We start from the raw sequence: 65,085 nt of genomic DNA on the forward strand, positions 1-65,085 counted from the left end.
GTCTCGTGGCTTTCGACATCAACAGCGACAGCCGCGAGTCCTCCCTGAACACACTACCGCATATTCTATTACCTAGAGGGAAAGCTGACAGCCCGTCTATGGGAGTTTGGACCCCTCGTGGCGCTCAAAGCATCATGTGGCTAGAGTTACTGTATATGCTACCAAAGCATATACAGTAACTCTACATGGGGCGGTGAGCTACCGACTGCAGAACTACAACTTTTGGCCAAAAAATAATAGAAAAATAAAGCTGTTAGATAACTACGAATGTCCTAATATTCAATATCCTGCCTGTAGATTGCAACAAAAGAGCAGAAAAGCATGTAAATGCAAAGATTGCCCAAAATATGAGATGGCTAGCTTTCCTATTGGCCAAATAATGAACACTACAAAAGCTAATATTTCGTAATTAACAGACGCATTTTTGAAAGTAAATATGTTTAAAAAAAAAATGTTGTTGCTTAGATACTTTAAGAGGTTTTTTAATGGCATTTCGGAAAAGTGAAACCTTTTATTGGCGTCGTGTGTCTAAGAGTTTTCACTACTATGAATTTTGAACACTGCGTTCGCGCGAAAGTCGTCTGCGCACGCACGAACAACGTTTTCGGAATGAAACTTCTTAGTAGTGCCACTCCGTGTTCCCGAAAAACTACGACTATTCCGCAACAAGCAACGTCTTTAGGGATCTAAAAACGTTGGCAACAAGTAGCTCACCGCCCCATGATGCTTTGAGCGTCCATGGTGACTGAATAAGGGCAGCGCCTCCAGCTTTCCCTCCAGACTATGGTAAAGAGAGAGACGGCACAAAAGTATAACATGTAATGTCATATTCTGTTAGCTTTTTGAGTTTCTTCTTCACCATAGTTTCGCTTCTTCTTCTTCTTATTCTCCTTTTCTTTTTCTTTTACAGTAATCAGGCGCCTCGCGGCGAGCAGCAAAAGGTGAGCGACGTCATTGAATCTGGCTGTCCATTGAATAACACATTATGCCTTCATTTCTGTCATTTAGTAAACACCTTCACTTGCTGGGGTAGCGAAGCATCCCTTACCGTCCTCCTACGCAGCCACTGCGGAAGTCGCCGGTGGAGCTACAATGGAAGGACAGGTTCGCTCGTTTTCGGTGACGTGTTTATTTCTAACCCTTTTAACGTCGACGTAGAAGTGCTCTAAACGGCGGCCATTTTTGGCATCTTTTGCGGTGCAAATCACAACACAAGTCGCGAAGAGGCTCGTCTCCTTTGAATGGAATCTTGCCGGCCTAGCTAGCCCTTGGCAAAATCTGCCCTCGAGGTGGACGGTGGGAGCAGCAAGATCAGCAGTCAGCACCGGTAGAATGCTTGACTAGATTGGCAGAGTAGTACACAACAACGCAGCTTGCACAGTTGCGACGATGGATTGTGAAAAGATGAGCTCAGTGCGCATGTGCTGACGGTGTTGGAGATATGGTTGGAGGAGCGCATGGAGGAGGGGCCAAGGTGTCTTTCGCCTTTACGTTTGCTTCGCACTGTGAAAGTAAAAAAAGAAAAAAGAAAATGGTTCCCAGCTATTTATTGCAAAGGAAAAGTGTAAATACGTGCATGTGTTATTTAAAAAAAAAAGAAAAATGTTGTTTTTCTGTACTTGACCAGGTTAATGTTTCTTTTCTTGTACAAACATACGCACACATGCCCAGGTGATTGGCATCTAGCTTGTTAACAAGAGAACAACCACACAGTCAGGCCCAACCTTTCAGTGGTGGAACGTGCTCAGTGGCTCACGCGTTAAAGAGTTGTGGTCGTGTTTCAAAGCATGTTCGTAGTTTGCAGTGACGCCCATTTTAGTGGTCAGGTTCAGAACCGCTAGTGTACAAATGTGGCGTGCCCATTTCTCGATTTACTCAGAGCGCACGATCGCTTCAAGCTTTCATTACATCTGGCAGCAGCTGCCCTGCTGCAAACGGTAGTACCTTCGGTACCTTGTTGGCGGCTTCCCGATCTCTCTCAGCTCTTTAATTTTTGGCAAGCTCCCTGCACGACCTGTTGCTGACGCGGCTGGTACTTTGCTGTGCCCCTCACCTGACTGCTGCGTTCTGTACATAATCTGTAGTCGAGCAAGCACTTGACTTAGCTCATGTGACTGCGTGCGTAACCGAATACTGTGGAAGAAGCATGAGTGGTTCGGCTGCAGCCAAGACGAGCAACAGCGCTGCAAAAGTTGCAAGTGCCTCAAGGCCGAGCCCCCAATTGAGTACCTTCGGGCGCAAGGTTAGTAACGAATGAAAAATTTACCTGTTGCTCCCTTTGACACCCTTCAGTATCGTACGATGTCACGCTGTCATTTGGCAGCTGCATATGCCATGCCGAAGAATACCAATAGAATACTAATCAAAAAGGCTGTCGGATGAGGGGATATTACCTATTCGCTGTTATTTACTCCATGCTTGCTTACGAAAGACAGACTCAAATTAGGACGAGTTCACTATAATAATTAATGGACAACACTTTAGGAACTGATGATTTTCTGGTAAACAACTTAAGGGAGGAGTTGTAACACTCAAGTGAATACCTAAACGCGCAAAGTACAATGCTAGGCCTAAAAATTACTCTGAAGAAAATAATGTTCAGCAGTCTGGGAAGGGGTCAACACTTAGGTGTTAAGGTAGTGGAGATTCTGAGGAAGTAAGTCTGCCTTGGCCAAATAGGGATCACAGATCCAAACCACGAGAAAAAGACAGCCAAAAGAATAAGAATGGGGCATTGTGCATTTTACAGGCATTGCCAGGTTATCAACGAAAACATGATTATTCAAAGAAGAAATATGTGGCAGTTGTATACTGCCAGTACTCACCTGTAGGGCTGAAACATGGGGGGCTGACGAAACAGCATTGAATAAGTTGGTAGCGCAGCGAGCTGTGACAAGGAAAACGATAGAGGTAAAGCTAAGCAACAGAAAGAAGTCATAGAGGATTAGGGAACTAACTCATGCTAACGGTGTCATAGCTGAAATCAAGAAGAGGAAATGTACTTCGATAGGAGATGTAATAGACCTCTTCTGGGCTCTCACCGGTGCACATGTGGCTGTTCTGGTGGGTAAAACATCTGGTCGCTAGTAACATGGGACAAAAGTGCTGTGACAGCCGTGGTCACCTGAAGGTGAGCAATGGAGAAATGTGTGAGGACACCTCCAAGACATGCAAGGTTAAAGAAGGCATTTTTGGCCACTAGGCCACTCCTTACTGACACCGCCTCTCTTGCAGAGAGGGAGAGGTGTATACAGCAAGCATAACCCCTGGTCGGTGGAAAACATTCAGAACCTCAGATTGTTAGGAACATGCAATGGTTGCACACATAAAAAAAATTTAGCTTCCCACATGATTAGTTATGCAATTTTTGTCAGGACTTTAGTGTCCACATCATGACTCAACACTGCTTTGAGGATCTCAGTTGCATTGCTTTTGACTTTTACCTGTCATAAAAAGTCGTTATGTAGCACGTTTTAAAATATTTAAAGCACCCGTACTTGCAAAATGAGCAAATGGAACTGCACATTCACTGTACCCATACTAGAGCAACTACGTAATTGGGAGTCGTAGCAATTCTCTGCATTCATTTCACATGTCAGACATGAGATGATTCTACCGGGCTGGCCGCAAAGAGTTCTGAATATAAGCTCCTGTCATTTGCAGCATATTGCACTCCAGCAGAACTGGAACTGACACTAAACAAGTTATTTGCATGCATGGTGATACTGTGACTAAAGGAGGCCATGATGGCCCTTTAATATAACAGTGTAGATTCTAAGAAAATGACAGTGATGATGGCACTTTTTGTTAAAGATGTACAGCAGCTTTGTGCTTGTGCCAAGCCCCTGGCTACCAAGGAAAAGTAGGTACGCGCTTTCACGAGAGCAGTAAATCGCAATATTTTCAGTGGCCATATTCATGATCCTTTGACAGCAGTAGATGAGTGTGTTAGTAAGACGACAAACATCAAAATAGCGCTGGCATAGATGACAACATAGCAGAGCCATGATGGAGCCATGGAACATCCAGACACCTTGAATGTGTTGCTTTGAACTTGTAGTTAGTGACATTTTGTGTCGACCTCCTATGATTTCTGTTCCCCTTATGTAGTGTCCTTTGGGTCTTTAAGGGTCTAAGAAATAGTGATGATTGTTTTCTGCAGAGAGGAGTGCACCTGGCTTCCGTGGTTGATGGAGAGGGTTCCCTGGAAAACGGGATTCACATCACATTAGACGATTTCCTGCGTGAGTGGTCTGCTGACCCACATCCGAGGTATGTCGCTCCAAAATCTAAAGATGCTGAGCTGTCGGAGCCTGCTGCACAGAGTGTGCGCAAGGATCCACCTGAGGGGCGTGAAGGGACCAGCTTTGAATGTCCCATCTGTGCTGACTGCTACGCCTCCTCACGGAGCCTTCAGCGCCACCTGTCTCGTCGTTCATTCCTGGCACGGTTGCCGTGCCAAAAGTGTGGCTCCTGTCACTTGGCATTCAACCGTTGCACCCTCATCATGCGAGCACAGGTGCGTCACAATGTTTGCTTGAAGTTAGAGGCTGTGGATTTCACTGTTTTGAATGCTAGGGGGCAGAAAAAGGCTGGCCAAAGCTTTACCAGCTGCCCTTTTTGTAGCACTGTCATTTCAGTCATTCAGATACCATATTTCAGGCCTAGAGTTCCAGCATCAATGCATTTTCAAGAGTTGCAGTGTACAGATGAACGTAGGTGGCACAAGTTTGTTGCAATCTACTCAGGTCCATGGATTTTCATTTGAGATATCAGAAGCATATGTATTCTTAAAGTTGAAGACAAAGACAAAATTATGAAGTTCAGTATATGCAATAACCCATGTGGAGCAATTTGCAATACTTTTTTTCAGTGCACATGCCTCATTATTATCAGCGACCAGCTAAGATGGATGGAAAGCCTCTGAAACATATGTATTTTTTTAGCACTGTTTTCTTGGATTCGAGCTATGCAGCCTCCTGTGTCATGAAAAGAAAATGATCTGTTGGTGACTGTTTGAACAGTGTGGTGTAGGCAAGAACAAAAAGTGTTTTTTATTCCTTTGCCGCAAATACATTTCTGAAGAGGAGTTCATAAAGCATAAGGAAACTAGATTTATCTTAATACTGACAATATGATGATCTTGTAGGGCCGGTGACATAGCTTTGGCCAAGTTTGCCACACAACAGTTGGAAATGGGGATGGCATCAGTTGGGCTTAATTATTAAGGTGGTGCTATGGTCTTTTTCGTGCTCATAATCTTAGATCTGAAAAACAATTTTCTAAGAAAATTATCTAGATAGTGAGTTACAATTTCCGTGATGCTTTGAATGCTTACCGTAGCTGCCTTGAAGCAAGATCATTTGAAAAGCGCCACGTATGAAGCATCAGCCTGGTACATTTTTACTGCTTAGAAAACGCGCTTTTAGCCTTGAGGCTCTAGATTAATTGGTTATTTGTCTTTGCAAGTTATTTCATTTGTTAGGCATTATTGAAAAAAATGCTGCTTCTTCTCTTAATAATTTCAACAGCGCATGCTACACAAGGACACAAGACGAGGAAACACACACACGAGCGCTGACTTGTGTCCTTGTGTCTTATGTAGCATTCGCTGTTGAAATTATTATGAATGACCAACCAGCCCGTGAGCCCACCCTCTTCTCTTAAGTTGCACATTTTGTCCTTACTTTAATGGCTTGTTTGCAGAGGGCTGCAGCTTGAATATTGAGGCTGCACTGGTGATGTATATATCGCTAAAAGGCACAGTACTCATTAAGATTTATAGCAAGAAATTTTTGTTTCCGCCATCTGCACTGTATCAGGCTACCTCTTTATTTATCCTGTCTTTCAATTTTTTTCAGTGAGGAATCGATTTCAAGAAAAAATTTTTAAGCAAGAACTTTTTGATACAGTTATGTCTTATCTATCGTTCATTAGTAGAAGTGCTGTTAGCACTGATTGTTAAAAGTCTTGCCAGTTGTATGCTATAAAATGAGCAGATAATGGAAAATATGTGTGAACGGCAAGATCAACTTTTTTTTTTTAACTGAGCTGTGTGATTTTCACAGTTGTGACAAATGTGAGCTAGTAAAGTGGGCAGCTAATGGAAAGTGTGTGTAAACTGCAAGATCATTTCATACTGAGCAGCGTGATTTTCACATGGTTGAATGTGCTTTGATGTACAGTGCCCTGCTGCACCACTTTTAACAATATGACTATGCTTCATAACCCTCTGTCAGTAATGCATTATATGGAGACTTGCATGCAAATAAAACCATTGTTGCATCCTGCATCTGACCTCCACCATTCTGCCAGTCCACTTGTCACCATTGCTACATCTGAGCACAAACTTCCCTTTTATCAAAAAACTCAGTAATGCCCACAAACGTGTATAAATATGACAAATAATCGTTTATTTTAAAAAAAGCATGGCATTTGACAATAGCTAGGTCACGTGGACCAATGTATTGCTGCATTATGCAAGTGCATATTTAGGCACAGGATTCCACTTTAGACTTTTGTTCATAAAAATGCTTAAGTATCTGAGTATTGATTTAAAATGCTGCGATGGCTCAGTGGTTAGGTGCTCGGCTACTGACCCAAAAGGCGTCGGTCTGATCCCGGCCGCGGCAGTCACATTTCGATGGAGGCGAAATGCTAGAGGTCCATGTACTGTGTGATCTAAGTGCACATTAAAGAACCCCAGGTAGTCAAAAATATCTGGAGCCCTACACTGCAGTGTCCCTCATAGCCCGATAGCTTTGGGATGTTAAACCCCATGAAAAAAAATCATAGCACACCACGATCAAAAGCGAACCCCATAAAAAAAAAATCCAAGCAAACCGCGATCAAAAGCGTCGCGGACTGTTTTAGCTTTCAGCAGTGTGCAATAATTTCAGAAATCCTTACTTACGTGTAACAATGTAGCAATAAAATTGAGCGTGCTTACATTTTTCTTACTTCCCACTGTGTAGAAACTTTGTGTTAGTGCACTTGACCTTGCTTTGAACATCCTGGAAGCGGATGACGATCATGTGCGGTTCCGTTTGCAAAGCAGATGTTCGCATATACACGTTGGTGATCTCCAGTTTGAGATTGCTTCTCTGCTTTACACCAACTAATACAAAGTGTTTAACTAAAACTAGTTGCTCACTTTCAATGGAAAAGAATGACTGAATCATGCAATCAAGGAAACTTGGTTGATGCACTCAGACTGATCATAGACAGACTACTCTTTACGGTTGCTATCTTGGCTCGACTGCAACGCTGCCTATAGTTCGTGAAAATTGCCAATTAGATGCAATGTTTTCTTTTCCACTATAACATATTGTGCATTAAAGTCGACTGTTGTCTCATGTAATGACCCTTGGATCTCTTCTCGCAGGGTTGCAGAATTGCTGCCAGTAATGCCACTGTGTCTGCTCTGCCACCCAGCGAAACGTTGGTTCCTGTTGAACTCTCCGATGAAGTCGACGGTGAAGCATCGCAGACTGATGTACCCATGACCGTTCTTGAAAAGGCGAGTTGCATTTCACAGTTGTCCGTTCTTGGAAATGCTAGTTGGGTTTCTCGAGGCAGATTCATTGTTGCTTCTTTTTCTTCTCTCTCCTTCCTTTTCTTTTGAAAGCTGAAATTTCTTGGCAGATTCAAGCGTATCATAGTGTCTTGAAACCATGATATAAACTTACGTGTAACAATGTAGCAATAAAATTGAGCGTGCTTACATTTTTATTACTTTCCCACTGTGTAGGAACTTTGTGTTAGTGCACTTGACCTTGCTTTGAACATCCTGGAAGCGGATGACGATCATGTGCGGTTCTGTTTGCACAGCAGATGTTCGCATATACACGTTGGCAATCTCCAGTTTGAGATTGCTTCTCTGCTTTACACCAACTAATACAAAGTGTTTAACTAAAACTAGTTGCTCACTTTCAATGGAAAAGAATGACTGAATCATGCAATCAAGGAAACTTGGTTGATGCACTCAGACTGATCATAGACAGACTACTCTTTACGGTTGCTATCTTGGCTCGACTGCAACGCTGCCTATAGTTCGTGAAAATTGCCAATTAGATGCAATGTTTTCTTTTCCACTATAACATATTGTGCATTAAAGTCGACTGTTGTCTCATGTAATGACCCTTGGATCTCTTCTCGCAGGGTTGCAGAATTGCTGCCAGTAATGCCACTGTGTCTGCTCTGCCACCCGGCGAAACGTTGGTTCCTGTTGAACTCTCCGATGAAGTCGACGGTGAAGCATCGCAGACTGATGTACCCATGACCGTTCTTGAAAAGGCGAGTTGCATTTCACAGTTGTCCGTTCTTGGAAAGGCTAGTTGGGTTTCTCGAGGCAGATTCATTGTTGCTTATTTTTCTTCTCTCTCCTTCCTTTTCTTTTGAAAGCTGAAATTTCTTGGCAGATTCAAGCATATCATAGTGTCTTGAAACCATGATATAAAACAAATTATCTGCAGAGATTGATTCTGTGCAATGGCAAATCCAGAGGAGTCTAGCTCTGGGTTGTATATTATATTTTGCACGAGCCCCAAATTGCATCACATGTGGCTCACTGCTGCAGGTATGCCTGTGACTTTACAAGTTGTCAGAGCATTACATGACATGCTGCATCATTGCCATGTAGTATGATTCAGCTTAATGGGGCTCATTTTAAAATGGTTACTATGGCATCTTTTGTACACCCTTGGAACTGAAGTTTTGACATCTCAAACAATGATTCTAAGCAGATTTTACAGTTGGATGAGTATGGTTATCTCAAAAGCAGTCATGCTTTTGTAGTCAGAGCTGATTTGTTTCACCTACAGGCATCCACCGATTCATTTGTATTTGCTTGTGTTATATGAGGAAATTATTCCTACGTTTTTTTTTTCTTCCTGTGCCACTGCAGGTGCTGCAGAGTGTGGTTTGCTCGGAGTGCTACGTCAACCTCGATGACGAGGCCAGCCGAGAGGACCACTTCCACCCATCGCGAGGAAACCTCATTCGCTGCACCAACTGTCCAATGGTGTGCACTTCTGAATGTGCCTTGCGGGCACATCGGCGGCTCCACTCCCAGCGACGGCCCTTTGTCTGCCCCGAGTGTGGCCTGCGCTGTGAGGTAAAACCCATTGGGCCATTTCGTCAACACCTGAAGTGAACGACATCTGCGAATGCTGTGACTGTCTGTAAAAGAGAAGCCAGTCATTCTCGACACTCCTGTAGATGGGAGCATTGCATTTTCTGTGGCACTTCAAACGTGAGGACTAAACCCACTGTGATCTTTGGACACGGTCATACTGTCCATTACCCAAAGGGAAAATAAGAAAAGAAAAAGCTTGTGCAATTTGGTTGCTACATTTTAATGAGCAGAATCAGTAGAGGACTTCCTAGTGGTCATTAGAGGAAAGGTTTCAACCTGTTGAAGTGCTCTGTATAAAGCTGTAGTTTGCAGATTTTTCAAAATTGCGGTTCCCAGCACATCAAGCTTGTAATGCCACTTCATACATTTTCACGGGCTCCTGGCTAGTTAGCATCTTGTAGTTGACATCAGAGATAAAAGTCTTGTGAAAATTAGCATGAAAGTTTCCTTTAATAGTATTATATTTCTTAATATATTACTCTCTTATGAAATACCGTATATGCTCGTGTAAGGGCCACATGTGCAATCTTCAATACTTGCCAGCAATAAACTCTTGCCAAATTATTAAATTTTCAGCGACGATGGCCCTCTTTTGCGACATGTAGGCCAAGTGAGCCCGCAGGGCTCATGTGTGTAGTTTTGGCGATTGTGGCGAGCGAATTCGCAACTTTTAGAGAATGCAAATGGCCATAGACTATAGTTTTGGCAACAGTGGCATGCAATCAACTATTGCTAACATAGCAGGATGCGCGTAAAATTAGTGGGAAGCTCCAGTGTGGCCCAGGCTACTGAGCAATGCTTTAGGCGGCCAGCAGCAGTCATTGCTATCTCTTGTGAACAACAAACTAGGCCATTTCAGTTAGTCTGATTGGTCAATGAACATGCCTCTCTATAAAGTGATTTAAATTCAAACATTGGTCTTATTAGAGAAAGCAGGGACAATTAACGAGAAGTGCCAGTCCTACGTGAAGTTAGCGACTCTGTTATCAGGTGTTTCCTAGGCTCACATCGACGCTTCCTGCAGAGTTTTTGCGCTGCATAAACAAGCAGCAGTACAGCCAGCACAAAAGAGAAGGGATTATTTAATATAAGCGATTGCATTTTATGCCATGCAAACGAGCACTAGCTATTTGTACATAGCAATGTAAACAAGACTACTGGAGTGCAGTCATCCTCATCGGTGCATGACTTGGAAAATCACAGTCATGCGGCAAATGCTCAGTGCTGTACTACTATCTTCAAGTGCTTATTTAGCAAGTGCACAAACTATTTGCTAAATAGGCAGTAGAAAAAAGCGAGCAGGAGATATCAAAATCAACAGCCACAGGGGCGAAGCGATGGTGATGACTATTGGTTCATGCTGGGTGGGTTCGCATTTTGAAGGCATTTCAAAATCTCTAATGACTCCACGCACCTCCGTCGATTTGAATGTAATCTGAACCGAATGCTGTCAAAAAGATTCGTGTAGCAGTGCAATTTTGGCAGTTGAGTCGTATGGCAGTTGGTTTGAAGGCATTCGAAATGCTCACATAGTAGGAGTGTTACTGCACTGATCTTGGGAATGCTTGAAGACCCTTTGATGTGCAGCTGAGGTGCAGAAGTAGTGCTGCAGGGCCCCTCTGGTATACTGAGTTTCTTCTTTAGTGCCTTATCTAGTGTGGTGATGAAGGGCAGCAAATCTTTTAGTTTGTCGGTGAACTTTCTGTGACATATATTAAATTTGCTGTTTGAAACCTTTGGAACTTTGGGTCTAACATTATAAGCTTGCCGTTCATTCGGTGAGTGTCCTTACTAGGGTCAGTTGTGCTGCCATTGCTGGTGTCAGTGGCTCAGAAAATTTTCCCAAATTAAGAAGGATGTGTCCTTTTTTACCTTTTTTTTGCTCATCTGATTATACTAGCAGAGGAAAATATTTTCCGAATATAAATTTTTGGCTACAATAGGGGCTTGATTTGTTGGCACATTGACACAGCTCCATGCGTAGCTGTCTATCCCCATGTTATTTTGGATCAAAGGGTGGTGCACTGCCGCACAAAATTATGCGCATTTCAATCGTCCTCCCTTTTCCCATTGCCACCATGGAATAGCACGCCAGAGATGTGTTCCTCCAAGTGATGTCTCCACGTTTCCCTATATTTATGCTCTCTGTGCACTACAGGTGATTTGCAGATTTCAGATAAATTGCTTAGCAAACTTCTGGATATAAAGTCTTTCGAGAAGTCACTAGTATGAAAGCCACCGTGGTATTTTAGCCAATGCTGTGCTTTTTCTTGTGAGTGCAGCAGCTATTAGAAATTTCTGGTTATTCCAATGCTTTGCATGGGCTTTGTGCTTTTCACTGGAACTTGCACTGTGCTCTTTGCTCACATTAGAAAACTAAAGAATAACAAAAATTGCCCAGTCTTGGAGCTTGAGCAGCGTAACAAGACCCGTATAGCAAGGGCTGTTGATGGCTGTTGATGGTGCATTCTTTATACAAGGGCTGTATATGTTTCTTGTGTGTTGACTGTAATGACAGCATTTTCTCATAGCAGCCGTGAAACAAATGCACTCTTCATTTGGCTGTGCTGGGGCACTTGCCACATACATTGGTGATTGGTTTCATTATTTTGTGACAGGATGAATGGTCCGTGTTTCATCAGCACGTCACCAAGCATTGCCACCACTTCGAGCGAATTGTGGGCTACTACTGTCAGCTGTGCCCAGCCCTGTTGCTCGATAAAGGTGAACTCTTTGTTCTACACACCTTCATCTGGTGATTGATATGGGTTTGGGCTTTGATGTTCGAGCAGGTTTCAAAATGAAAATTTTCTTGCGCATTTGCTCAGTGCAGTTATGTGTTAACTTTTCCTGCCAAAGTGTGTGCACAGGTCAGAAGGGTGAGGCAGAATTGGGGAGAAGTTATTTGCTTCCAAAGATGTACCATATTTACATTTGTATAACATGACCACTAATATAATGCAAGGAGAGAGTTTGAGGCCTCATGGAAATGAAGAAAAGAATTTTATTACTGTTGTAACATGATCAGTGCACGGTTGCACATAATTAAATTGGTGAGGTTAAGGCTTAGCTTCATCTTGGCTTGCTAACGTCACTTCTCTAGGTTAATTATCACTATTACGGTTTTCACAGAAGTCAGACAAGGAAGCATAGCAGGAGGTGATGGTCTCAAAACGCCATGTGTGCATCGCAGTGAGCTTGTTGTGGAGCTTGTGAAGTGGGTACAGGACATAGTAAGGCTTGAAAGTGGATCTGAATTGGTTCTCCAGTGTATAGGTACCCTGTGATGTTGAAACGCAGGTGCCCATGATTTACGCACCACAGGCGCATCAGCTACCGTATTTACTCACATAATGATCGCACTCGCGTAATGATCGCACCCCCCAATTTTGTTGGCAAAATTCAGTTTTTTTATTCCCCGTATAATGATCGCACCCAGAACTTGCCGCGGCAATTTGTCGATGATGTTGAGTCTAGCCGACGATGATCGTACTTGCTTATCTGTCTGACAGACAGCACGTGCAGATTACCATCTTGCTCTGTCAGCATTGCGGCGGCAGCCGCCTGTTGGTTGACCTGCGGTCACACGGGCAGTCTAAATGCGGCTATGCTTAACCGCGGATGCCAAACTTAACTGCGGTTATCTCGAATCACGGTTCGCCTGTGGTGGCTGTAAGGGGAAGTGTGACGGGCGGGCGTAGGCGCGCCTTGCTTGGGAGAGCGCGATACGCGATGAAAACATCGCGGAGCCGCTAGAGGCGCTGCAGTGCGGCTGGTGTGCCACGGCACGACGCAGACGATGCGCTGCTAAGCCAGGCGCAGCTGTATTCACTTGTTTTCTTTCCCACGTGGGATGCGTGTTTTGCTCCGTGTGTGATCTTCTCGCGTTTCTCTGGTGCTGGAATTTCGTGCTCATGCACAGAGTGGTGTAGTGTACCGAAAAAGCTCATTATGGCATCAAAAGCACGAATGTGCTTTGTACCGGGGTGCAAAAGTGGATCTAGATCCTGCCCAGTGAAGGCTTCTCTTTTCTGAGCACCGATTGCTGCAGCGCGACGAGAACTGTGGGCTCGAAATATCAAGAGGGCCGACAAGGAGCTCACTTCAGACTGTGTAGTGTGTGAACGCCACTTTGAGGAGAAGTTTATTGAAAGGACTTTTCGACATGTGATCGGCAGAAAGGTGGTCGACATTCCACGCGATAGGCCCCATCTCAAAGACGACGCTGCTCCCACGGTATTTCCGGACACTCCCAAGTACTTCACAAAGAAAGCCCTGACCAAACGTAAGGAAAGAAATCTGTGCGAACAAAAAGCACCCTCTTCGAAACGAAGGAAACTGCACGCGGTAGCCGACGCGCAACTGCCAACGCAGCAAGACGCTGATGATTCTATCGTGGCCGTTCCAGATGCACAGGACGACTCTCAGGAAGCAGATCTGCACTATTTTTGCGGAAATCTTAACTTGCCTGACGGCTGCTGGAGCAAGCTTCGCTTGTCGGCGGAGTCAGACACTGTTTACATCAGTGTCTGTGAGCGGGGTGGAGATAATATCGCACACATGCTGCTGCCAAAGTTGATAAAGTTTCGCCGGCAAAGGAACCAGGTGGGACCTGTACTTTGCTCTTTTTTGTGCGAGGAAAGCTGCACTCGGAGTGCGTTGTCACGTCGTCAGCCGAGGCGCAAGCGGTCGTTGATCACACACATTCACTGGTAATGTGTACAGGTAGTGGGATGACGCCGGCAAATACAAGGCGATATGTGGCGTTTGGGGCATCCTATTTTGCTACCAGCTGCACTCTGACATGCAAAGGGCAAGGTCCTTGCGTTCCTTGCAAGTATTTGAGAAAGTTGGTACAAAACCAGGTCTCACGAAAAAAGTTGTGTCGAATCCATACTAACCGCCTAAAAAAGCATGCACATACTCGCCGTCATTTGCAAACCGTCCAGAAAAAGCTGAGGAACACCACCAGAGAGCTGGAAGCAATGCGGTTAGCGAATAAAAATACGGCTACCGAGATTCTCAATGACCGCATCAAAGCACTGCCCCCAAAGCAACAGCAAGCTGTTATGACCTGCTTCAAAGCAGCGGCAAGAAAATCCACTTGCGGAATGAGATATGAGGACTGGATCCTGGAATGTGTGCTGATGCGCATGGGGAGTCCAAAGCTTTATGAGCACCTGCGCAAGCAGAAAATTCTCATCTTGCCAAGCCGGACATGCCTCCAACTCTACATACAGAATTTCAAGAGTGGCTTCGGGTTCAACGAGAGTGTATTCAAGGCCCTTGCACTAAAAACTGGGGACATGGATATCAACGCTCGACATGGTGGCATTGTCTTTGATGAGATGAAGCTGTCCGAGCACTTCAGCGTCAATACGGCAGGTAAGCGCAGCACTTAACCAGTTGACCGCTAGGAGCTAGTATAAAGTATAACTGGCTTACCATTTGCTTGTGCTGTCATTAGGTCATTGTATACTACATGTCTACATGTTGTAGGTGCAGTTCAAGGATTCGTGGACCTGGGGAAGTTCACGCCGGAAGATGAAATGACAACTACCGCAGACCATGGGATGGTGATGCTCTTTCAACCGTTTCAAGGTGTGTGACTGTCTATTCCTATTATATTCGCGTTTATCAGTGTGTACCGCAGATGTGTATATGCCCATTTTTGCAGCACACAAAATATGCCTTGAAAACACCTCTCACACCAAAAATACTTAATCAGTCTTCTACAAATGGCAGCAATTTTTGTTTCAAAATATTCGATCTATTGCCTATGTGGCATTTTTCTTTTGCAGGTGACTGGACACAAATTTTGGGTGTCTTTTCCTCGAAAGGCAACATTAAGGCGGAGATGCTGTCAAAGCTTTTACTTGAAGCAATTATATTGACAGAACAGGCCGGCCTTTTCGTTGACTTCGTGACCTGTGACGGAGCAACATGGAATTGCAGTATGTGGAAGTCATTTGGAATCACTGGTGAGGAACTGCAGGAACTACAATTTTCTTAGTGCGATACAGACGCATGCATACGAGATAGATGATCAGCACACCTAGTGCTTTCTCGTTGGATTGATGTCGTAAGCAGTTGTGATGATATGTGCCAGAGCCATAGTAGGCGAGGTGGTGATCAGTACGAATTTGCCTTTCAGCATCCTCTGGCCACATCAAATGCAAGACAACGCATCCTGTGGACACCACAAGGGAGCTGCACTTCTGCTCTGACTTCCCTCATTTAGTGAAGTGTGTTAGAAATTCATTTGTATCTACAGGCTTCACAACCCCAGACGGCCGTGCATGCATTCAGCACATAGAATGTGCATGGGAAAAAGATAATAATTCTCTAACATTAAAAGCAATGCCACACCTAACTAAGGCGCACATTCGGCCCAACTGTTTCGAAAAAATGAAGGTTAACTTGGCATTCACTTTGTTCAGTGAGGAAGTACTGAATGGTATGTTCGTCTACAAAGCCCACTTGCAGCGGGAAACCAGTTCAGTGGCACCTACCGAGGAGCTTGTCAGGCGGATGAGCCGCCTTGTATCCACGATGACTTCGAGAACACCTCGTGAGGCACTGAGACCAACATCACAGCGTGTTGCTGACCTTGAGGCTTTCCTTGTTTTTTTGAATGACTGGGAAGCAGCAGCCAAGGGGTGTGGAGGAGGCTTTATCAGCAAAAGCACTGCAGAAGGCCTCCGAGTGACCATCTGCAGCTCATTATCCCTTCTCAATTATGTGACGTCGTTAGGCTTCAAGTACTTGCTAACATCAAGACTGAGCCAGGACAGGTTGGAAAATTTGTTTGGCATCATCCGACAATATTGTGGTACCAATGCCCATCCCAGCCCTCTGTTAACTGTAAATTGCCTGAGCTTCTATAACCTTGCGCGTCCACCTAAGTCCGGGAACTGCTCAGGAGAGCTTGTCAATGCGCTACTTGAGACACCAGGGCCTGAGCGTGATTACACTATTGGCATGTGCGAAATTATAGAAGACATGCTAGAAGTTGGCAATATTGATGGCGCTGGCAGCGTGATTAAGTCTTGTCTAAGCACTCCACAGCAGCTATGTCGTCGAAGTGAGTGACAGCCGCCTCATATATTACATGGCTGGATATGTGGCGAGGAAATTCAGAAGGAAATATGCTTGTGAACAATGTGCCTCAACCCTGACAATCAGCAAAGACGTGGCTGAGCAAGATGTCAATAGTTCTTACACTCAGCGCTTTGACAAAGGGGGCCTTTTGTACCCAGGTAGTGAGCTCGCCCGACTTGTTTCTGTGCTAGAGGAAGCCTTCACACTGTTCTTTTCCACGCAACAGCTGTACACTTTCAGTATTCATGATTTCGTGCAGTTTTTGAGCAGTACACCTTGAGCAAGTTGTGAGGTGCATTGCAAAGAGCTGACAGCAAAAATTATTCAGTGTTTTGTGATCACGATGCTGCATTTTTTCACAAAGTCATTAAATAAAGACAAAGCGCTGCAAAGGGAACGCCAGAAGCACCTGAAGCTCAGAAGAGTTAAATAGGCTGGTGCAGTTTTTTTATGTTTTTTCCAGTTTTTCCTTGAAATAAACTTCACACCTTGTCCTGTTAATTGTTCTGTTGTGTTGAGCTTTCCTTATTTGTTATGATCCACATTTCTTACTCGATTTGAAAACCACGCAACACGCTCTGCTACCCACTTAGTTGTGTGTCGAGAATGCGTAATACTGGTAATACTCCTTACATCTGTCTGCTGAGAAAGTACACTGTAAATAGCATGTAACGCCTGCAGATATTCCAAACTTCGTAAGTCAAGACAGGAAATATGAATGTACATGCAGAATTTACAAAACACATGGTTTAGCAGACCGAAAGCAAAGGGGGCAAATAAAAGCGTAACACGATCGTCATCCTCCGCCTTCATCGGCGCAAAATCCGCCGCCGCAAAGCACACCAGCGTCCTGTAGCGCCACCTGTCGTCTTCATCGCTAATCTGAGCAGCCTTTCCCACCCCGGCCGTCACACTACCCCCTACAGCCACCATAGTTCGCCGTTGTCGCAAGTCTCGCCACCGTTCTCGGTTGCGGTGCAACGAACGAAGTGACGCGGTGATCCGGCTAAACTTTATTATTCTCGTAAATAATAAGCCCTGGGATACGGGAACGTCATAAATGAATCCTCCTTGAGGATCGCGGGCCTGTACCTAGTTGCTGGTAGGAGTAATAACTGCGATACTAGCTAGTTTTACGTTCGCAGCCGCGCAGCAGCTGCCGCCGTTGCAGCGCGAGTGACCCGATCTGCTTGGCCAGTTCCGCTGCGAAGGCATCGCTGAAATCGATCGTATATATTTCTTTTAATATGAAACAATGAGGTTGTGAGTAAGGCAGCGCCATAAGTAGAGCATTCATTATAGCGTTGGTCATTTCAAAAGCGCCGTCCACTGTGGCTTCGATACGAAACAAGTTCGGCCTAGCGACGACTAGGGAGTAGAGAACGCCGTCGTCCGCCGCGCTCGCGGGCGGCATCATTGCGGTAAGCTCGCGGAATCTGGTGCTGCAAGCGTTCCGAAGGGACCGGACATTTTTCGGCGTGAGCGTAACGGCGGTAAAATGCGTAGCTTGAGCGCCGCGGGGTGTACGCTGTTGTCGCGCTATCGGACGAGATCGAAGGCCGCGCAAAAGCGCCGTCGCGCAGCACTATACACACTGCATATTTTGATGCGTTGCTCCTGGAACGTGATTTAGTGCGAAGAAAGTACGTTCTTGAAGTGGGCCAGCTCTTGGGCTTTTCGCACTCTACTTTCTCGGTTATAGACCTAAGCCGAGATCGCCGAGATCGATAACCGCGGGTAGCGCGCCCGTGTGATAAGGGTTGTCTGCCTGCGACTTGTTTGCGTTTTCGGTGCTCAAATTTTTTTTTAATTTACCCCGCGTAATGGTCGCACCCCTAAATTTGCGTCACTCTTTTGAAAAAAAAAAAAAACAAAACAAAACAAGTGCGCTTATTATGCGAGTAAATACGGTAATTAGGGCCATTGCAGCTGTGCCAAAAAACGATTCCTGGGGCACATGTTTTTCATGGAAGTCCAGATTTCATCTTTCAGGTTTGGTGCTGCTCCTGAGCACTTCATTCTGGAGCAGTTCTGCTCCGATGTTCCCGACAGTGTGCTTGCAAACGCGAAAACAGTCGTTATGCATGGAAATGCGAAAAAGTCATTGCCATGCTATTGCTCATATGAAAATCAGGCACCTGTTGCCCACTTTATAACCTAATAAATTTTCCAAGATGCAAATAGTTCTTGACAGTTTTTGCTTTAATTTGAATTTTCGAATCATTGTAATGTTTTTTCCGGTCCTATATAGTTTCAATTAATGAGCTTTTGCTATAACAATCTGGGATGACTGAAGAGTAACTAAGTTTGATGGGTTACATGTTGCTTCCTCTCGGGCATTGCAGCTGAGCTGGCTGGCCACATTGTGGACATGCACATCAATCTGCTGCACAAGTGCCAGATCTGCCCAATGGCCTTTGTGAGCCTGGAGAGCTTCCAGACGCATCGCCAGACGGCCCATCCCAAGCACCTGTGTACCCACTGGTGGGTCGTCTTCAAGTGTCCGCTGTGCCAGGCCGTCTTTGCCTCGGCCGAGCTGCTGGCCCAGCATGCCACTGTTCACCTGGACCAGTGTGGACGCTCCCTGTTCAAGTGCGCCTCGTGCGACTCTCTACAGCCAACGCGTGCCACCCTGGTCGCCCATGTGTGCAAGTTACACCACGACAGGCACCAGGCAACGACGTGGGGCAAGGAAGAGGAGCCGCTTCTGCCCAGCTTGGGTGCAAAGCAGGTGCTGATGACTCCACGTTCTAGTGTTTTGTTTTCGGGACCATGTCATTTTTTGTGGGTGCTGTCAATAGAAAGAGGTGTTAGTAGTAGACCACCTTATTTCTGTTCTACCTGCTTTTTGGCAGTGCACTCATGAATGTACCCACTCCATTATTGTTTTAGTGCCTCGGCTCACTGTGCTAAGCTTGCCTGATGACAACTGCTATATAAGCTCCATAGCATGACTCTCGTAGAGCTCTTGCTGTAAAGAAGGGAGATACTCTGTCAAGCGGAAATATACTGCATTTACTCGCTTAATGAACCCACTCTTTTTCCCAGAAAAGTAGGGATCAATTTGAGAGAAGGGTTTATTACGCGAGGAAAAAAAAACATTCGGCAGGTTTTTTTTGTTAGTCAATGTTTCATAACATGTGACTGCCCGCCCATGCATCTGCCCGTCCATGCATCTGCCCGTCCACCCGTTCATCATCAACAAAAGTGCACAGTCGACAAGTTGCGTTTTTGCATCGCTTGCGTTCGTGTCACTGGTGTTTAGCAATGTTTGCTTCAAAAGGTGTTAGCTGTATCTTGGCACATCTGACAATTTTGTGATAGTCAGTGCTGAATGTGAGTCTCAGCGATATAAAGCAAACGTGCTGAACACTGGTCCTGAAGGTAAGGTGCATGTTTTTTAAACTAAATTCTTTATGACATAAAGGGGAGTGGCAGCGGGATAAAGCGATAAAGGTCAAATATGCAAATGGGTTCATTACACGAGTAAATACGGTATGCAAAGCTGGAAAAGTGCTCATTGAGCTGCTAGCATACGCAGGTGAAATTATCTAACACATTTTTTCTGCCCAGTTCAGTCACGCAAACATGTCCAACACTTTGCAACCTCATGCTCAAAGCTTGCTCAATCTCATGTTTGTTGCTTCTATTATACTAGTCCACCACATCATCTGCCTTCCACGTCTCCTCTTGCCTTCCATCTTTGCCTGCCTCGGAGCCTTTTTCTGATGCATCCTGGCTTTTCATTATGTGGCCAAAATATTGGAACTTCTATACAAAGACCTTAAAGAAGAAAATATCTTGCGCGGACCCCTCCAAGCATCTTTGAGCTGCAAGTTGCTGACACATGCTTCACCCACGCACTATAGTGGAGCAAATGTGCATTATTTTTAATATATTTTACTCCACAAAATTATGAAGTTCAGTATATGCAATAACCCATGTGGAGCAATTTGCAATACTTTTTTTCAGTGCACATGCCTCATTATTATCAGCGACCAGCTAAGATGGATGGAAAGCCTCTGAAACATATGTATTTTTTTAGCACTGTTTTCTTGGATTCGAGCTATGCAGCCTCCTGTGTCATGAAAAGAAAATGATCTGTTGGTGACTGTTTGAACAGTGTGGTGTAGGCAAGAACAAAAAGTGTTTTTTATTCCTTTGCCGCAAATACATTTCTGAAGAGGAGTTCATAAAGCATAAGGAAACTAGATTTATCTTAATACTGACAATATGATGATCTTGTAGGGCCGGTGACATAGCTGTGGCCAAGTTTGCCACACAACAGTTGGAAATGGGGATGGCATCAGTTGGGCTTAATTATTAAGGTGGTGCTATGGTCTTTTTCGTGCTCATAATCTTAGATCTGAAAAACAATTTTCTAAGAAAATTATCTAGATAGTGAGTTACAATTTCCGTGATGCTTTGAATGCTTACCGTAGCTGCCTTGAAGCAAGATCATTTGAAAAGCGCCACGTATGAAGCATCAGCCTGGTACATTTTTACTGCTTAGAAAACGCGCTTTTAGCCTTGAGGCTCTAGATTAATTGGTTATTTGTCTTTGCAAGTTATTTAATTTGTTAGGCATTATTGAAAAAAATGCTGCCTCTTCTCTTAATAATTTCAACAGCGCATGCTACACAAGGACACAAGACGAGGAAACACACACACGAGCACTGACTTGTGTCCTTGTGTCTTATGTAGCATTCGCTGTTGAAATTATTATGAATGACCAACTAGCCCGTGAGCCCACCCTCTTCTCTTAAGGGGGGACACTGGTCTTGAAAAAAAAAATTTTATTAATGAAGTCACAGTTACGAAATCTTCAGGGCATATGTATTTTTTTGTGCTGATTCCGAATATACCATTTAATTTCATGTAAAGCAATTCCTTGAGCACTTATGCAATTTTTATGCTAGTATTTTGCGGAGAGTTTTGAAGAAAATTTGCTGCGGGAAACTCGCTGAAATGTATGTCATTGGGTTCTCTTGACACCAAGGAATGCAATAAGGGTGAAATTGTCTTCCTGCCTATCAAAGAACTTCGGTTATAGAGTTTTGAAGTTGTCGCTTCAGAAATGAGAAGAAAAGTGTGTATTCCTGTGTGTGAAGTGGCAGCTTCAGTACCTTTTTACTCAAGTTCTATGAGAGCCAGGATGATAATTTTACCCTTATTGTATTCCTTGTTGTCAAGAGAACCCAATGGCATACATTTCAGCAAGTTTCCTGCAGCAAATTTTCTTGAAAACTCTCCGCAAAATACTTGCATAAAAATTGCATAAGTGCTCATGGAATTGTTTTACATGAAATTAAATGACATATCTAGAATCAGCGCACAAAAATACATGTGCCCTGAAAATTTCATAACTATGACTAAATGAATAAAATTTTCTTTTCAAGACCAGTGTCCCCCCTTAAGTTGCACATTTTGTCCTTACTTTAATGGCTTGTTTGCAGAGGGCTGCAGCTTGAATATTGAGGCTGCACTGGTGATGTATATATCGCTAAAAGGCACAGTACTCATTAAGATTTATAGCAAGAAATTTTTGTTTCCGCCATCTGCACTGTATCAGGCTACCTCTTTATTTATCCTGTCTTTCAATTTTTTTCAGTGAGGAATCGATTTCAAGAAAAAATTTTTAAGCAAGAACTTTTTGATACAGTTATGTCTTATCTATCGTTCATTAGTAGAAGTGCTGTTAGCACTGATTGTTAAAAGTCTTGCCAGTTGTATGCTATAAAATGAGCAGATAATGGAAAATATGTGTGAACGGCAAGATCAACTTTTTTTTTTAACTGAGCTGTGTGATTTTCACAGTTGTGACAAATGTGAGCTAGTAAAGTGGGCAGCTAATGGAAAGTGTGTGTAAACTGCAAGATCATTTCAAACTGAGCAGCGTGATTTTCACATGGTTGAATGTGCTTTGATGTACAGTGCCCTGCTGCACCACTTTTAACAATATGACTATGCTTCATAACCCTCTGTCAGTAATGCATTATATGGAGACTTGCATGCAAATAAAACCATTGTTGCATCCTGCATCTGACCTCCACCATTCTGCCAGTCCACTTGTCACCATTGCTACATCTGAGCACAAACTTCCCTTTTATCAAAAAACTCAGTAATGCCCACAAACGTGTATAAATATGACAAATAATCGTTTATTTTAAAAAAAGCATGGCATTTGACAATAGCTAGGTCACGTGGACCAATGTATTGCTGCATTATGCAAGTGCATATTTAGGCACAGGATTCCACTTTAGACTTTTGTTCATAAAAATGCTTAAGTATCTGAGTATTGATTTAAAATGCTGCGATGGCTCAGTGGTTAGGTGCTCGGCTGCTGACCCAAAAGGCGTCGGTCTGATCCCGGCCGCGGCAGTCACATTTCGATGGAGGCGAAATGCTAGAGGTCCATGTACTGTGTGATCTAAGTGCACATTAAAGAACCCCAGGTAGTCAAAAATATCTGGAGCCCTACACTGCAGTGTCCCTCATAGCCCGATAGCTTTGGGATGTTAAACCCCATGAAAAAAAATCATAGCACACCACGATCAAAAGCGAACCCCATAAAAAAAAAATCCAAGCAAACCGCGATCAAAAGCGTCGCGGACTGTTCTAGCTTTCAGCAGTGTGCAATAATTTCAGAAATCCTTACTTACGTGTAACAATGTAGCAATAAAATTGAGCGTGCTTACATTTTTATTACTTTCCCACTGTGTAGGAACTTTGTGTTAGTGCACTTGACCTTGCTTTGAACATCCTGGAAGCGGATGACGATCATGTGCGGTTCTGTTTGCACAGCAGATGTTCGCATATACACGTTGGCAATCTCCAGTTTGAGATTGCTTCTCTGCTTTACACCAACTAATACAAAGTGTTTAACTAAAACTAGTTGCTCACTTTCAATGGAAAAGAATGACTGAATCATGCAATCAAGGAAACTTGGTTGATGCACTCAGACTGATCATAGACAGACTACTCTTTACGGTTGCTATCTTGGCTCGACTGCAACGCTGCCTATAGTTCGTGAAAATTGCCAATTAGATGCAATGTTTTCTTTTCCACTATAACGTATTGTGCATTAAACTCGACTGTTGTCTCATGTAATGACCCTTGGATCTCTTCTCGCAGGGTTGCAGAATTGCTGCCAGTAATGCCACTGTGTCTGCTCTGCCACCCGGCGAAACGTTGGTTCCTGTTGAACTCTCCGATGAAGTCGACGGTGAAGCATCGCAGACTGATGTACCCATGACCGTTCTTGAAAAGGCGAGTTGCATTTCACAATTGTCCGTTCTTGGAAAGGCTAGTTGGGTTTCTCGAGGCAGATTCATTGTTGCTTATTTTTCTTCTCTCTCCTTCCTTTTCTTTTGAAAGCTGAAATTTCTTGGCAGATTCAAGCATATCATAGTGTCTTGAAACCATGATATAAAACAAATTATCTGCAGAGATTGATTCTGTGCAATGGCAAATCCAGAGGAGTCTAGCTCTGGGTTGTATATTATATTTTGCACGAGCCCCAAATTGCATCACATGTGGCTCACTGCTGCAGGTATGCCTGTGACTTTACAAGTTGTCAGAGCATTACATGACATGCTGCATCATTGCCATGTAGTATGATTCAGCTTAATGGGGCTCATTTTAAAATGGTTACTATGGCATCTTTTGTACACCCTTGGAACTGAAGTTTTGACATCTCAAACAATGATTCTAAGCAGATTTTACAGTTGGATGAGTATGGTTATCTCAAAAGCAGTCATGCTTTTGTAGTCAGAGCTGATTTCTTTCACCTACAGGCATCCACCGATTCATGTGTATTTGCTTGTGTTATATGAGGAAATTATTCCTACGTTTTTTTTTTCTTCCTGTGCCACTGCAGGTGCTGCAGAGTGTGGTTTGCTCGGAGTGCTACGTCAACCTCGATGACGAGGCCAGCCGAGAGGACCACTTCCACCCATCGCGAGGAAACCTCATTCGCTGCACCAACTGTCCAATGGTGTGCACTTCTGAATGTGCCTTGCGGGCACATCGGCGGCTCCACTCCCAGCGACGGCCCTTTGTCTGCCCCGAGTGTGGCCTGCGCTGTGAGGTAAAACCCATTGGGCCATTTCGTCAACACCTGAACTGAACGACATCTGCGAATGCTGTGACTGTCTGTAAAAGAGAAGCCAGTCATTCTCGACACTCCTGTAGATGGGAGCATTGCATTTTCTGTGGCACTTCAAACGTGAGGACTAAACCCACTGTGATCTTTGGACACGGTCATACTGTCCATTACCCAAAGGGAAAATAAGAAAAGAAAAAGCTTGTGCAATTTGGTTGCTACATTTTAATGAGCAGAATCAGTAGAGGACTTCCTAGTGGTCATTAGAGGAAAGGTTTCAACCTGTTGAAGTGCTCTGTATAAAGCTGTAGTTTGCAGATTTTTCAAAATTGCGGTTCCCAGCACATCAAGCTTGTAATGCCACTTCATACATTTTCACGGGCTCCTGGCTAGTTAGCATCTTGTAGTTGACATCAGAGATAAAAGTCTAGTGAAAATTAGCATGAAAGTTTCCTTTAATAGTATTATATTTCTTAATATATTACTCTCTTATGAAATACCGTATATGCTCGTGTAAGGGCCACATGTGCAATCTTCAATACTTGCCAGCAATAAACTCTTGCCAAATTATTAAATTTTCAGCGACGATGGCCCTCTTTTGCGACAAGTAGGCCAAGTGAGCCCGCAGGGCTCATGTGTGTAGTTTTGGCGATTGTGGCGAGCGAATTCGCAACTTTTAGAGAATGCAAATGGCCATAGACTATAGTTTTGGCAACAGTGGCATGCAATCAACTATTGCTAACATAGCAGGATGCGCGTAAAATTAGTGGGAAGCTCCAGTGTGGCCCAGGCTACTGAGCAATGCTTTAGGCGGCCAGCAGCAGTCATTGCTATCTCTTGTGAACAACAAACTAGGCCATTTCAGTTAGTCTGATTGGTCAATGAACATGCCTCTCTATAAAGTGATTTAAATTCAAACATTGGTCTTATTAGAGAAAGCAGGGACAATTAACGAGAAGTGCCAGTCCTACGTGAAGTTAGCGACTCTGTTATCAGGTGTTTCCTAGGCTCACATCGACGCTTCCTGCAGAGTTTTTGCGCTGCATAAACAAGCAGCAGTACAGCCAGCACAAAAGAGAAGGGATTATTTAATATAAGCGATTGCATTTTATGCCATGCAAACGAGCACTAGCTATTTGTACATAGCAATGTAAACAAGACTACTGGAGTGCAGTCATCCTCATCGGTGCATGACTTGGAAAATCACAGTCATGCGGCAAATGCTCAGTGCTGTACTACTATCTTCAAGTGCTTATTTAGCAAGTGCACAAACTATTTGCTAAATAGGCAGTAGAAAAAAGCGAGCAGGAGATATCAAAATCAACAGCCACAGGGGCGAAGCGATGGTGATGACTATTGGTTCATGCTGGGTGGGTTCGCATTTTGAAGGCATTTCAAAATCTCTAATGACTCCACGCACCTCCGTCGATTTGAATGTAATCTGAACCGAATGCTGTCAAAAAGATTCGTGTAGCAGTGCAATTTTGGCAGTTGAGTCGTATGGCAGTTGGTTTGAAGGCATTCGAAATGCTCACATAGTAGGAGTGTTACTGCACTGATCTTGGGAATGCTTGAAGACCCTTTGATGTGCAGCTGAGGTGCAGAAGTAGTGCTGCAGGGCCCCTCTGGTATACTGAGTTTCTTCTTTAGTGCCTTATCTAGTGTGGTGATGAAGGGCAGCAAATCTTTTAGTTTGTCGGTGAACTTTCTGTGACATATATTAAATTTGCTGTTTGAAACCTTTGGAACTTTGGGTCTAACATTATAAGCTTGCCGTTCATTCGGTGAGTGTCCTTACTAGGGTCAGTTGTGCTGCCATTGCTGGTGTCAGTGGCTCAGAAAATTTTCCCAAATTAAGAAGGATGTGTCCTTTTTTACCTTTTTTTTGCTCATCTGATTATACTAGCAGAGGAAAATATTTTCCGAATATAAATTTTTGGCTACAATAGGGGCTTGATTTGTTGGCACATTGACACAGCTCCATGCGTAGCTGTCTATCCCCATGTTATTTTGGATCAAAGGGTGGTGCACTGCCGCACAAAATTATGCGCATTTCAATCGTCCTCCCTTTTCCCATTGCCACCATGGAATAGCACGCCAGAGATGTGTTCCTCCAAGTGATGTCTCCACGTTTCCCTATATTTATGCTCTCTGTGCACTACAGGTGATTTGCAGATTTCAGATAAATTGCTTAGCAAACTTCTGGATATAAAGTCTTTCGAGAAGTCACTAGTATGAAAGCCACCGTGGTATTTTAGCCAATGCTGTGCTTTTTCTTGTGAGTGCAGCAGCTATTAGAAATTTCTGGTTATTCCAATGCTTTGCATGGGCTTTGTGCTTTTCACTGGAACTTGCACTGTGCTCTTTGCTCACATTAGAAAACTAAAGAATAACAAAAATTGCCCAGTCTTGGAGCTTGAGCAGCGTAACAAGACCCGTATAGCAAGGGCTGTTGATGGCTGTTGATGGTGCATTCTTTATACAAGGGCTGTATATGTTTCTTGTGTGTTGACTGTAATGACAGCATTTTCTCATAGCAGCCGTGAAACAAATGCACTCTTCATTTGGCTGTGCTGGGGCACTTGCCACATACATTGGTGATTGGTTTCATTATTTTGTGACAGGATGAATGGTCCGTGTTTCATCAGCACGTCACCAAGCATTGCCACCACTTCGAGCGAATTGTGGGCTACTACTGTCAGCTGTGCCCAGCCCTGTTGCTCGATAAAGGTGAACTCTTTGTTCTACACACCTTCATCTGGTGATTGATATGGGTTTGGGCTTTGATGTTCGAGCAGGTTTCAAAATGAAAATTTTCTTGCGCATTTGCTCAGTGCAGTTATGTGTTAACTTTTCCTGCCAAAGTGTGTGCACAGGTCAGAAGGGTGAGGCAGAATTGGGGAGAAGTTATTTGCTTCCAAAGATGTACCATATTTACATTTGTATAACATGACCACTAATATAATGCAAGGAGAGAGTTTGAGGCCTCATGGAAATGAAGAAAAGAATTTTATTACTGTTGTAACATGATCAGTGCACGGTTGCACATAATTAAATTGGTGAGGTTAAGGCTTAGCTTCATCTTGGCTTGCTAACGTCACTTCTCTAGGTTAATTATCACTATTACGGTTTTCACAGAAGTCAGACAAGGAAGCATAGCAGGAGGTGATGGTCTCAAAACGCCATGTGTGCATCGCAGTGAGCTTGTTGTGGAGCTTGTGAAGTGGGTACAGGACATAGTAAGGCTTGAAAGTGGATCTGAATTGGTTCTCCAGTGTATAGGTACCCTGTGATGTTGAAACGCAGGTGCCCATGATTTACGCACCACAGGCGCATCAGCTACCGTATTTACTCACATAATGATCGCACTCGCGTAATGATCGCACCCCCCAATTTTGTTGGCAAAATTCAGTTTTTTTATTCCCCGTATAATGATCGCACCCAGAACTTGCCGCGGCAATTTGTCGATGATGTTGAGTCTAGCCGACGATGATCGTACTTGCTTATCTGTCTGACAGACAGCACGTGCAGATTACCATCTTGCTCTGTCAGCATTGCGGCGGCAGCCGCCTGTTGGTTGACCTGCGGTCACACGGGCAGTCTAAATGCGGCTATGCTTAACCGCGGATGCCAAACTTAACTGCGGTTATCTCGAATCACGGTTCGCCTGTGGTGGCTGTAAGGGGAAGTGTGACGGGCGGGCGTAGGCGCGCCTTGCTTGGGAGAGCGCGATACGCGATGAAAACATCGCGGAGCCGCTAGAGGCGCTGCAGTGCGGCTGGTGTGCCACGGCACGACGCAGACGATGCGCTGCTAAGCCAGGCGCAGCTGTATTCACTTGTTTTCTTTCCCACGTGGGATGCGTGTTTTGCTCCGTGTGTGATCTTCTCGCGTTTCTCTGGTGCTGGAATTTCGTGCTCATGCACAGAGTGGTGTAGTGTACCGAAAAAGCTCATTATGGCATCAAAAGCACGAATGTGCTTTGTACCGGGGTGCAAAAGTGGATCTAGATCCTGCCCAGTGAAGGCTTCTCTTTTCTGAGCACCGATTGCTGCAGCGCGACGAGAACTGTGGGCTCGAAATATCAAGAGGGCCGACAAGGAGCTCACTTCAGACTGTGTAGTGTGTGAACGCCACTTTGAGGAGAAGTTTATTGAAAGGACTTTTCGACATGTGATCGGCAGAAAGGTGGTCGACATTCCACGCGATAGGCCCCATCTCAAAGACGACGCTGCTCCCACGGTATTTCCGGACACTCCCAAGTACTTCACAAAGAAAGCCCTGACCAAACGTAAGGAAAGAAATCTGTGCGAACAAAAAGCACCCTCTTCGAAACGAAGGAAACTGCACGCGGTAGCCGACGCGCAACTGCCAACGCAGCAAGACGCTGATGATTCTATCGTGGCCGTTCCAGATGCACAGGACGACTCTCAGGAAGCAGATCTGCACTATTTTTGCGGAAATCTTAACTTGCCTGACGGCTGCTGGAGCAAGCTTCGCTTGTCGGCGGAGTCAGACACTGTTTACATCAGTGTCTGTGAGCGGGGTGGAGATAATATCGCACACATGCTGCTGCCAAAGTTGATAAAGTTTCGCCGGCAAAGGAACCAGGTGGGACCTGTACTTTGCTCTTTTTTGTGCGAGGAAAGCTGCACTCGGAGTGCGTTGTCACGTCGTCAGCCGAGGCGCAAGCGGTCGTTGATCACACACATTCACTGGTAATGTGTACAGGTAGTGGGATGACGCCGGCAAATACAAGGCGATATGTGGCGTTTGGGGCATCCTATTTTGCTACCAGCTGCACTCTGACATGCAAAGGGCAAGGTCCTTGCGTTCCTTGCAAGTATTTGAGAAAGTTGGTACAAAACCAGGTCTCACGAAAAAAGTTGTGTCGAATCCATACTAACCGCCTAAAAAAGCATGCACATACTCGCCGTCATTTGCAAACCGTCCAGAAAAAGCTGAGGAACACCACCAGAGAGCTGGAAGCAATGCGGTTAGCGAATAAAAATACGGCTACCGAGATTCTCAATGACCGCATCAAAGCACTGCCCCCAAAGCAACAGCAAGCTGTTATGACCTGCTTCAAAGCAGCGGCAAGAAAATCCACTTGCGGAATGAGATATGAGAAGGACTGGATCCTGGAATGTGTGCTGATGCGCATGGGGAGTCCAAAGCTTTATGAGCACCTGCGCAAGCAGAAAATTCTCATCTTGCCAAGCCGGACATGCCTCCAACTCTACATACAGAATTTCAAGAGTGGCTTCGGGTTCAACGAGAGTGTATTCAAGGCCCTTGCACTAAAAACTGGGGACATGGATATCAACGCTCGACATGGTGGCATTGTCTTTGATGAGATGAAGCTGTCCGAGCACTTCAGCGTCAATACGGCAGGTAAGCGCAGCACTTAACCAGTTGACCGCTAGGAGCTAGTATAAAGTATAACTGGCTTACCATTTGCTTGTGCTGTCATTAGGTCATTGTATACTACATGTCTACATGTTGTAGGTGCAGTTCAAGGATTCGTGGACCTGGGGAAGTTCACGCCGGAAGATGAAATGACAACTACCGCAGACCATGGGATGGTGATGCTCTTTCAACCGTTTCAAGGTGTGTGACTGTCTATTCCTATTATATTCGCGTTTATCAGTGTGTACCGCAGATGTGTATATGCCCATTTTTGCAGCACACAAAATATGCCTTGAAAACACCTCTCACACCAAAAATACTTAATCAGTCTTCTACAAATGGCAGCAATTTTTGTTTCAAAATATTCGATCTATTGCCTATGTGGCATTTTTCTTTTGCAGGTGACTGGACACAAATTTTGGGTGTCTTTTCCTCGAAAGGCAACATTAAGGCGGAGATGCTGTCAAAGCTTTTACTTGAAGCAATTATATTGACAGAACAGGCCGGCCTTTTCGTTGACTTCGTGACCTGTGACGGAGCAACATGGAATTGCAGTATGTGGAAGTCATTTGGAATCACTGGTGAGGAACTGCAGGAACTACAATTTTCTTAGTGCGATACAGACGCATGCATACGAGATAGATGATCAGCACACCTAGTGCTTTCTCGTTGGATTGATGTCGTAAGCAGTTGTGATGATATGTGCCAGAGCCATAGTAGGCGAGGTGGTGATCAGTACGAATTTGCCTTTCAGCATCCTCTGGCCACATCAAATGCAAGACAACGCATCCTGTGGACACCACAAGGGAGCTGCACTTCTGCTCTGACTTCCCTCATTTAGTGAAGTGTGTTAGAAATTCATTTGTATCTACAGGCTTCACAACCCCAGACGGCCGTGCATGCATTCAGCACATAGAATGTGCATGGGAAAAAGATAATAATTCTCTAACATTAAAAGCAATGCCACACCTAACTAAGGCGCACATTCGGCCCAACTGTTTCGAAAAAATGAAGGTTAACTTGGCATTCACTTTGTTCAGTGAGGAAGTACTGAATGGTATGTTCGTCTACAAAGCCCACTTGCAGCGGGAAACCAGTTCAGTGGCACCTACCGAGGAGCTTGTCAGGCGGATGAGCCGCCTTGTATCCACGATGACTTCGAGAACACCTCGTGAGGCACTGAGACCAACATCACAGCGTGTTGCTGACCTTGAGGCTTTCCTTGTTTTTCTGAATGACTGGGAAGCAGCAGCCAAGGGGTGTGGAGGAGGCTTTATCAGAAAAAGCACTGCAGAAGGCCTCCGAGTGACCATCTGCAGCTCATTATCCCTTCTCAATTATGTGACGTCGTTAGGCTTCAAGTACTTGCTAACATCAAGACTGAGCCAGGACAGGTTGGAAAATTTGTTTGGCATCATCCGACAATATTGTGGTACCAATGCCCATCCCAGCCCTCTGTTAACTGTAAATTGCCTGAGCTTCTATAACCTTGCGCGTCCACCTAAGTCCGGGAACTGCTCAGGAGAGCTTGTCAATGCGCTACTTGAGACACCAGGGCCTGAGCGTGATTACACTATTGGCATGTGCGAAATTATAGAAGACATGCTAGAAGTTGGCAATATTGATGGCGCTGGCAGCGTGATTAAGTCTTGTCTAAGCACTGACCACAGCAGCTATGTCGTCGAAGTGAGTGACAGCCGCCTCATATATTACATGGCTGGATATGTGGCGAGGAAATTCAGAAGGAAATATGCTTGTGAACAATGTGCCTCAACCCTGACAATCAGCAAAGACGTGGCTGAGCAAGATGTCAATAGTTCTTACACTCAGCGCTTTGACAAAGGGGGCCTTTTGTACCCAGGTAGTGAGCTCGCCCGACTTGTTTCTGTGCTAGAGGAAGCCTTCACACTGTTCTTTTCCACGCAACAGCTGTACACTTTCAGTATTCATGATTTCGTGCAGTTTTTGAGCAGTACACCTTGAGCAAGTTGGGAGGTGCATTGCAAAGAGCTGACAGCAAAAATTATTCAGTGTTTTGTGATCACGATGCTGCATTTTTTCACAAAGTCATTAAATAAAGACAAAGCGCTGCAAAGGGAACGCCAGAAGCACCTGAAGCTCAGAAGAGTTAAATAGGCTGGTGCAGTTTTTCTATGTTTTTTCCAGTTTTTCCTTGAAATAAACTTCACACCTTGTCCTGTTAATTGTTCTGTTGTGTTGAGCTTTCCTTATTTGTTATGATCCACATTTCTTACTCGATTTGAAAACCACGCAACACGCTCTGCTACCCACTTAGTTGTGTGTCGAGAATGCGTAATACTGGTAATACTCCTTACATCTGTCTGCTGAGAAAGTACACTGTAAATAGCATGTAACGCCTGCAGATATTCCAAACTTCGTAAGTCAAGACAGGAAATATGAATGTACATGCAGAATTTACAAAACACATGGTTTAGCAGACCGAAAGCAAAGGGGGCAAATAAAAGCGTAGCACGATCGTCATCCTCCGCCTTCATCGGCGCAAAATCCGCCGCCGCAAAGCACACCAGCGTCCTGTAGCGCCACCTGTCGTCTTCATCGCTAATCTGAGCAGCCTTTCCCACCCCGGCCGTCACACTACCCCCTACAGCCACCATAGTTCGCCGTTGTCGCAAGTCTCGCCACCGTTCTCGGTTGCGGTGCAACGAACGAAGTGACGCGGTGATCCGGCTAAACTTTATTATTCTCGTAAATAATAAGCCCTGGGATACGGGAACGTCATAAATGAATCCTCCTTGAGGATCGCGGGCCTGTACCGAGTTGCTGGTAGGAGTAATAACTGCGATACTAGCTAGTTTTACGTTCGCAGCCGCGCAGCAGCTGCCGCCGTTGCAGCGCGAGTGACCCGATCTGCTTGGCCAGTTCCGCTGCGAAGGCATCGCTGAAATCGATCGTATATATTTCTTTTAATATGAAACAATGAGGTTGTGAGTAAGGCAGCGCCATAAGTAGAGCATTCATTATAGCGTTGGTCAATTCAAAAGCGCCGTCCACTGTGGCTTCGATACGAAACAAGTTCGGCCTAGCGACGACTAGGGAGTAGAGAACGCCGTCGTCCGCCGCGCTCGCGGGCGGCATCATTGCGGTAAGCTCGCGGAATCTGGTGCTGCAAGCGTTCCGAAGGGACCGGACATTTTTCGGCGTGAGCGTAACGGCGGTAAAATGCGTAGCTTGAGCGCCGCGGGGTGTACGCTGTTGTCGCGCTATCGGACGAGATCGAAGGCCGCGCAAAAGCGCCGTCGCGCAGCACTATACACACTGCATATTTTGATGCGTTGCTCCTGGAACGTGATTTAGTGCGAAGAAAGTACGTTCTTGAAGTGGGCCAGCTCTTGGGCTTTTCGCACTCTACTTTCTCGGTTATAGACCTAAGCCGAGATCGCCGAGATCGATAACCGCGGGTAGCGCGCCCGTGTGATAAGGGTTGTCTGCCTGCGACTTGTTTGCGTTTTCGGTGCTCAAATTTTTTTTTTAATTTACCCCGCGTAATGGTCGCACCCCTAAATTTGCGTCACTCTTTTGAAAAAAAAAACAAAACAAAACAAGTGCGCTTATTATGCGAGTAAATACGGTAATTAGGGCCATTGCAGCTGTGCCAAAAAACGATTCCTGGGGCACATGTTTTTCATGGAAGTCCAGATTTCATCTTTCAGGTTTGGTGCTGCTCCTGAGCACTTCATTCTGGAGCAGTTCTGCTCCGATGTTCCCGACAGTGTGCTTGCAAACGCGAAAACAGTCGTTATGCATGGAAATGCGAAAAAGTCATTGCCATGCTATTGCTCATATGAAAATCAGGCACCTGTTGCCCACTTTATAACCTAATAAATTTTCCAAGATGCAAATAGTTCTTGACAGTTTTTGCTTTAATTTGAATTTTCGAATCATTGTAATGTTTTTTCCGGTCCTATATAGTTTCAATTAATGAGCTTTTGCTATAACAATCTGGGATGACTGAAGAGTAACTAAGTTTGATGGGTTACATGTTGCTTCCTCTCGGGCATTGCAGCTGAGCTGGCTGGCCACATTGTGGACATGCACATCAATCTGCTGCACAAGTGCCAGATCTGCCCAATGGCCTTTGTGAGCCTGGAGAGCTTCCAGACGCATCGCCAGACGGCCCATCCCAAGCACCTGTGTACCCACTGGTGGGTCGTCTTCAAGTGTCCGCTGTGCCAGGCCGTCTTTGCCTCGGCCGAGCTGCTGGCCCAGCATGCCACTGTTCACCTGGACCAGTGTGGACGCTCCCTGTTCAAGTGCGCCTCGTGCGACTCTCTACAGCCAACGCGTGCCACCCTGGTCGCCCATGTGTGCAAGTTACACCACGACAGGCACCAGGCAACGACGTGGGGCAAGGAAGAGGAGCCGCTTCTGCCCAGCTTGGGTGCAAAGCAGGTGCTGATGACTCCACGTTCTAGTGTTTTGTTTTCGGGACCATGTCATTTTTTGTGGGTGCTGTCAATAGAAAGAGGTGTTAGTAGTAGACCACCTTAATTCTGTTCTACCTGCTTTTTGGCAGTGCACTCATGAATGTACCCACTCCATTATTGTTTTAGTGCCTCGGCTCACTGTGCTAAGCTTGCCTGATGACAACTGCTATATAAGCTCCATAGCATGACTCTCGTAGAGCTCTTGCTGTAAAGAAGGGAGATACTCTGTCAAGCGGAAATATACTGCATTTACTCGCTTAATGAACCCACTCTTTTTCCCAGAAAAGTAGGGATCAATTTGAGAGAAGGGTTTATTACGCGAGGAAAAAAAAACATTCGGCAGGTTTTTTTTGTTAGTCAATGTTTCATAACATGCGACTGCCCGCCCATGCATCTGCCCGTCCATGCATCTGCCCGTCCACCCGTTCATCATCAACAAAAGTGCACAGTCGACAAGTTGCGTTTTTGCATCGCTTGCGTTCGTGTCACTGGTGTTTAGCAATGTTTGCTTCAAAAGGTGTTAGCTGTATCTTGGCACATCTGACAATTTTGTGATAGTCAGTGCTGAATGTGAGTCTCAGCGATATAAAGCAAACGTGCTGAACACTGGTCCTGAAGGTAAGGTGCATGTTTTTTAAACTAAATTCTTTATGACATAAAGGGGAGTGGCAGCGGGATAAAGCGATAAAGGTCAAATATGCAAATGGGTTCATTACACGAGTAAATACGGTATGCAAAGCTGGAAAAGTGCTCATTGAGCTGCTAGCATACGCAGGTGAAATTATCTAACACATTTTTTCTGCCCAGTTCAGTCACGCAAACATGTCCAACACTTTGCAACCTCATGCTCAAAGCTTGCTCAATCTCATGTTTGTTGCTTCTATTATACTAGTCCACCACATCATCTGCCTTCCACGTCTCCTCTTGCCTTCCATCTTTGCCTGCCTCGGAGCCTTTTTCTGATGCATCCTGGCTTTTCATTATGTGGCCAAAATATTGGAACTTCTATACAAAGACCTTAAAGAAGAAAATATCTTGCGCGGACCCCTCCAAGCATCTTTGAGCTGCAAGTTGCTGACACATGCTTCACCCACGCACTATAGTGGAGCAAATGTGCATTATTTTTAATATATTTTACTCCACAAAATTATGAAGTTCAGTATATGCAATAACCCATGTGGAGCAATTTGCAATACTTTTTTTCAGTGCACATGCCTCATTATTATCAGCGACCAGCTAAGATGGATGGAAAGCCTCTGAAACATATGTATTTTTTTAGCACTGTTTTCTTGGATTCGAGCTATGCAGCCTCCTGTGTCATGAAAAGAAAATGATCTGTTGGTGACTGTTTGAACAGTGTGGTGTAGGCAAGAACAAAAAGTGTTTTTTATTCCTTTGCCGCAAATACATTTCTGAAGAGGAGTTCATAAAGCATAAGGAAACTAGATTTATCTTAATACTGACAATATGATGATCTTGTAGGGCCGGTGACATAGCTTTGGCCAAGTTTGCCACACAACAGTTGGAAATGGGGATGGCATCAGTTGGGCTTAATTATTAAGGTGGTGCTATGGTCTTTTTCGTGCTCATAATCTTAGATCTGAAAAACAATTTTCTAAGAAAATTATCTAGATAGTGAGTTACAATTTCCGTGATGCTTTGAATGCTTACCGTAGCTGCCTTGAAGCAAGATCATTTGAAAAGCGCCACGTATGAAGCATCAGCCTGGTACATTTTTACTGCTTAGAAAACGCGCTTTTAGCCTTGAGGCTCTAGATTAATTGGTTATTTGTCTTTGCAAGTTATTTAATTTGTTAGGCATTATTGAAAAAAATGCTGCCTCTTCTCTTAATAATTTCAACAGCGCATGCTACACAAGGACACAAGACGAGGAAACACACACACGAGCACTGACTTGTGTCCTTGTGTCTTATGTAGCATTCGCTGTTGAAATTATTATGAATGACCAACTAGCCCGTGAGCCCACCCTCTTCTCTTAAGGGGGCACACTGGTCTTGAAAAAAAAAATTTTATTAATGAAGTCACAGTTACGAAATCTTCAGGGCATATGTATTTTTTTGTGCTGATTCCGAATATACCATTTAATTTCATGTAAAGCAATTCCTTGAGCACTTATGCAATTTTTATGCTAGTATTTTGCGGAGAGTTTTGAAGAAAATTTGCTGCGGGAAACTCGCTGAAATGTATGCCATTGGGTTCTCTTGACACCAAGGAATGCAATAAGGGTGAAATTGTCTTCCTGCCTATCAAAGAACTTCGGTTATAGAGTTTTGAAGTTGTCGCTTCAGAAATGAGAAGAAAAGTGTGTATTCCTGTGTGTGAAGTGGCAGCTTCAGTACCTTTTTACTCAAGTTCTATGAGAGCCAGGATGATAATTTTACCCTTATTGTATTCCTTGTTGTCAAGAGAACCCAATGGCATACATTTCAGCAAGTTTCCTGCAGCAAATTTTCTTGAAAACTCTCCGCAAAATACTTGCATAAAAATTGCATAAGTGCTCATGGAATTGTTTTACATGAAATTAAATGACATATCTAGAATCAGCGCACAAAAATACATGTGCCCTGAAAATTTCATAACTATGACTAAATGAATAAAATTTTCTTTTCAAGACCAGTGTCCCCCCTTAAGTTGCACATTTTGTCCTTACTTTAATGGCTTGTTTGCAGAGGGCTGCAGCTTGAATATTGAGGCTGCACTGGTGATGTATATATCGCTAAAAGGCACAGTACTCATTAAGATTTATAGCAAGAAATTTTTGTTTCCGCCATCTGCACTGTATCAGGCTACCTCTTTATTTATCCTGTCTTTCAATTTTTTTCAGTGAGGAATCGATTTCAAGAAAAAATTTTTAAGCAAGAACTTTTTGATACAGTTATGTCTTATCTATCGTTCATTAGTAGAAGTGCTGTTAGCACTGATTGTTAAAAGTCTTGCCAGTTGTATGCTATAAAATGAGCAGATAATGGAAAATATGTGTGAACGGCAAGATCAACTTTTTTTTTTAACTGAGCTGTGTGATTTTCACAGTTGTGACAAATGTGAGCTAGTAAAGTGGGCAGCTAATGGAAAGTGTGTGTAAACTGCAAGATCATTTCAAACTGAGCAGCGTGATTTTCACATGGTTGAATGTGCTTTGATGTACAGTGCCCTGCTGCACCACTTTTAACAATATGACTATGCTTCATAACCCTCTGTCAGTAATGCATTATATGGAGACTTGCATGCAAATAAAACCATTGTTGCATCCTGCATCTGACCTCCACCATTCTGCCAGTCCACTTGTCACCATTGCTACATCTGAGCACAAACTTCCCTTTTATCAAAAAACTCAGTAATGCCCACAAACGTGTATAAATATGACAAATAATCGTTTATTTTAAAAAAAGCATGGCATTTGACAATAGCTAGGTCACGTGGACCAATGTATTGCTGCATTATGCAAGTGCATATTTAGGCACAGGATTCCACTTTAGACTTTTGTTCATAAAAATGCTTAAGTATCTGAGTATTGATTTAAAATGCTGCGATGGCTCAGTGGTTAGGTGCTCGGCTGCTGACCCAAAAGGCGTCGGTCTGATCCCGGCCGCGGCAGTCACATTTCGATGGAGGCGAAATGCTAGAGGTCCATGTACTGTGTGATCTAAGTGCACATTAAAGAACCCCAGGTAGTCAAAAATATCTGGAGCCCTACACTGCAGTGTCCCTCATAGCCCGATAGCTTTGGGATGTTAAACCCCATGAAAAAAAATCATAGCACACCACGATCAAAAGCGAACCCCATAAAAAAAAAATCCAAGCAAACCGCGATCAAAAGCGTCGCGGACTGTTTTAGCTTTCAGCAGTGTGCAATAATTTCAGAAATCCTTACTTACGTGTAACAATGTAGCAATAAAATTGAGCGTGCTTACATTTTTCTTACTTCCCACTGTGTAGGAACTTTGTGTTAGTGCACTTGACCTTGCTTTGAACATCCTGGAAGCGGATGACGATCATGTGCGGTTCTGTTTGCAAAGCAGATGTTCGCATATACACGTTGGCAATCTCCAGTTTGAGATTGCTTCTCTGCTTTACACCAACTAATACAAAGTGTTTAACTAAAACTAGTTGCTCACTTTCAATGGAAAAGAATGACTGAATCATGCAATCAAGGAAACTTGGTTGATGCACTCAGACTGATCATAGACAGACTACTCTTTACGGTTGCTATCTTGGCTCGACTGCAACGCTGCCTATAGTTCGTGAAAATTGCCAATTAGATGCAATGTTTTCTTTTCCACTATAACGTATTGTGCATTAAACTCGACTGTTGTCTCATGTAATGACCCTTGGATCTCTTCTTGCAGGGTTGCAGAATTGCTGCCAGTAATGCCACTGTGTCTGCTCTGCCACCCGGTGAAACGTTGGTTCCTGTTGAACTCTCCGATGAAGTCGACGGTGAAGCATCGCAGACTGATGTACCCATGACCGTTCTTGAAAAGGCGAGTTGCATTTCACAGTTGTCCGTTCTTGGAAAGGCTAGTTGGGTTTCTCGAGGCAGATTCATTGTTGCTTCTTTTTCTTCTCTCTCCTTCCTTTTCTTTTGAAAGCTGAAATTTCTTGGCAGATTCAAGCGTATCATAGTGTCTTGAAACCATGATATAAACTTACGTGTAACAATGTAGCAATAAAATTGAGCGTGCTTACATTTTTATTACTTTCCCACTGTGTAGGAACTTTGTGTTAGTGCACTTGACCTTGCTTTGAACATCCTGGAAGCGGATGACGATCATGTGCGGTTCTGTTTGCACAGCAGATGTTCGCATATACACGTTGGCAATCTCCAGTTTGAGATTGCTTCTCTGCTTTACACCAACTAATACAAAGTGTTTAACTAAAACTAGTTGCTCACTTTCAATGGAAAAGAATGACTGAATCATGCAATCAAGGAAACTTGGTTGATGCACTCAGACTGATCATAGACAGACTACTCTTTACGGTTGCTATCTTGGCTCGACTGCAACGCTGCCTATAGTTCGTGAAAATTGCCAATTAGATGCAATGTTTTCTTTTCCACTATAACATATTGTGCATTAAAGTCGACTGTTGTCTCATGTAATGACCCTTGGATCTCTTCTCGCAGGGTTGCAGAATTGCTGCCAGTAATGCCACTGTGTCTGCTCTGCCACCCGGCGAAACGTTGGTTCCTGTTGAACTCTCCGATGAAATCGACGGTGAAGCATCGCAGACTGATGTACCCATGACCGTTCTTGAAAAGGCGAGTTGCATTTCACAATTGTCCGTTCTTGGAAAGGCTAGTTGGGTTTCTCGAGGCAGATTCATTGTTGCTTATTTTTCTTCTCTCTCCTTCCTTTTCTTTTGAAAGCTGAAATTTCTTGGCAGATTCAAGCATATCATAGTGTCTTGAAACCATGATATAAAACAAATTATCTGCAGAGATTGATTCTGTGCAATGGCAAATCCAGAGGAGTCTAGCTCTGGGTTGTATATTATATTTTGCACGAGCCCCAAATTGCATCACATGTGGCTCACTGCTGCAGGTATGTCTGTGACTTTACAAGTTGTCAGAGCATTACATGACATGCTGCATCATTGCCATGTAGTATGATTCAGCTTAATGGGGCTCATTTTAAAATGGTTACTATGGCATCTTTTGGACACCCTTGGAACTGAAGTTTTGACATCTCAAACAATGATTCTAAGCAGATTTTACAGTTGGATGAGTATGGTTATCTCAAAAGCAGTCATGCTTTTGTAGTCAGAGCTGATTTCTTTCACCTACAGGCATCCACCGATTCATTTGTATTTGCTTGTGTTATATGAGGAAATTATTCCTACGTTTTTTTTTTTCTTCCTGTGCCACTGCAGGTGCTGCAGAGTGTGGTTTGCTCGGAGTGCTACGTCAACCTCGATGACGAGGCCAGCCGAGAGGACCACTTCCACCCATCGCGAGGAAACCTCATTCGCTGCACCAACTGTCCAATGGTGTGCACTTCTGAATGTGCCTTGCGGGCACATCGGCGGCTCCACTCCCAGCGACGGCCCTTTGTCTGCCCCGAGTGTGGCCTGCGCTGTGAGGTAAAACCCATTGGGCCATTTCGTCAACACCTGAAGTGAACGACATCTGCGAATGCTGTGACTGTCTGTAAAAGAGAAGCCAGTCATTCTCGACACTCCTGTAGATGGGAGCATTGCATTTTCTGTGGCACTTCAAACGTGAGGACTAAACCCACTGTGATCTTTGGACACGGTCATACTGTCCATTACCCAAAGGGAAAATAAGAAAAGAAAAAGCTTGTGCAATTTGGTTGCTACATTTTAATGAGCAGAATCAGTAGAGGACTTCCTAGTGGTCATTAGAGGAAAGGTTTCAACCTGTTGAAGTGCTCTGTATAAAGCTGTAGTTTGCAGATTTTTCAAAATTGCGGTTCCCAGCACATCAAGCTTGTAATGCCACTTCATACATTTTCACGGGCTCCTGGCTAGTTAGCATCTTGTAGTTGACATCAGAGATAAAAGTCTTGTGAAAATTAGCATGAAAGTTTCCTTTAATAGTATTATATTTTTTAATATATTACTCTCTTATGAAATACCGTATATGCTCGTGTAAGGGCCACATGTGCAATCTTCAATACTTGCCAGCAATAAACTCTTGCCAAATTATTAAATTTTCAGCGACGATGGCCCTCTTTTGCGACAAGTAGGCCAAGTGAGCCCGCAGGGCTCATGTGTGTAGTTTTGGCGATTGTGGCGAGCGAATTCGCAACTTTTAGAGAATGCAAATGGCCATAGACTATAGTTTTGGCAACAGTGGCATGCAATCAACTATTGCTAACATAGCAGGATGCGCGTAAAATTAGTGGGAAGCTCCAGTGTGGCCCAGGCTACTGAGCAATGCTTTAGGCGGCCAGCAGCAGTCATTGCTATCTCTTGTGAACAACAAACTAGGCCATTTCAGTTAGTCTGATTGGTCAATGAACATGCCTCTCTATAAAGTGATTTAAATTCAAACATTGGTCTTATTAGAGAAAGCAGGGACAATTAACGAGAAGTGCCAGTCCTACGTGAAGTTAGCGACTCTGTTATCAGGTGTTTCCTAGGCTCACATCGACGCTTCCTGCAGAGTTTTTGCGCTGCATAAACAAGCAGCAGTACAGCCAGCACAAAAGAGAAGGGATTATTTAATATAAGCGATTGCATTTTATGCCATGCAAACGAGCACTAGCTATTTGTACATAGCAATGTAAACAAGACTACTGGAGTGCAGTCATCCTCATCGGTGCATGACTTGGAAAATCACAGTCATGCGGCAAATGCTCAGTGCTGTACTACTATCTTCAAGTGCTTATTTAGCAAGTGCACAAACTATTTGCTAAATAGGCAGTAGAAAAAAGCGAGCAGGAGATATCAAAATCAACAGCCACAGGGGCGAAGCGATGGTGATGACTATTGGTTCATGCTGGGTGGGTTCGCATTTTGAAGGCATTTCAAAATCTCTAATGACTCCACGCACCTCCGTCGATTTGAATGTAATCTGAACCGAATGCTGTCAAAAAGATTCGTGTAGCAGTGCAATTTTGGCAGTTGAGTCGTATGGCAGTTGGTTTGAAGGCATTCGAAATGCTCACATAGTAGGAGTGTTACTGCACTGATCTTGGGAATGCTTGAAGACCCTTTGATGTGCAGCTGAGGTGCAGAAGTAGTGCTGCAGGGCCCCTCTGGTATACTGAGTTTCTTCTTTAGTGCCTTATCTAGTGTGGTGATGAAGGGCAGCAAATCTTTTAGTTTGTCGGTGAACTTTCTGTGACATATATTAAATTTGCTGTTTGAAACCTTTGGAACTTTGGGTCTAACATTATAAGCTTGCCGTTCATTCGGTGAGTGTCCTTACTAGGGTCAGTTGTGCTGCCATTGCTGGTGTCAGTGGCTCAGAAAATTTTCCCAAATTAAGAAGGATGTGTCCTTTTTTACCTTTTTTTTGCTCATCTGATTATACTAGCAGAGGAAAATATTTTCCGAATATAAATTTTTGGCTACAATAGGGGCTTGATTTGTTGGCACATTGACACAGCTCCATGCGTAGCTGTCTATCCCCATGTTATTTTGGATCAAAGGGTGGTGCACTGCCGCACAAAATTATGCGCATTTCAATCGTCCTCCCTTTTCCCATTGCCACCATGGAATAGCACGCCAGAGATGTGTTCCTCCAAGTGATGTCTCCACGTTTCCCTATATTTATGCTCTCTGTGCACTACAGGTGATTTGCAGATTTCAGATAAATTGCTTAGCAAACTTCTGGATATAAAGTCTTTCGAGAAGTCACTAGTATGAAAGCCACCGTGGTATTTTAGCCAATGCTGTGCTTTTTCTTGTGAGTGCAGCAGCTATTAGAAATTTCTGGTTATTCCAATGCTTTGCATGGGCTTTGTGCTTTTCACTGGAACTTGCACTGTGCTCTTTGCTCACATTAGAAAACTAAAGAATAACAAAAATTGCCCAGTCTTGGAGCTTGAGCAGCGTAACAAGACCCGTATAGCAAGGGCTGTTGATGGCTGTTGATGGTGCATTCTTTATACAAGGGCTGTATATGTTTCTTGTGTGTTGACTGTAATGACAGCATTTTCTCATAGCAGCCGTGAAACAAATGCACTCTTCATTTGGCTGTGCTGGGGCACTTGCCACATACATTGGTGATTGGTTTCATTATTTTGTGACAGGATGAATGGTCCGTGTTTCATCAGCACGTCACCAAGCATTGCCACCACTTCGAGCGAATTGTGGGCTACTACTGTCAGCTGTGCCCAGCCCTGTTGCTCGATAAAGGTGAACTCTTTGTTCTACACACCTTCATCTGGTGATTGATATGGGTTTGGGCTTTGATGTTCGAGCAGGTTTCAAAATGAAAATTTTCTTGCGCATTTGCTCAGTGCAGTTATGTGTTAACTTTTCCTGCCAAAGTGTGTGCACAGGTCAGAAGGGTGAGGCAGAATTGGGGAGAAGTTATTTGCTTCCAAAGATGTACCATATTTACATTTGTATAACATGACCACTAATATAATGCAAGGAGAGAGTTTGAGGCCTCATGGAAATGAAGAAAAGAATTTTATTACTGTTGTAACATGATCAGTGCACGGTTGCACATAATTAAATTGGTGAGGTTAAGGCTTAGCTTCATCTTGGCTTGCTAACGTCACTTCTCTAGGTTAATTATCACTATTACGGTTTTCACAGAAGTCAGACAAGGAAGCATAGCAGGAGGTGATGGTCTCAAAACGCCATGTGTGCATCGCAGTGAGCTTGTTGTGGAGCTTGTGAAGTGGGTACAGGACATAGTAAGGCTTGAAAGTGGATCTGAATTGGTTCTCCAGTGTATAGGTATCCTGTGATGTTGAAACGCAGGTGCCCATGATTTACGCACCACAGGCGCATCAGCTACCGTATTTACTCACATAATGATCGCACTCGCGAAATGATCGCACCCCCCAATTTTGTTGGCAAAATTCAGTTTTTTTATTCCCCGTATAATGATCGCACCCAGAACTTGCCGCGGCAATTTGTCGATGATGTTGAGTCTAGCCGACGATGATCGTACTTGCTTATCTGTCTGACAGACAGCACGTGCAGATTACCATCTTGCTCTGTCAGCATTGCAGCGGCAGCCGCCTGTTGGTTGACCTGCGGTCACACGGGCAGTCTAAATGCGGCTATGCTTAACCGCGGATGCCAAACTTAACTGCGGTTATCTCGAATCACGGTTCGCCTATGGTGGCTGTAAGGGGAAGTGTGACGGGCGGGCGTAGGCGCGCCTTGCTTGGGAGAGCGCGAAACGCGATGAAAACATCGCGGAGCCGCTAGAGGCGCTGCAGTGCGGCTGGTGTGCCACGGCACGACGCAGACGATGCGCTGCTAAGCCAGGCGCAGCTGTATTCACTTGTTTTCTTTCCCACGTGGGATGCGTGTTTTGCTCCGTGTGTGATCTTCTCGCGTTTCTCTGGTGCTGGAATTTCGTGCTCATGCACAGAGTGGTGTAGTGTACCGAAAAAGCTCATTATGGCATCAAAAGCACGAATGTGCTTTGTACCGGGGTGCAAAAGTGGATCTAGATCCTGCCCAGTGAAGGCTTCTCTTTTCTGAGCACCGATTGCTGCAGCGCGACGAGAACTGTGGGCTCGAAATACCAAGAGGGACGACAAGGAGCTCACTTCAGACTGTGTAGTGTGTGAACGCCACTTTGAGGAGAAGTTTATTGAAAGGACTTTTCGACATGTGATCGGCAGAAAGGTGGTCGACATTCCACGCGATAGGCCCCATCTCAAAGACGACGCTGCTCCCACGGTATTTCCGGACACTCCCAAGTACTTCACAAAGAAAGCCCTGACCAAACGTAAGGAAAGAAATCTGTGCGAACAAAAAGCACCCTCTTCGAAACGAAGGAAACTGCACGCGGTAGCCGACGCGCAACTGCCAACGCAGCAAGACGCTGATGATTCTATCGTGGCCGTTCCAGATGCACAGGACGACTCTCAGGAAGCAGATCTGCACTATTTTTGCGGAAATCTTAACTTGCCTGACGGCTGCTGGAGCAAGCTTCGCTTGTCGGCGGAGTCAGACACTGTTTACATCAGTGTCTGTGAGCGGGGTGGAGATAATATCGCACACATGCTGCTGCCAAAGTTGATAAAGTTTCGCCGGCAAAGGAACCAGGTGGGACCTGTACTTTGCTCTTTTTTGTGCGAGGAAAGCTGCACTCGGAGTGCGTTGTCACGTCATCAGCCGAGGCGCAAGCGGTCGTTGATCACACACATTCACTGGTAATGTGTACAGGTAGTGGGATGACGCCGGCAAATACAAGGCGATATGTGGCGTTTGGGGCATCCTATTTTGCTACCAGCTGCACTCTGACATGCAAAGGGCAAGGTCCTTGCGTTCCTTGCAAGTATTTGAGAAAGTTGGTACAAAACCAGGTCTCACGAAAAAAGTTGTGTCGAATCCATACTAACCGCCTAAAAAAGCATGCACATACTCGCCGTCATTTGCAAACCGTCCAGAAAAAGCTGAGGAACACCACCAGAGAGCTGGAAGCAATGCGGTTAGCGAATAAAAATACGGCTACCGAGATTCTCAATGACCGCATCAAAGCACTGCCCCCAAAGCAACAGCAAGCTGTTATGACCTGCTTCAAAGCAGCGGCAAGAAAATCCACTTGCGGAATGAGATATGAGAAGGACTGAATCCTGGAATGTGTGCTGATGCGCATGGGGAGTCCAAAGCTTTATGAGCACCTGCGCAAGCAGAAAATTCTCATCTTGCCAAGCCGGACATGCCTCCAACGCTACATACAGAATTTCAAGAGTGGCTTCGGGTTCAACGAGAGTGTATTCAAGGCCCTTGCACTAAAAACTGGGGACATGGATATCAACGCTCGACATGGTGGCATTGTCTTTGATGAGATGAAGCTGTCCGAGCACTTCAGCGTCAATACGGCAGGTAAGCGCAGCACTTAACCAGTTGACCGCTAGGAGCTAGTATAAAGTATAACTGGCTTACCATTTGCTTCTGCTGTCATTAGGTCATTGTATACTACATGTCTACATGTTGTAGGTGCAGTTCAAGGATTCGTGGACCTGGGGAAGTTCACGCCGGAAGATGAAATGACAACTACCGCAGACCATGGGATGGTGATGCTCTTTCAACCATTTCAAGGTGTGTGACTGTCTATTCCTATTATATTCGCGTTTATCAGTGTGTACCGCAGATGTGTATATGCCCATTTTTGCAGCACACAAAATATGCCTTGAAAACACCTCTCACACCAAAAATACTTAATCAGTCTTCTACAAATGGCAGCAATTTTTGTTTCAAAATATTCGATCTATTGCCTATGTGGCATTTTTCTTTTGGAGGTGACTGGACACAAATTTTGGGTGTCTTTTCCTCGAAAGGCAACATTAAGGTGGAGATGCTGTCAAAGCTTTTACTTGAAGCAATTATATTGACAGAACAGGCCGGCCTTTTCGTTGACTTCGTGACCTGTGACGGAGCAACATGGAATTGCAGTATGTGGAAGTCATTTGGAATCACTGGTGAGGAACTGCAGGAACTACAATTTTCTTAGTGCGATACAGACGCATGCATACGAGATAGATGATCAGCACACCTAGTGCTTTCTCGTTGGATTGATGTCGTAAGCAGTTGTGATGATATGTGCCAGAGCCATAGTAGGCGAGGTGGTGATCAGTACGAATTTGCCTTTCAGCATCCTCTGGCCACATCAAATGCAAGACAACGCATCCTGTGGACACCACAAGGGAGCTGCACTTCTGCTCTGACTTCCCTCATTTAGTGAAGTGTGTTAGAAATTCATTTGTATCTACAGGCTTCACAACCCCAGACGGCCCTGCATGCATTCAGCACACAGAATGTGCATGGGAAAAAGATAATAATTCTCTAACATTAAAAGCAATGCCACACCTAACTAAGGCGCACATTCGGCCCAACTGTTTTGAAAAAATGAAGGTTAACTTGGCATTCACTTTTTTCAGTGAGGAAGTACTGAAGGGTATGTTCGTCTACAAAGCCCACTTGCAGCGGGAAACCAGTTCAGTGGCACCTACCGAGGAGCTTGTCAGGCGGATGAGCCGCCTTGTATCCACGATGACTTCGAGAACACCTCGTGAGGCACTGAGACCAACATCACAGCGTGTTGCTGACCTTGAGGCTTTCCTTGTTTTTTTGAATGACTGGGAAGCAGCAGCCAAGGGGTGTGGAGGAGGCTTTATCAGCAAAAGCACTGCAGAAGGCCTCCGAGTGACCATCTGCAGCTCATTATCCCTTCTCAATTATGTGACGTCGTTAGGCTTCAAGTACTTGCTAACATCAAGACTGAGCCAGGACAGGTTGGAAAATTTGTTTGGCATCATCCGACAATATTGTGGTACCAATGCCCATTCCAGCCCTCTGTTAACTGTAAATTGCCTGAGCTTCTATAACCTTGCGCGTCCACCTAAGTCTGGGAACTGCTCAGGAGAGCTTGTCAATGCGCTACTTGAGACACCAGGGCCTGAGCGTGATTACACTATTGGCATGTGCGAAATTATAGAAGACATGCTAGAAGTTGGCAATATTGATGGCGCTGGCAGCGTGATTAAGTCTTGTCTAAGCACTGACCACAGCAGCTATGTCGTCGAAGTGAGTGACAGCCGCCTCATATATTACATGGCTGGATATGTGGCGAGGAAATTCAGAAGGAAATATGCTTGTGAACAATGTGCCTCAACCCTGACAATCAGCAAAGACGTGGCTGAGCAAGATGTCAATAGTTCTTACACTCAGCGCTTTGACAAAGGGGGCCTTTTGTACCCAGGTAGTGAGCTCGCCCGACTTGTTTCTGTGCTAGAGGAAGCCTTCACACTGTTCTTTTCCACGCAACAGCTGTACACTTTCAGTATTCATGATTTCGTGCAGTTTTTGAGCAGTACACCTTGAGCAAGTTGGGAGGTGCATTGCAAAGAGCTGACAGCAAAAATTATTCAGTGTTTTGTGATCACGATGCTGCATTTTTTCACAAAGTCATTAAATAAAGACAAAGCGCTGCAAAGGGAACGCCAGAAGCACCTGAAGCTCAGAAGAGTTAAATAGGCTGGTGCAGTTTTTCTATGTTTTTTCCAGTTTTTCCTTGAAATAAACTTCACACCTTGTCCTGTTAATTGTTCTGTTGTGTTGAGCTTTCCTTATTTGTTATGATCCACATTTCTTACTCGATTTGAAAACCACGCAACACGCTCTGCTACCCACTTAGTTGTGTGTCGAGAATGCGTAATACTGGTAATACTCCTTACATCTGTCTGCTGAGAAAGTACACTGTAAATAGCATGTAACGCCTGCAGATATTCCAAACTTCGTAAGTCAAGACAGGAAATATGAATGTACATGCAGAATTTACAAAACACATGGTTTAGCAGACCGAAAGCAAAGGGGGCAAATAAAAGCGTAGCACGATCGTCATCCTCCGCCTTCATCGGCGCAAAATCCGCCGCCGCAAAGCACACCAGCGTCCTGTAGCGCCACCTGTCGTCTTCATCGCTAATCTGAGCAGCCTTTCCCACCCCGGCCGTCACACTACCCCCTACAGCCACCATAGTTCGCCGTTGTCGCAAGTCTCGCCACCGTTCTCGGTTGCGGTGCAACGAACGAAGTGACGCGGTGATCCGGCTAAACTTTATTATTCTCGTAAATAATAAGCCCTGGGATACGGGAACGTCATAAATGAATCCTCCTTGAGGATCGCGGGCCTGTACCGAGTTGCTGGTAGGAGTAATAACTGCGATACTAGCTAGTTTTACGTTCGCAGCCGCGCAGCAGCTGCCGCCGTTGCAGCGCGAGTGACCCGATCTGCTTGGCCAGTTCCGCTGCGAAGGCATCGCTGAAATCGATCGTATATATTTCTTTTAATATGAAACAATGAGGTTGTGAGTAAGGCAGCGCCATAAGTAGAGCATTCATTATAGCGTTGGTCAATTCAAAAGCGCCGTCCACTGTGGCTTCGATACGAAACAAGTTCGGCCTAGCGACGACTAGGGAGTAGAGAACGCCGTCGTCCGCCGCGCTCGCGGGCGGCATCATTGCGGTAAGCTCGCGGAATCTGGTGCTGCAAGCGTTCCGAAGGGACCGGACATTTTTCGGCGTGAGCGTAACGGCGGTAAAATGCGTAGCTTGAGCGCCGCGGGGTGTACGCTGTTGTCGCGCTATCGGACGAGATCGAAGGCCGCGCAAAAGCGCCGTCGCGCAGCACTATACACACTGCATATTTTGATGCGTTGCTCCTGGAACGTGATTTAGTGCGAAGAAAGTACGTTCTTGAAATGGGCCAGCTCTTGGGCTTTTCGCACTCTACTTTCTCGGTTATAGACCTAAGCCGAGATCGCCGAGATCGATAACCGCGGGTAGCGCGCCCGTGTGATAAGGGTTGTCTGCCTGCGACTTGTTTGCGTTTTCGGTGCTCAAATTTTTTTTTAATTTACCCCGCGTAATGGTCGCACCCCTAAATTTGCGTCACTCTTTTGAAAAAAAAAACAAAACAAAACAAGTGCGCTTATTATGCGAGTAAATACGGTAATTAGGGCCATTGCAGCTGTGCCAAAAAACGATTCCTGGGGCACATGTTTTTCATGGAAGTCCAGATTTCATCTTTCAGGTTTGGTGCTGCTCCTGAGCACTTCATTCTGGAGCAGTTCTGCTCCGATGTTCCCGACAGTGTGCTTGCAAACGCGAAAACAGTCGTTATGCATGGAAATGCGAAAAAGTCATTGCCATGCTATTGCTCATATGAAAATCAGGCACCTGTTGCCCACTTTATAACCTAATAAATTTTCCAAGATGCAAATAGTTCTTGACAGTTTTTGCTTTAATTTGAATTTTCGAATCATTGTAATGTTTTTTCCGGTCCTATATAGTTTCAATTAATGAGCTTTTGCTATAACAATCTGGGATGACTGAAGAGTAACTAAGTTTGATGGGTTACATGTTGCTTCCTCTCGGGCATTGCAGCTGAGCTGGCTGGCCACATTGTGGACATGCACATCAATCTGCTGCACAAGTGCCAGATCTGCCCAATGGCCTTTGTGAGCCTGGAGAGCTTCCAGACGCATCGCCAGACGGCCCATCCCAAGCACCTGTGTACCCACTGGTGGGTCGTCTTCAAGTGTCCGCTGTGCCAGGCCGTCTTTGCCTCGGCCGAGCTGCTGGCCCAGCATGCCACTGTTCACCTGGACCAGTGTGGACGCTCCCTGTTCAAGTGCGCCTCGTGCGACTCTCTACAGCCAACGCGTGCCACCCTGGTCGCCCATGTGTGCAAGTTACACCACGACAGGCACCAGGCAACGACGTGGGGCAAGGAAGAGGAGCCGCTTCTGCCCAGCTTGGGTGCAAAGCAGGTGCTGATGACTCCACGTTCTAGTGTTTTGTTTTCGGGACCATGTCATTTTTTTGTGGGTGCTGTGAATAGAAAGAGGTGTTAGTAGTAGACCACCTTATTTCTGTTCTACCTGCTTTTTGGCAGTGCACTCATGAATGTACCCACTCCATTATTGTTTTAGTGCCTCGGCTCACTGTGCTAAGCTTGCCTGATGACAACTGCTATATAAGCTCCATAGCATGACTCTCGTAGAGCTCTTGCTGTAAAGAAGGGAGATACTCTGTCAAGCGGAAATATACTGCATTTACTCGCTTAATGAACCCACTCTTTTTCCCAGAAAAGTAGGGATCAATTTGAGAGAAGGGTTTATTACGCGAGGAAAAAAAAACATTCGGCAGGTTTTTTTTGTTAGTCAATGTTTCATAACATGCGACTGCCCGCCCATGCATCTGCCCGTCCATGCATCTGCCCGTCCACCCGTTCATCATCAACAAAAGTGCACAGTCGACAAGTTGCGTTTTTGCATCGCTTGCGTTCGTGTCACTGGTGTTTAGCAATGTTTGCTTCAAAAGGTGTTAGCTGTATCTTGGCACATCTGACAATTTTGTGATAGTCAGTGCTGAATGTGAGTCTCAGCGATATAAAGCAAACGTGCTGAACACTGGTCCTGAAGGTAAGGTGCATGTTTTTTAAACTAAATTCTTTATGACAAAAAGGGGAGTGGCAGCGGGATAAAGCGATAAAGGTCAAATATGCAAATGGGTTCATTACACGAGTAAATACGGTATGCAAAGCTGGAAAAGTGCTCATTGAGCTGCTAGCATACGCAGGTGAAATTATCTAACACATTTTTTCTGCCCAGTTCAGTCACGCAAACATGTCCAACACTTTGCAACCTCATGCTCAAAGCTTGCTCAATCTCATGTTTGTTGCTTCTATTATGCTAGTCCACCACATCATCTGCCTTCCACGTCTCCTCTTGCCTTCCATCTTTGCCTGCCTCGGAGCCTTTTTCTGATGCATCCTGGCTTTTCATTATGTGGCCAAAATATTGGAACTTCTATACAAAGACCTTAAAGAAGAAAATATCTTGCGCGGACCCCTCCAAGCATCTTTGAGCTGCAAGTTGCTGACACATGCTTCACCCACGCACTATAGTGGAGCAAATGTGCATTATTTTTAATATATTTTACTCCACTCCAGTGATGCTCATTTTGGACCCACAGCGTCGAAACATAGTAGTGAATTTTGGCAGCGGATATGAGGTGGCATTGAGATTTGGCGCTGTTCTTCTGGCTGGTTGGGCGTATAGTCTATAACTTGATTCCCTCGCACAGTTGACAGGCAATCATACAATGTGATGCAGCATTTCTCTGTCAGCAGTATGATTTTAATTTTCACCTTTTCAGATTTGGTTTTTAATATTTGTCTTTTAATTGTGTCTTAAAGATTTCGTGCCCTGTAGGGGTACCTTGCTGCCCACCTTCTCTCCCTTTCTCTTGCATTCCTCCATTTGCTGCGATGGCAGTGGCTTTGAAGCATGCGCTTGTTCCTCGGGCTTCCGCTAGGTGTGCGGTTGCAGCACGCCTCCACTCTGCCCACATAACCCTCTGGACATGGTGCTATTGTTGTGCGCATCCTCCTCTCCTTTCACTCTTCGCACTCCTCTGTTCACATTTGCTGTGGTCACAAAATGAATGCAGCAGGCACTCTCACCTGGCTGGGCATTTTAGAACGGTGCGTTCTCACTACAAATTAATGATGTATAACTGAGAGTGCTATTGCAGGGACTCTGTCATTCCTGTCTCACTGAGTATTTTCCTTGCAGGAGAGGTTTTCAGAAGTTATCAACCTGGATGACGATGAAACACCCGACCGTAGTTCCAGCACGAAGACTGTCAACAATTCTGCTGCAAAGGTAAAGAAGAAAGAGGAAGAAAAGCCAGCCAAGGCGTCAGTTATGCCCGGTGACCCTGCAGGAAAGGGCAAGCAGGGGACTGCTAACCAGACCACAGATCAGCCCTCCACTGTCAACAGCATAAAGGTACAGTACCAGCTGGAAAATTAGTGGTGATGTAACACTGTTCAACAGTATTCTTTAATCAAAAATTGGGGTTACTTGGGTTTTCTTCTAGAAAGGGGGATAGTGGTATGCATGCTAAACCAATATTAGTTGGTAGGTTTATGGGTTTAACGTCCCAAAGCGGCACAGGCTATGAGGGACTCCGTTGTGAAAGGCTTCCAATAATTTCGACCGCCTGGGGTTCTTTAACATGCACTGACATTGCACAGTACTCGGGCCTCTAGCATTTTGCCTCCATTGAAATGCGACTGCCGTGGCTGGGGACCATATCTGGTTTACGTTTCATGCCAAATATTTTGCCAAGAGCGTTTCACGTCTGAATGTGCCAGTGCCAAATTTTTTGGCTTGTGACCTCTGCCTTCTGGTTGCAATTGGCAGGCTGCTTCAGCCAAGCAGGAAGAGAAGCCAGCCAACAGCCCCCATATGTGCGCCAAGTGTGGCTTCCAGAGCAGTGACTCATCTGTGTTCCGTGACCACATCAAGGAACACCGGCCGCCCAATCAGGAGACATTCCAGTGCCCTGAATGTGGTCTGTGCTATGTGGTGGCACGTTCTCTCATGAAACACCTGCGTGGAGTGCACAGGGTTGAGGAGACCGGAGTCAAGGGTGGTGCCGTGGCTCCTGGCCCCAACGGCACCGCCGTCAGCGGCCTTCGCTGCTCTGTGTGTTTGGCGACATTTGACACGGAACGGGAACTCAAAAGCCACACACGGACACACGGCATGGCATTCCTTAAGAAATTGAAGGCTAAAGATGGCAGTGTGTGATCAGTGAGGCATATATTTTGTGTGCGAGGGTGAATGGTGAACGAATAAAGTGTTTTTACGTTTACTTCCTGCCAGACGTATCCTTAAAACTGCAGTAGATGCCTGTGTACAAGAGGGGCTTATGTGCACAGTTGGTGCCCAGTAGCAGCATAATCTTGAGATTCAGGTGACCATATGCTCATCTTTTACCTTCGGTTACAGGTAAGCCTTGATAGAATGAATTGGGTAAAATCCGTGCTTCAAAATTTCAATATGTCTCCTGGCATGCGAAGGATCCTCCAAAACATTTACGTGGTGGGCGTTTCGGTATGCAGTCCACTCGAAATCATGGTGCAATTTTTCTTTGTGTTCTTTTCAAACCAGTAATGAAATTTTGCGATGTTGAAAGTTCGGAAAGAGTGAATACCTCTAGGCGATGACTCTCTGATGAGCCCTGCTGGTTTTCTTTGAATGCAGTGCCAAGCATGAAGCTTCTGTATGCGGCCAGTTCTCAATGAAAAGATTATGGACGATCAATGTGACTGATGCAGCAGAGTAATCGTTAGCTTTAGTGTTGTCCCTAGACGGAGCAGCTGCTGATGGGTTCAAAATGTGCGAGCGGGTGGTGTGATCCAGTTCGTCAATCACCACATGACACGCCATAACCCGTGTAAACACTCCCGATCCAATCCAGCAATCAGTGCGACAGGACACGCCAGACCTCCTGTCCACTCCCTCGCCGTTGCCTATTCTTAGTCTTCACTTCACTCTCCCCTACAAATGGAGACGGGATTCACTCCACTTTGCCACTCGTCGCCTCCCGCCTTCTTAATCTTCCATCACCCACTTCCCCTGAGGATGGAGAGGGCAGTGGGCAGGTCACTTTGTGACCTGCCCACTGAGGGCCCAGGTGAACGGACAGACAGATTTTTCCATCACAGCCATCCACTGTAAGGGCCCGTTGACACTTGTTCAAAATTAACGGCGCTTTAGCTTTGGTTAAGCTGAGTGAGAGCGGTAGCTCCACGTGTGCAATTCGTGCGAAGGCGCGCCGTTGTTGCAGACCCTGACGTCACGGCCTAGCGCACGTGAACAACAGATGTGCATTTCGTGCCAGGCGCGCCGGTGCTACTCTCCTTAGGAGGCCGTGACGTCACGGCCTAGCACATGAACACCGCATATGTCGACTTATTCCTAGGTGCGCTGGCGCTCCTTCCATCATGTACTCGGTTAAAGATGGCGTGACATCACGCTCTATCACGTAAACGCTGTGTTTAGGCTCCCCGGCGAGCCCAAAGTCAATCACGTGAGCAAATTTCGGTTGGCCTTGACGTCCCCGGCTTGACTTTGAAATGACCTTGATCTGTCCAATTGCTTGCCGATTGGTCTGACCATTCACCATCCACCGGTTCTGCAAACTTATAAACTGAATGTTTGACCTTGGCTGAGCCTTGAAGGTCATCGGCAACACACGGCGATCTGAGCCCGAGACCTCTAGAAGTGAAGCTACCGCTTCAAAAATCCGGCGAACGAATCTGCTTCGGTCGCAGGATTTTTTGGGCAAGTGTGAACGGGCCCTAATGCGATCGATTGTAACGGCGCAGTGAAAAGCGGTGAGCTGAGGCCCAGAAACTGAATGCTACGGCCGACGCTGCAGAGGCAACGATCCAGCCGTGCATTCACATGCAAGCGAAAACACTCTCGTGATTTCCGCCGCCGCGGCGGTTCGAGCGGCCAGACCGATGAGGTTACCAGTAGAAAATTTTTTCCCGCGCCGCGCTTTTTGTCGCTGAGTTCGCTCAGTCGCTTGCTTATGAAACAGCCTTTAAACTGAAATCGCAGCTGACTGGAAAAATAAAGTTTCTGTGAACTGTGTCTCAGCAACCAAAAAGCAGCAGTCACGTGCTACACATTACTGCAGCGAGATGAGTTCGACGTACCAATACAAAGACCTTAAAAGTGAAAATATCTTGCGCAGACCCCTCCAAGTACGAACACTTCGTCATCTTCGAGCTGCAGGTTGCTGACACGGGCTTCACTCACGCAGTGTAGTGGAACAAATGTGCAGTTATAGCAGTTTGTATGCTTTCATCCGCCATACACACAGCAGCTGACAGTTGCCGTATAATGGCCGGGAACTGGCTGACGCGTGCTCTTCTCTGTTCCCGGCGCATCTGAGGGGTCGACTTTTTCGTGCTGCAAACCTCCTCGCACGAGCAAATGCCGACAGGCCTCTGTAAGGCCGATCCCGCCTGTACTCACACCACCACCAACATCGAGCACGCACCCGTCAACACAGCCGCGTCTGGCTTCCCGAAGTCGTCAGCTACCTGTGCATACCTCTCGCACACAGGTGGGGCAAAATTTAGGCCTTTTAGGGCCGATCTTCACTTGGGTATCGTGGCGGCGGCGCCCGGCCGTGAGTGAGTCGCCCACCCGCGGCAAGATGGCTTCGCCAAACCTGCAACGTGGCTACGACCCGGCCGCCATGGCCTGGTCCGAGGTTCCAGCAGTTCCAGCGCCTAGCTGATAGCCCGGCCTCTGCGCCTATCGAGTTATTCTAGCTAGTGGAACGCCGCTCCCGCAAGCGGAACGCTTCCAAGAAAGCGGACGCCACGTCGCCAGTACTCAACATGGCACAACGCTGCTGCGCGCGCTGCAGCGCTTCACGGTGGGCCCCAGGGACCTGCCCTATAGTAGGATACAACTTAAAAAAACAGCAGTTGCTAACACTGGGCCGCGGTTCGCGGCGTCCTGTATTACTCCGCTGGCCAACCGCAACTGTAAACGAAATCAGCTTTTTAATGCTTGACTATATCAAACAATCCCCATGTCAAAATCCTAGAGCTTATAATCTTTTTCTTGTGCTGAGCTTCTTGTTTTGGTCGCAAGAAACGTTTAAGCGGCGGATTACTTTTTTGTCGTGGAGGAATTCTGTGCGCGGAGGCTGAATGTGGGCGGAGCTTCACTGCAGACTTAAGTTGTATCCGGCTATAGACGCTTTACAGCGGCGTATCATGGGGGCTGCCATCTTTGATCACGTGATCACGCCGCCATTACTCGCCTCCTGACCGTTCGGCGCGCGCCTCGTCGCGACGGCTGCTGCGTCTGATGTTTCGGTTCCGACAGGCAGTGTTTCGGCTGATACGGTTGTAAAGGAGTGGGAAGACGGCACTGTGGTTGGTCCGAAGCTTCGAAGGACCTGTGAGAACCCTCAGTTGATCCCTTTAGGCGTGAAAAAGTGATCGGACTTCATGTCGCGAAGAGCGGCTGAGCTCTCCGCCTGTTCGAGGCAACGGGTGGATCGCCTGAATGCCGCTGAAGGGTTTGCTTAATATTTTTTATTGTTATTATCTAAAACAGCAAGGTTTAATGACCCTGCGGCTGCGCAGGTCGTTGTGTTAATATTGTGTACATGCATGCGGAGACTAGCTGCTCTAAAACGCTCACATACTGCACATCGTACTCATTTGTTTACGACTTGTTAAAGGTTAGTAAGCCTAAAATATTTTCTGTTGGTTTGCTAAATAAGGGAAGGCGACAAAAATAAATAAACAAACAAATGTTACCCAATCATGTAAGCAGTACCATGCATCAAGCAGCCTTCACAAGTTTGCATGCAATCGTTTACAAGGATTCCACGATATAATTGTTTAGCGCGCGCATGACAGAGCGTTCACTACACGAAGTTCACAATTATGTCAGCCTCACATAGTATAAAATTGTGGTACCCTCCATGCTCGATATGCGAACATGAAAATGCTCGAGGTCTCACTCGTTGTAAGTAATCAGCCTAGTAATCACTTCTAGTGACTGTCTCGCATGGACCGCGAGAAAGTGACAACCGCAGTGCACAGCAGCCGTAACACAATTGCTTTATTCCCATTGTGGTCCACAATGGACCGCGATACTTGGAGCGAAGTTCAACTGTAGCACCAAGACGGTGTGTAATACACGAACTGACGGTAAGCGTTGTCCGCTCGCACGGCTATGCACTGCACAATATGCACTAGCGGTATAGGAGCGTAAGTCGTTTTTTTTTTTGTGACGTTTCGGTGGCGGGACAGCTTGTTCATGCGGCTATGTTGCGCACTTAACCTCGCAGATTTTCCAGGATCGAGACCTTTCCTTCTATATTCGCTGTCTAGCGCTGGCGAACGTGTGTGTTGCGTTCGCCCGTTCGGAAAGGGTGGATGTCCAACGGGCGCGAACAGGGGCGTCCTGTTGCATTTCGGTTCCGTGAAGCTCGCAAACGATCGCATCCCGCCCCTTTAATAGTTTGTCGCACTTCTCGTAATCCACAACAGAGCATGTATTTTCTGTTTCCACATTTCCACTGCTGTGTCGCGGCATACACGCCGGCGACTTACGAGGCAAGTAATGACGCCGTGTTCCGAGCGCACCCGTGGCGCCATCTGGTCTCAAACGGAAGAACTGCGCTCTGTAAACGGTCTATAGTAGCACAATATGTTACTGCAACGTTGCAACAACATTGCCAATGTTGTACTATGTTGCGCTAACATTCTTCAACATTAGATAATGTTGCTCCAATGTTACCAAACAACATGCTGATAACATTGCTCTAAAGTGGTCTTTTCACATTGCAGCAATATTGTCAAATGATGAATAAATGTTGAACTGCATACGATGGCATTGCTTCAACATTCATGCTATAGGCTAATTGTCTGCCCTCTCGGGCTATTTCTGAAGCCCAAATAGAAAAGCCGGTACTAGATCACTTCTCCTCACCATGACAGTATTAATTAATTTATTTATTAATTTTTACTTCGAGTGCAAGTTTGAATGTGGTGTGTATGTAAATGGTGAGCAGTGCAAGTGTACTTGCACTCTGTGACACTAAGATAGAGAGATATATTTCTATCTAAAATCTCTTTAACCAGCTGGAATTATTTTGTTTTTCAATAAAATACGCAGACAAAATTAAAACTGCCGAAGAAATTTAGTTCTGGTTTCACTGACGCCCCGCAGTCTAATGGCCATGGAGATCACTATCACAAATCCAAACCGCGGCTACTCGCAGCCGCGCCGAGAGCCAATCCTGCGTCGCGCGCTCATCCATGGAGGAAGAAAAACTAGGAGAGAGTGCGCTCAGCCTCTGCAAGCCATCCTCCTCTGACGCCGCTGCCGAGGGCCCTTTTGCGCACTGACTCATGGGAAATCGGCCCTCCTCCACAGTTACCAGACTGCCAACCAGCGGTGCTTTTTAGTGAACGTCCGGGCTTCGATGTAGCGCAGAAGCGCAGCGCCTGTGTTGCAGCTATAGTGAACTATAGTTGCAGCTTTGGCGGAATGCGTACCGAGTTCGAGGTTGTCTGAAGGCTCCGCGTCTCAACACTTCTGTTAATTACACTCTTGAGTTTTTGGGCGCACTGTAGAAAACTGCAGGTAAACTTTTCATCAAAGGGTGCGGCCGCGACCTCGTCACCGTTCAACTTGTGGGGACGCTTTCGTCCCCTGCGTTCGCTTTCCCTCAACGCGCTAGTTCCCTGTGGTTAGCTCCTCCGCAAAGCACTCCTCTCGGTTCGGTGACTTTCAACTAACAGGGGAGGGCGCTCGCGTCGCAGCGACACCAGCGCCACGGATGGCGTTTTGCTGCGCGCGCGCGGGGGAAAATCTGCTCTCTTCTCCCTGGGTCCCGGATATAGCGTGTGGACGTTCACGCGCAAAGCTCCGCTCTTCGCCGCGGGCGCCTCGTAGTCGGAACTTGCTCCCGCCACCCCGTCCCGTCCGGCCTCGGAGCTTATCCCTTTGCCCTAGCGTGGGCGAACGTTCGCTCGTAGCCGTGCTGGTGAGTCGGACATCCTCGATTCCTCAGTGTATTTTGTTGCTAGCTGGCGTTATTGTTGTTATAGCAATAAATGCCTTGTTTGTGTCAGCCAGTGTGTCGTTCCTTTGTTCCCGCAGAGCACGGCCCGCCGTGGTCGGCGTGCGCTCGGTAGCGTACGCGACCACGGGGTGGGGTCCGCGCGGCTTTGAACTGGCTCAGCCGCGGTTAAACGGGGAGAACGGATATATCTCCCCAATTTAAACCCCACAAACTGTGGTTCATAAAGAGAATGGAGAGGAATTCCTTTCGTCGTTATACACACATACGGAGCGTTTATTTCAGCGCATGCTATAATCGGAGAACTTGGGAGTAGTCGAAGAAAACGAGCCTTTAAAAAAGGGCGCAGTGGCTTCCAGAGCGCTCACGACGGACGGACGTGTTTAACGTGCGCTCCAGCGCGCTGCGCAAGATTCTATTTCTCGGGCAGGCGGACTTCGGCCCGCCTGCCGCTATTCTCGAGGCACAAGTCGCGCCGAATACGCTCGCGCACATACGCGGTTCCGACGTGAAATGCAGCAGTGAAGTATTTCTCTCTCGCTGTCGAGAGAGAGTGCCGGCGGCTTTACGTCTGCTCCTGCGCGGGGTCTCCCGGCCACTGCGCACAGTCACTTACAAAAAAAGTAAACTGTATGTACTACTACATAGCCGCGCGCACGTAGCGTCCTGTCTCGGACTAATCGCGCGCGCGGCACACTGCACTAGCGGCCGGGTGGGGCGCCCGGCCGCATTTACCGTCCGAGGTAGCACCCACGGAGCGTTCGTATCACGCGTGCACTACATGGCGAAGAGCAAGCGGGAAGTCAAGTCCGCCTGCTCGATGAACGCACAGAGGCTCACCATTGTTCTGTCACGGATGCGCGCACTGCCGCGCGGCCACAGGAGCGCTTCGAGACTGTCCAGGATGATTCCCAGTGCCCTGTAGGCCGCGAGCATCTCGCGACGCGGCACTGCAGAAGCGGCACAGCGAAGGAGCATGTGCGCCTATGTCTCCACTGTGCCGCAGTCAGCGCACGCGTCGCTCGGGGATGGTGGCCGCTGCGGCGAGCGAGCAGTTTGTGCTCACCACGGAGTTGTCAGTGAACACAAGCAGATGGAAGCGCAGTTGCTCGTAGAGCGAGAGAACGAAACCGAAATCTGGCTAAGAGCTACCGCTGCCTTGTCACGTGAGGGCCTATTTCCCATGATGCTTTCCACTATATTTTTTATGACTAGGCTTCAAGATTGTGACGTCATACTCCATCCTAGTTTTTTTCTTCCTCCATGCGCTCATCCGAGAACCCGCGTGTCAGCGGCAGTCGTGGCAAGATCTTCGCGTTTTTTGTTCTTTTTTTTATTCGTGAAGTCTGCCTTGAGGCATAAGTTGAGAAAAGGGGGAGTGGAATGTAGGCTACATAAAGTTAAAAGAAGGAGTGTAGACCAGTTTCGGTGAGGTACTCGCATAGGCTGCTGGTGAAGTGATTGTCCATAGTCCACTTCACATAGTCCCCGTCGCGGTTCCACCACAGGCCGACCTCCCTGAGGAGCCGTTTTCTAATAAGGGCCGTCGCTGGGCAAGTCCACAACAGGTGCCGCACATCACAAATGTCCGGTGCAGCGCCGCAGTGAGGGCACCTGTCAGTTGCTGGCAGATATTTATCACCCCACCGATAACGGACAGATGGGGTCAGGGCCGCCCCTGCCCGTATCCGGCGCACTGATACCTCCTCCTGCCGAGTTAGACTACGGGGGAGAGGGTGCGAACACGGAGGAATTAAAGCGCGTGTTCGCTGGCGCAGAGTTGTTCTTCTAGCACAGTTTTTTTGCGGTCGCCGTGCCCGCGCTGCTGTGTTTCGTTGTGGTTTCACTGAAATTCAGCTGAAACAACAAAGGCTTGCCAAGAGGATGACCTCAATGGTGAGTGATTTCTGGACTTCTATTGTTGTGCTGTGACTTGTGTTGGTTGGCACAAAGCCAGTAGTGTATATATGTTACCCATGCCCTTCGTGATAGTTTGATAAAGTGCTACATTCGTTGTATCATGAAGATAATGAAGTGTTCGCTAAGCGAAGTGTCCTTTCGGCAACGACGCCGAAGAACAGCAGAGGCTGTTCTCGACGAACTAGAAAACTGTTTGGCAGTTGTCAGTCTTGATAATGGTCATGGCAGCAGATTGTGCGCAACAGGAGCAGAACAGTATCAAGATGCCTTTTCATCGCATAATGTTATTTTATTCCAGAAGATGGCAAATACGGGCTGGTTGGTACATGTTTTACGAATTGGAAAAACAGCGCAATCAAAGACGAGACACAAGAGAAGGACAAAACACCAGCGATTTTATCCTCTTTATCAGCGCCAGCCGAGGACGCAGTTGAAAGCCGCAGTTCTCACTTGTCGGATTATAGCTCCGCTAGCAGCATCTCTGACATAGAAAGTGCAACGTAAGAGTTGTCGCGGATTTTTGACATAGAGGAGTTGGTAGTTTATGAAGATAGGATGACACTTGAGTCTGGTGCCGCTACTCAATGTCTAGAGTACGACTTGCGCGTGTGGGCAATTAATAGCCTGCTTCTCACCTGCATTCCCTGCTTAAAGTGCTGAAGCCATACCATCCAGAGTTACCCACGGATGCTAGAAAATTACTAAAGACGCAGAGGCATACTGACCCAGCAGTGATGACCGATGGTCATTACCACTACTTGGGAATTTTTCGTTCTCTGGAAGAACATGTGCATGTTCCTTAACGTCTGCACTTTGTGCGAGGGCATTACACCAGTTCTCATGCATTCTACTGGAAGATAGCATAAATCCAGCGGCAGTTTAAGCAAGGAACCAGAATTTATTCTTTCACTCGAAACTGACGCTGCTGCATCATGCCAGTAGTTTAGTCTTTGCCCTCTCATTCCCAATCAGATGTATACTCTTATAACCAACATTTATGGGACTGTGCAGCGATTTGCACCAAGGGTAAGAAAAGTGAAATATTCATTGGTATTCAATCATCCTTCATCATCATCAGCCAGACTATACCCACTGCAGGGCGACAGCCTCTCCCATATTCCCCAAATTAGCCCTTTCCTGTGCTAGCTGCATCCACTTGACCCCTGCACCCATCATCAGTTTGTGATCTAGCTTATGTAGCCCAGGAAGAAACGGCCGTTAGCAACTATGCCTTTCAAATTGTGCACAGCAGTGAGGCTGAAAAAGACTACAGACTGGGCCTGCCCTCTTCGCTCGGTTTACTTTGTCGGCCACCCGCCATGGCACAGTTGAGGGAAGACAAAGGGAGTGATGTGCAACCACCTCCAGCCGCGCCTTCATCTACAAACGCCCTTGTGGTTTTAAGCAATTGAATGGCCGTACCCATGGCTGACACCAGTAGGTCCGCTTGTAAGGCAGGATTCAAGCAAGACAGCAGCACTGGCCATTGCTGTGAGGTGCGGGAATGGGAATTTTTGTTTGTATATTATTTGCTTGCTTTTGAGGAATTTTAGGTGGCATGAATAGTCGATGTCTTTTATGTAATGAATGCATTTTTTAGCCACTTTCAGAACAATTTATTGCTCAGGCTGTTAAAATATGCTCGCGGTGCCAGGGAAGGGCGGTTTTTTTTCCTCACTATTTTGGTTTGAGCCAAGTGACTGGACATAAGTTCTTTGTACAGAGCTGTCCAATGTCTGTGTTCATTGAGGAGTGTAAAAGATTTGTTATTAGACGTGTGCCCACCAAGATGCTTATATTAGGAAATTTTGGTTCTTTCTTTTTTTTTGCAGGGATGCAACTTCGCTTGTGACATCATGAATTAGAAGAGACTATCATCGTGAGCAGCTGGAGGCCACCAGAAGACAAGCATATTTTAGACGTGCTAAATTGTTCAGGCAAATGTTGACAGTACTTTAAATTTGTAGTTTTCCAGGGCAACGGTGCATGACCAAAGAAGGGAAGAAGGATACTTGAAGAAAACAGCGCTGCAACAGGGACAAGAGAGAAGATAAGACAGGTGCTGACTAGCAACTGAAGGTTTATTGAAAAGGAACGCATAAAGTATACTCTCTTCATAACCAAGAGTGCGCATGAGCTGCGCGAACAACACTGATAACCTGTCAACTTCAGTCATGGTGGTCAGGATACAATAGTTCACAATCATAAACAAGGACGGAGGGTCGTTCGTGACTGTGAACTGTTGAATCTTGACCACCATGACTGAAGTTGATTGCTGATCAGTGTTGTTCCGGCTCATGCGCGCTCTTGGTTGTAAAGTGAGTATATTTTGTGTTCCTTTTCAATAAACCTTCAGTTGCTAGTTAGCACCCGTCCCATCTTCTGTCTTGTGCCTGTTGCTGCGCTGTTTTCTTCAAGTATGTACCAACTTGCCGTTTTACTGAAGTTGGGAAGAAAGACAAAACACAGCGCTCACTGACAACTGGTTATTTAATGGCGCAGACACTGCTTAAATGCCCTCAGACCAGCTCAGCAGGAAAAAAAAAACTTATCACACTTTATCATTAAAACTATGAAAGAAACATCATTTCTGGGTTATATGATACAATTGAAGTATTGCTCACACATTGTGAAACTGATTTTTTAATATGATGCGTCTCTGTCGCTTCACATGGGGTTTGTGGTCTGTTTCTGCTAAGGATCTTCACACTTGAAAATCTCTGTACAATCACTGCAGTGCTTGACAAGTTTGGAACCTGTCCTCATTCTTTAGATCTCTTGCATGCAGATGGCATTTACGGGCCTCTAGCATTTTGCCTCCATCGAAATGCAACCACCGCGGCCAGAATAGAACCCGTGTCTTAACAGGCCAGCAGCCGAGCACCATAACCACTGAACCACTTCGGCGGCTCATGTATCTGTGTGTGTGGGTTCCGTAGTGCTGGAAAACTATTAACTTAAATCAGTGATGTTAACCAGCCCAACAACTACTCTGCTGTTCATAATACCTCTGCTCCCTGTTTCTGAATGGCCAACTAGGTTGCACTGCTTCTTTGTTTATTTGTTGCAATTTTGTGCACAAAATGAATGTCTTATATTTGGGAAATACAAAGTCCAGGTTGTGCATGTTTTCAAGGTGTGTTATTGTTGTGTAAATAGTTTACAGAAGTGTTTTGCATTTATAACATGCCAGTTGAGAGGTGTGTGCGCATTTTCATGCAATGGTAATGTGCCTAGTAACTGTTTAAAACATTAGCTCTGGTTCTTGTTCCTAAGTAGCTCACATGTGTGTTTTTTGGATTTGTTGCAAGTTTCTTTATAAAGTAATTAAATAAATCATATCTGTGAAAGTAAGCCCACGTGTTGCATTTTTGAAGCTATGCCAATGTGTTTGTGTAAATGTTGAGTGTATTATGTCTGCTTCCTTTTTCTAAATTATATTTGTCTATTTAAATAAATCAGTCTAATTGTCAGAATAGCCATGTCATGGAATCTTGTTGCATCTAAACTATAGGAGCACTGGTAGAGAGCTGATGAATGTTACATTTAGGGATTTATTTAGAGTAAGCAGTCTGGAAAGTATGGAAAAACAATGTGTTGTACTGTGCAGTCTTGTATTTGTATTCTATAGCAAGCACCGCCTTACTGTGTAGCAAGGAGTAATGCTCAATTGCTCATTCTTGTGACCTTAAGCTGCGGTAACCATTCTGGTATGACGATGCCATTGTACACAGTTTTCCCCGCAGGGGGGCGTCTGCAGCATGCAGACGTTGGTGAGTGGCGACACCACGGGGTTAACCCGAGCATCCGCAGGGACTTCCCCGCAGGGGGATGATGGTGAACAATGCGTCACCGCGGACCCGAGCATCCGCGCTTAGCCGTGCGTGGCATCGCCGTGTCCGGGGAAAAGGGGATCCTGGTGGTTGAGCCGATGACGAGCGTTTGGACCCTTAAGGCCCCTCGGCGGAGGCAACACACCACTTTGGCCCCAGCTTCCTGTAGACGGCACCTCCGGCCTGACCCAACCGGAGGAAATCGGCAGTCGCCTTTTCCTGTCCTCCCCTCTATCTTTCACTTTCCTATTTTCTTTCTTACAACTTTCCTATATCCTCCTCTCTTCTTCGTTTTTTCCTTTTTTTCGTGGCGGCGAGGGTTAACCGTGTGTGACCAACTACCCTGAGTTGAGTCATATTAGGTTATAGTTAAGGTGTACAGCTAGCGTGGGCAGGACTTTCTTTCAAGTTCCTGTCGCGTCCCCTTGTTGGACTCCATGGTGGGTGGCTGACACCATGACCGAAAAACTAAATTTTTTTATGGCTCCCCCCCTTTCCAAACCAGAT

General features: G+C 45.7%; 1 protein-coding gene and 3 pseudogenes across 6 annotated transcripts; all 4 read left to right on the top strand.

Moving 5' to 3' along the window:
• The first annotated feature begins 689 nt into the window (after positions 1–689).
• On the top strand, positions 690–53,065 carry LOC149355264 (zinc finger protein 532-like). 6 transcript variants are annotated; one of them, XM_089583739.1, is made up of 20 exons: positions 690–818; positions 911–941; positions 1,009–1,104; positions 4,163–4,519; positions 7,385–7,519; positions 8,161–8,295; positions 8,906–9,115; positions 11,755–11,860; positions 18,583–18,968; positions 23,372–23,506; positions 24,117–24,326; positions 26,966–27,071; positions 33,796–34,181; positions 38,584–38,718; positions 39,360–39,494; positions 40,106–40,315; positions 42,955–43,060; positions 49,784–50,169; positions 51,979–52,194; positions 52,612–53,065. In XM_089583739.1, the coding sequence occupies exons 3-20, from the start codon at positions 1,093–1,095 to the stop codon at positions 52,999–53,001; spliced, it is 3,756 nt and encodes a 1,251-aa protein (XP_089439865.1). In that variant the 5' UTR covers positions 690–818; positions 911–941; positions 1,009–1,092; the 3' UTR covers positions 53,002–53,065. The 6 variants fall into 6 exon arrangements, with proteins under 6 accessions (XP_089439865.1, XP_089439869.1, XP_089439864.1 ...); XM_089583743.1 differs by lacking the exons at positions 690–818; positions 911–941; positions 1,009–1,104; positions 51,979–52,194; positions 52,612–53,065 and adding exons at positions 1,762–2,242; positions 45,839–45,940; positions 46,141–46,320; positions 46,494–46,584 and having other exon boundaries at positions 49,784–49,918; XM_089583738.1 differs by lacking the exons at positions 690–818; positions 911–941; positions 1,009–1,104 and adding an exon at positions 1,762–2,242.
• LOC149355265 (uncharacterized) lies at positions 11,901–14,629 on the top strand (annotated as a pseudogene).
• LOC149355266 (uncharacterized) lies at positions 28,278–29,843 on the top strand (annotated as a pseudogene).
• On the top strand, positions 43,499–45,741 carry LOC149355267 (uncharacterized; annotated as a pseudogene).
• Positions 53,066–65,085: the final 12,020 nt, after the last annotated feature.

Source organism: Amblyomma mixtum, chromosome 3, assembly GCF_055824585.1.
Source record: "Amblyomma mixtum isolate Tamu chromosome 3, ASM5582458v1, whole genome shotgun sequence".
Lineage (NCBI taxonomy): Eukaryota > Metazoa > Arthropoda > Arachnida > Ixodida > Ixodidae > Amblyomma > Amblyomma mixtum.

Bases quoted from the DNA above. Each gene is read 5' to 3' on its own strand.
- LOC149355264 (XM_089583738.1), top strand. From the start codon at position 2,147: ATGAGTGGTTCGGCTGCAGCCAAGACGAGCAACAGCGCTGCAAAAGTT. The intron at 18,969-23,371 runs GTGCTGATGACT...CTCTTCTCGCAG, and splicing joins CCAGCTTGGGTGCAAAGCAG to GGTTGCAGAATTGCTGCCAG. The intron at 40,316-42,954 runs GTAAAACCCATT...ATTTTGTGACAG, and splicing joins AGTGTGGCCTGCGCTGTGAG to GATGAATGGTCCGTGTTTCA.